The 72,089-nt window shown below is 38.8% G+C and overlaps 5 protein-coding genes and 1 non-coding gene across 6 annotated transcripts in view; 3 read left to right on the forward strand and 3 right to left on the reverse strand.

The window, feature by feature from the left end:
• The window catches only part of SCO1 (Translation elongation factor EFG/EF2 protein), a 4,644-nt gene extending 3,061 nt beyond the window's left edge, over positions 1–1,583 (forward strand). The window contains exons 3-4 of the mRNA XM_059586574.2: positions 418–930; positions 1,222–1,583. Of these exons, the coding sequence (XP_059442557.2) occupies positions 418–930; positions 1,222–1,389 (681 nt within the window). The 3' untranslated portion in view covers positions 1,390–1,583. The remainder of the gene's footprint in view (positions 1–417; positions 931–1,221) is intronic.
• A 32,746-nt stretch (positions 1,584–34,329) lies between these two features.
• On the reverse strand, positions 34,330–41,277 carry HOP2 (stress-inducible protein). The gene is made up of 7 exons (XM_059586618.2): positions 40,186–41,277; positions 36,051–36,339; positions 35,609–35,694; positions 35,275–35,498; positions 35,091–35,157; positions 34,939–34,998; positions 34,330–34,824 (listed from the first exon to the last, which is right to left on the reverse strand). Exons 1-7 carry the CDS (start codon positions 41,077–41,079, stop codon positions 34,711–34,713), a joined length of 1,734 nt encoding a protein of 577 aa, XP_059442601.2. The 5' UTR covers positions 41,080–41,277; the 3' UTR covers positions 34,330–34,710.
• A 15,860-nt stretch (positions 41,278–57,137) lies between these two features.
• Positions 57,138–57,668, forward strand: LOC148586856 (uncharacterized). The gene has a single exon (XM_088514368.1). It carries the CDS (start codon positions 57,138–57,140, stop codon positions 57,666–57,668), a length of 531 nt encoding a protein of 176 aa, XP_088370494.1.
• Positions 57,669–60,495: 2,827 nt separating this feature from the next.
• On the forward strand, positions 60,496–63,914 carry LOC132175457 (Terpenoid synthases superfamily protein). Its single transcript, XM_059587410.2, has 2 exons — positions 60,496–60,656; positions 62,747–63,914. The coding sequence occupies exon 2, from the start codon at positions 62,769–62,771 to the stop codon at positions 63,678–63,680; it is 912 nt and encodes a 303-aa protein (XP_059443393.1). The 5' UTR covers positions 60,496–60,656; positions 62,747–62,768; the 3' UTR covers positions 63,681–63,914.
• A 756-nt stretch (positions 63,915–64,670) lies between these two features.
• Positions 64,671–64,744, reverse strand: TRNAN-GUU (transfer RNA asparagine (anticodon GUU)). The gene has a single exon. It is a non-coding gene; the product is annotated as a tRNA-Asn (tRNA).
• A 3,416-nt stretch (positions 64,745–68,160) lies between these two features.
• Positions 68,161–68,839, reverse strand: LOC148586857 (uncharacterized). The gene is made up of 3 exons (XM_088514369.1): positions 68,738–68,839; positions 68,355–68,588; positions 68,161–68,265 (listed from the first exon to the last, which is right to left on the reverse strand). Exons 1-3 carry the CDS (start codon positions 68,837–68,839, stop codon positions 68,161–68,163), a joined length of 441 nt encoding a protein of 146 aa, XP_088370495.1.
• Between the last annotated feature and the right edge of the window lie 3,250 nt (positions 68,840–72,089).

A 72,089-nucleotide genomic window follows, 5' to 3' on the forward strand; every position in this document is an offset into this window, starting at 1 on the left:
GCCATGTAGTACACAAGCTATGTAGGACTTAGCACACACCTACACAATGCCTTCACAATCCAATCCAATCCAATCTAGGGTATCGCATTATGTTACTTTTTCATTTGTTATAAACCAGTTTGTCAAGTTTAGATTGTTTGGATTGTTATTCATTGCCATTAGAGGATAGGGAAGGAGTGAGGGAGCAACGGAAGAATGCAAGTTAATATCCATAGTCTGATCAATTGTGTGATCAGCAAACACTTTTTCTTTATCAGCAACCTCTACCAAGCTACTTGATGTGATCAGTACCCTTTTTCTTTGGCAGCTTTGACATTAGAGATAATATTAATTTTTGTTTTAGAATATGCAAAGGACAAAATTCTTGGTTGTATTGTTAATTCATTTTTTCCTAACTCGGTTGCTTGTTGCACATAGGTGGAAGCTAACGTTGGTGCTCCCCAAGTAAACTACCGAGAAAGCATTTCTAGAGTCTCTGAAGTGAAGTATGTTCACAAGAAACAGTCCGGTGGACAAGGGCAGTTTGCTGACATAACTGTAAGGTTTGAACCTATGGAATCAGGTAGTGGATATGAATTCAAGAGTGAAATCAAGGGAGGTGCAGTGCCCAGAGAATACATTCCGGGAGTGATGAAAGGATTGGAGGAGTGTATGAGTAATGGTGTGCTTGCAGGCTTTCCTGTTGTTGATGTACGTGCTGTGCTAGTAGATGGTTCTTACCATGATGTTGATTCAAGTGTCCTGGCATTCCAGCTGGCGGCCAGAGGAGCTTTTCGTGAAGGGGTGAGGAAGGCTGCCCCAAAGATGCTTGAACCTATAATGAAAGTTGAAGTTGTCACGCCTGAAGAACATTTAGGGGATGTGATTGGTGATCTAAACTCAAGGAGAGGTCAGATCAACAGCTTTAGTGACAAACCTGGTGGTCTCAAGGTATGCCTTATGACCTCTTACAAATTGCATAATACCTTTCATTCAAGCCTGGCTGCATTTTGTGACTGCATGCCACGCATGTAAATTTTTGGATGCTCATTGCATTCATGTCTTGACAATTACCATGTTTGAGGAATGATCATCATGATATGTCCTTTAATTTTAAATGAATGTTTTAAAATTTAAACCAAGAAATAGAAAGCTGATTGGCACTTGATCATACACCAACTTGTTCGTTGTTCTTTTGGGATCCCGACATCCTTCTCACTGGTGGTTTCGGAATGATTGCAGGTAGTTGATTCGCTGGTCCCTCTGGCAGAGATGTTCCAATATGTTAGCACACTCCGAGGCATGACAAAAGGTCGTGCATCCTACACCATGCAATTAGCCAAGTTTGATGTTGTCCCTCAATACATCCAGGATCAGCTTGCCACCAAGGAGCAACAAGTTGCTGCTTAATTTATTATCTCTGTTCAAGAACAGGGAGCAGTATATTTTTGGCAATTTAACATTTAGAATATCCACTTTTTTGTTTTCTCTTTCTTTTTCCTCTTTCCCTATACTTCCCCTGTACCATTTCATAAATCAATCTTAGTGAACTTTACCCAGAAATGAAAAAGAAACGGAGGCTGTGATGAAAACATTTTGCAGTAGGTATGCTTAATTTTGTAGCAGTAGAGGGAAAATTGTTGCTAATGGAGTGGATATACTAGTAGTTGTGGACACAATTGCGCGTGCCTCACGAGTAAATGTATGACAAATGTGAACTACAGCGATCCCTGTTAACAAGCTATCTACTATAATAGCGATTGTGGATGATGCTCTTCCTTTACACAGGTTGTGAAGTGAAAATAAGTTGTCTTAAGCTGGGCTTCAGCTGTTATATGGTGCCCAAGGTAATTGAGCCCGAGCCCTGCAAGAGATCCTTATCTCTTGTGGAGATTTGTGTTAGGATGCTGCATCCACGTGCCCAAAGTCCAATGTTTTCTTCTTCTTTTTTAATGTAAAATGTTCTCAATTGAAATTATTTTTTAAAAAAGAATTGAGTTTTCGGTACTGAATTGTCATCCTAGAACTATAAAATTAATTTTATACCATCAAATTTGTTGCCCAGGGAATCAATCCTAGAAGGGGGTGAACTTTTTGATTAATTAAAAATTAAGCCAAGTAAAGAACTTAATGTAATTCAAGATGTAATATAATAAAGATGAAAAATAAGTATAAGCGCAATAATAGAGAGCGGAAGATTCAAACTCAGCGAGTTATAGTGGTTAGGAAATTCCTGGCAAACGTCCACTCTCCAAGCACACCACTTGAGAGTTCAATCCACTATTACCCAAATTCCTTTGAGGTGAAGTTCAAACCTTTACAAAGGAAGAGCACACCACTCTTCCCAAACTCCTTGTGTGTGGAGTTTAAACCTTTACAGAGCAAGAGCACACCATTCTTCCTTCCAAGGTAGAAGATCTCCTTCTCACTTACAAGGGTCACACCAACCCTCTTAATAAGATTGATTGCTATGTTTTTTTAACTCTCTTTTAGAGAGAGACTCTCCTCCTTCTTTCTAAAAAAGAGTAAGGCATTTCCACCTCTTTTGTGAGGCTTTTCTTCTACCTCCAGTGGTTTTTTTAAGGGAGGAGGGATGGATCTTTTCCCCTCCCTCCTCCCTTTCCCTCTTGTTTTCGTTCTTGTTTTCTCCGTTTGGTTTTTTTGTTATCTCCAGTATTGCCGTCTTTGTTTCCTCCAAACAACACCACTACAGCACAGTGACCACCACTGGCTAGTTGCCCGTCGCCGCCACACTGATCTCCGCCCCCCTTCCCGCTCCACATTCCACTCGCTGGCGCGTGGAGTCCCCATCACAGCGCCTAGCCTCTCGGACTTGCAGTTCCACCGCCCTCCTCAGCCGCTACTGCTGTTTTTTGGTGTTTTGCTCCTCTCATTGTTTTTTGTGGGTTACCATCTCCCTTCTCAATTGTGGTTGTTTCATTTAGCGGAGACTTTTGTAGCCGGCGTTTGTTCCTCGCCAACTGTCCTGTTTAGTTTTCGGCAATACTTCCCTTGCAACAACTTCTTGACTGCGGTTGTTGCACGTACTGCTTGGGGCTCCTAGCCGAGTCCTTTTGCACCAGTATAAGATTTCGTGCGGCCCTTAGAGAGGCCCAGGAACCCTTTTGAAACCATTGCCTACTGTTACTGTTTGTATTTGTGTTTTCCTTAGTATTGTCTTTTCCATTTGGGTCTTGTTGTTGGGGAACCCACCCCGCTTTGTTTGTTTGTTCCCATGTAACCCTTGTCACATTATTGAATAGACATAAATAAATAAATAAAAAAGATTGATTGTTGATAGGATTTGAGATTTCTCTCACAACAACTCTCATTTTCTAGAGGGATATACAAATGAAGCTCTCACAGTAATACCTCTCACTATAACCCTTGTATGAATTGATTTCGAAAGGCTTAGATAAAAATGAAAGTATGAGAACAATGAATGCTTCAAATTATAATTGTGAGACCTTATTTATAGTCTTTAGCAAGAATATAGTCATTTAGCAATAATATAGTCAACATAGCTGATGTGGTCTTTTCGTTGCGCAAAAATTATCAATAATAAGATTATTACTCACAATAGAATGAATTCTTATAGGATAGGACTATATAGAGGATGTTGAACCTCAATGACTGTGTTGGTGTTGTTATTAAGCTTGTTAAGTTTGAGAATAACTTAATTCAAAGAAGATTGTTTATATTTGTTTTTAAACTAAATGTATAAAAGTAAAAGTAAGATAAATTACAATGGGGAAAAGAATAGGGGGTTGACTTCGACACTAACCGCATAATAATGGTCAATCATATTTTAACAAAGGAAATTCATTTTATGCATGATAAGACTTGTGTTGCTCGAGTAGTCAAGAAAATACCATTATTAAGAAATAAGTATAATCCATCTTCGGTTGGCACAGACTGTCTGAGCGAACTTGCTCTGATACCAATTGAAAGTTTATAAGGATCGTGTTCTAGCTCTAACAACCAAATATTCGAAAGTAAGCAACTGAGCCATTTCAACAAACATGAAAGATGCACATTGGAAACAAAAAGTACAACACAATCACAACACAAGATTTGTTTACGAAGTGGAAAACCCTTGAGCACCTTAAGCTAAAAACCACTCCGGGGCAGCCAAACCCAGGAAACCACTAAATGAAGATTCAAAGTTACAGAATGGACGATACTCACAACCATGAGGACCTCTAAACTTAGTAAGAACAACAAGCTTCCCAACTTGTCTCCATCGTGTCCATCTTCAAGTAGTGCATAACCTTAGTGACCCTTCGATAGACTTCTTTCTTCAAGCATCCAAAGCGGCAAACTTTACATAGACAAACGAACAAGGCAACACCAATCAAAAGTAAAGGGCAGCTCCAAGCTTTAACACGTTCCCTCTTGAAAAACAACCCCAGTGAGACACAACACTCGTGGAGAAATATTGAGACTTCAGTGAAGAGAGCTCACAAAATAAATTTTCAAAGTCTGCAAAGAATAATGACAGGAAGACTATTTATAGGAGAGACCCCTTTTCTTCGTTACGTCCTAATGGGACACTTTCCCATTATGACAAAATGAACAAATTCGTAGATTTGAGAATTCCACGTTCTAACGAAAAAGGAGTTCCATTATGACAGGAAGAACAAATGTCTCCTCTTCGTCACATGTCCCGTCTTAACGCACCAGCTAATGGGAAATCAGAGAGTCCAACTTTGGTCCCGTTACATGTCCCGTCCTGACGGGGTTCTTGACAAGAAAATAGTGGCTTCATTTTTTCTCTCGTCACTTGTCCTATTTTGACAAGCTTGCTGATGAGAAACCAGGGAGTTTAACTTTTGCTCCCGTCACATCCTCGTCTTGACATAGTTCCTGACGAGAAACCAGGGAGTCCAAAATTTGCTGCCATCACATCCTTGTCCTGACACCATTCCTGACGAGAAACCAGAGACTCCATCTTCTGCTCTTGTTATATCCTCGTCCTGACGAGAAACCAGTAACTCCTTGTTACTTGTCGCGTTCTGACGGGAAAACAGGAAACACTCCAAGAACCCTTAAAAACCTAAAAACAACTTCCAAAGTTTTAAGCAACACAAACGAACAAGAAATATTATTGAATAAGGCCAACATAAACCTAATAATCTCCCCCTTTGACCATTCAATGACAAACCCTATACAAGGTTTTAAAACTTTACAAGATACAAAACCAACTAAACACAAAGAACACACCAAGTTTTGCACATTGAATAGGGCCAATTTCTAAAACCTAACAATCTCCCCTTTGGCCATTCGATGACAAAACTCATACACATCAAAGAAAACAACAATTACAAGTAAATAACAACATTTTATAATCCCACCCAAGCCTAACAAACCACTACTCGACTAAGGTTGATCGAAGATGTGCATTGTACCTGTTCTCTCTAAACACTAAACAAACTCATTAAACATATGGAGAATAACAATGAATAATCACACCAAACATGGATAACATTTATTTAATCCCATAACCACCAAGTCTCCCCCTCAAAACTAACAACTTTGCCCCATTTTTGTCACAATGGACAAAGGAATATAAAAGGAACACATTCTCCCCATATCAATAACTCAATTGATAGGACAAGAGGAAAGAGAATGAAACAACAATAACAATGACACATGTTAAAATAATTAAACAAAGAATGACAGATAAACAAGCATGTGTTATTAAACATTTAGTGCCAAAGTATCTCATAAAATATGTCAAAGAATACAAGAGATATGAAAGATATCACAAAAGGAACCCGGCTCTAATGTTAACTCCCCCTTAACATAAGCAACCTCTCCCTAACAAGTGTTCCAATAAACCACATTCTCCTCATTTTGTCATAAAAGACAAAGGAAGAAACTCAAGTGGCATAACTTGTATCCTTGGAAGGTGTAAACTTGGGGGGTACGAACATTATGAGCACACAACACAAACAAAAGAACAAGATCACAACCAACATGACATTTGCAAAATACCCAACCAGCAAAAAGCATTAAAGCTGCAAAGACCAATATCAAGCACATTTGAACAACAATGGCTCAAACTCACAATTACAGCATGTGAATGATCAATTGCAATCTCTCAACATAATCAAAAGGCAATTGACGTCATTCTCACACAAGAGGCATTATTGCACCATATTCAATACTTCAAAGAAAAACTAGACATTCAATATTGCATAAAGCATAAATTTAAACCAAAATGAAACAAAATAAAATATAAACAAATACATAAAAAAACAAAAGGAAATAAATAGTTTGACAAACATAAACCATTCTTCGTTAAGGCGACACCCAAACAAAAACTTCTCTATTTGTTTTCTCCTGCTTTTTTTTTTTTTTTTTTTTTTTTTTGAAAAAGTCAACAACAATAAGTGAAGTAAACAAGTTTTCCTCAAGAGATAAAAAAGAGATTCACGAATCAATTAATCCTTTGATCACACAAATTAGAACAGGACACATTCATTGATTTAATTCTTACATGTAAGAATTTTAAGGAAACAATCCAACAAAGGCATAATCAGCGAAGTGAGTGATCATTTCAAAAACAGAGAATACATAATTCAAACCTCATAAGTCAAGAAGTCACAAAGGAAAATGCTTATCACTTAAGACAAAATTCAAACCCTTTTTGACTCTTGAGCAAAAAGTCATACACACATTCCTCCTCAATTGTCCAAGTCATTTATTAAGATGAGTAATCAATCCCTTGGGTTTTTCACCTTTTACCACAATGCATAGACACCGGTTTTTTTCATAAGGATCAAAAAGTGAGTCATCATTTGAAATTCACAATTAGAACGTATACATGATCTTTGATCAATTGCTTATCATTGTAAGAGGTGATACCATGAACATTTGTGAAAACAAATTGACACAATTGAAAGTTTATAAGGATTGTGTTCTACCTCTAACAACCAAATATTCGAAAGTAAGCAACTAATCCTTTTCAACAAAGACAAAAGACGCACAACGGAAACAAAGAGAACAACACAACCACAACACAAGATTTGTTTACGAAGTGGAAAACCATTGAGCACTTCAAGCTAAAAATCACTCTGGGGTAGCCAAACCCAGGAAACCACTAAATGAAGATTCACAGTTACAGAATAGATGATACTTACAACCTTAAGGACCTCTAAACTTAGTATGAACAACAAGCTTCCCAACATGTCTCCATCGTTACCATCTTCAAGCAGTGCATCTCCTTACCGACCCTTCAATAGACTTCTTTCTTCAAGCATCCAAAGCAACAATCTTTACATAGACAAATGAACAAGGCAACACGCCAATCAAGAGTAAATGGCAGCTCCAAGCTTTAACACATTCGCTCTTGAATAACAACCCTATCGAGACAAAACACTCGTGGAGAAATATTACGACTTAAGTAAAGAGAGCTCACAAAATAAATTTCCAAAGTCTGTAGAGAATAATGATAGGAAGACTATTTATAGAACAGACCTATTTTCTTCGTCACGTCCTAATGGGACACTTTCCCGTAATGACGGACTGAATAGATTCATAGATCTAAGAATTCCAAGCCCTAACGAGCAAGCAGTTTATTTATGACCGGAAGAACAAATGCCTCATCTTCGTCACATGTCCCATCTTAACGCACTAGCTGACGGGAAACTAGGGAGTCTAACTTTTGGTCCCGTTACATGCCTTGTCCTGACAGGGTTCCTGACGAGAAAATAGAGGCTTCAATTTTGCTCTCGTCATTTGTCTCATTTTGACGAGCTTGCTGACGAGAAACCAAGGAGTTCAACTTTTGCTCCCATCACATTCTAATCTTGACATAGTTGCTGATGAGAAACCAGGGAGAACAACTTTTGCTCCCGTCACATCCTCGTCTTGACGAGAAATCAGGGAGTCCAAAATTTTCTCCATCACATCCTCGTTCTGACGCCGTTCCTAATGAGAAACCAGAGACTCCATCTTCTGCTCCCGTTATATCCTCGTCCTGACGGAATTCATGACGAGAAACCAGTAACTCTCCATTATTTGTCTCATTCTGACGGCATTTCTGACAGGAAAACAGGAAACACTCGAAGAACCTTTAAAAACCTAAGAACAACTCCCAAATTTGTAAGCAACACAAACAAATAAGAAATATCATTGAATAAGGCCAACTTAAACCTAACACAATATATTTTCGAATCATAACAAATCAAACAAAGTAAGCATTTGATATAAACAAACATCATAATGAGTCAAAATAAACTTATCATATGAAATTGTTCTCAAATTAAAAAGCATCCCCAAAATTTAGTCATTAATCTATGAAGAACAACAATAGTCTCAAGAACACATAATAAAAACATTAGGCTTCACTCCTAGCCCTAGCTAGAGATTTAGCTACTCATAATATTAAAATACTTAACAATGTATAAATAAAAAGACATGAAAAAGAAAGAACTTAAATATTAGGAATAAATCCTATGCATGAAGCCCTCCCCTGATTCTTCAGTCTAGGATGGGCTCGGTGGCTCTCCCTTAATCGTGCAGCTTGTTGTTCTATATATAGTGGAGAGTTTTTGCCATATTTCTTTAGAGCAAAGGAAGCCTGCTAAGTGCCAAAATATTCATATTTTAGCCCTTAAACTTATATGTGTTAATTCCTTAGTGTTGTTAGTTTGTGCTATTTTACTTCCTTTTTGTATTTTCTTTGTTTTATAGGTTTTTAGAAGAAAAGAAGGCATTCCTGGATGTATCGGGCTTAAAGGATAAAATTAGGAAAAGACTAGAAGACTTGAAACAAGCAAAAGCATTATGGGAGTGCGATTGATAGCAGGAGACTTGTGATCGAGCGCACTTCTAGAGAGGTCCAGACAAGCGAGTGCAAGGTGTGCGTTCGTTCGCACAAGAGTATGCGATCGAGCGCAGAAGACATACAATCGATTGTAGAGGTGAGATCGAGCACACACGGGATACGATCGAGCGCACCCGTGCGCTGGAGAATTCCAGAAACTGTGGTCAAACAACCTTTGCTTTCCATATTAGGGTTTTTCTAGTCCTAGTTGCACTAGGACTAAACCCTACGAGTCTACTAGGGTTTCTAGGTTTTCTAGAGTATTCCTAAGTCTATAAATAGACCTCTAAACCTTGAGAATAAGGATCCCTGAAGAGACACAACTTCGGGGAGAGGAATCGGAGGCTACTTCTAGGAGCAGTTTTTGGTTCTTTCTTTCTCCTTTCTTTTTAGTTTTATTTTAATTATGTGTAACTAACTCTTAAGGAGGGCAAGATTGAAGCCCTAATTATGTTTATTTAATAGGGCTAGATTGAAGCCCTAGTTATGTTTAGTTAATATTCAATATTGGCGCCTTTGTGATGATCGTGTTGTGATATTTAACTTGATTAATTCCTGCTTTCATGAATTCATCATATGTGTTTGCCTGATCAACATATGCATGTGGTATGGACTAGTTAGTTAAATTAATTTGGATGACCGAGTCCTGGGTTTAAAAAAAGTAACAAAAGAAATCCACACCGGATTCTTGGGTTAATCAACATGGGGAACCAGGAGTATACACCCATGCCCTAGGCCTTATGTGTTTGTCGATTTCCATAGAATTATGCTTTCTTAAAGAACAACTTAGTATACACCCATGCTAAATCCTTTAAGAAAGAAAAGAGTTAGAGTATATACCCATGTCTAACTCGTTGCTTAGAGAAATCTACAACTTAAGGAGTATACACCCATGCACTTAGGTTGACAAACATTAGATATACATAACATGATCAAAACATTGGCATATTGTTATATTATCTAAATATAATTAGTGGTGGATATCAAAGCTCTACCTTTTTATTATTATCAACTCAAAATCAATCTTTGTTTTATTTTACTTTTGAAATTTATTTTAAGCAAAATTTAGCAATTCTCGTGGGAATGATCCCGTACTTGCATCATATACTATTATGTTGACCTTGTGCACTTGCGGGTAAAACGTACAATTATTTGTCTATTAATTTAGGCAGATATTTGCACAACAAGTTTTTGGCGCCGTTGCCGGGGATTGTGGCAAATTTTGTTTAGAATTATTTTCCTTTACCTTTGTTATTTTAATTATAATTTTCTATTTTGAATTTTGTTTTTATAAAAAAAAAATCAAAAATATTTTCCGTTTTTCTTAATTTTCCTATTTTCTGTTTTGTTTCAGTTCTGTGGCACTAGCATTCTGTTATTGCGATCGAGCAGAGGCCGAGTGCGATCGAGGGCACTAGCCTGCGATCGAGCGCAGTTTTAGAGAGCATCCGGAAGCGGCATTGAAGCTGCTTTGACTGCAGAGGCAATTCAACTTATGCAAAATCGTCGATCTCAAAATTCAACCATCCTTCCACTTGATCCTGAAATTGAGCGGACAATTCGACAAAGGCCTAGAGACAAAAAAGAAGAGGAAGAAGTTGAGGAAATAATGGAAGATTTGCAAGAGAACCCACCAATATTGCCAAGACCACTAGAGGTGAATCCACCACCAGTGCGAAGACCGATGAAACAGGCTTTCATCCCGACAAACCTCAACCAACCATCATGCATAGCCTATCAACCGGAGGTGGAAAGCAATTATTATATTTCCCTACAGATACTCAATGCAGTGACCCACTTCAGGGGCACAGCTATTGAGGATCCTAACTTGCATCTTAAGGAATTCTTTGATCTATGCAAGCTTCAGCACATACAGGGCCTAACTCTGGAGAGACTCAGGTTAGTCCTCTTTCCTTTTTCTTTGAAAGATAATGCTAAACTGTGGTATAATTCTTTTCCTACAGATTCCATCCATACTTAGGAAGAATTCGCCACTAAGTTCCTAAAGAAGTTTTTCCCAACTCAAAAGACAAGCCAGCTTAAAAGGGATCTTCAAACGTTCCAACAAAGAGATGGAGGTCTTTTCTTCGAGGCATGGGACCACTTCAATGCATTACTTCTGAAGTGCCCACATCACAACATCCCTCAAGATGATCAGGTACAAATTTTTTATGAAGGGTTAGATGATACTAACAAAGGGATGATTGATTCAGCTTGTGGTGGTACACTTATGGAAAAGAGCAGTGAGGAAGCCATAGAGCTCTTCGAAACATTAAGTGAGCACTCCCAACAATCCTGCTCCAGTGGAAGGTGAGGAGTAAAAAGTAAAGGCATGTATGAAGTGAACCTAAACAGTGGATCTCCAAATCAGATGGTTGTTGTGGAAAGAAAGTTGGATATGATTGTCAAAGCCATGACTACTCAGAACATCTCACCTATTCAATAAGACACACAATTCCAGGTATGTGCCATATGTTCTCATTTTTATCACACCATCGAGACTTGTCATTTGTCTCCATTTGCAGATCAAGAAGAGGCGAACTATGTGGGACCAAACAATTATCCTCCCAAGAACAATCCATACTCCAACACCTACAATTCAGGGTAGCACAACCACCCCAATTTCTCATGGAGTAACAATTGGAATGCTCTAAACCCTCAAGGGCAGCAAAGGAGTCCCCAACAAGCAGTCCAACCAGTTCAAGAGCCAAAGAAGAATGACCTGGAGAGTCTTGTACAACAATTGGTGATTGCGCAACAACAAACCAATGCCAAGCATGATCAGTCCATTCAAAGGACCGAGCAAGCTATTCAAAGACTGGAAGTACAAATGGGGTAATGGCTAAGGAGCTGAGTGAAAGAAAGTAGGGTGAATTTCTATCCCAAACAATGGCAAGGTCATAGGAACTGAAGAGACAGTTCAAGCATCTCCAGATGAAGCCTCAACATCTAAGGTAAGTAAAATGGAGAAGGTGAATGCACCACCCTTCCCTCAAAGGTTAGTAAAGCCAAAGAAAGAAAATCAACTTCTTGACATTTTTGAGACCTTACGGAAAGTAGAGATCAACATTCCTTTATTAGATGCAATTAAACAAATTCCTTCATATGCTAAATTTTTAAAGGATTGTTGCACTAATAAAAGGAAGTTTTAGGAGCATGAGACAGTGGCCTTAATAGAGGAGGTAAGTGCAGTTTTGTTAAGAAAATTACCACTAAAGCTAATAGATCTAGGTAGTTTTACCATTCCTTACAGGATAGGCGACCATCTTTTTGAAAGGGCACTACTGGATCTAGGAGCAGAGGTTAATTTGCTGCCATACACTGTATATGAGACACTAGGTTTGGGGGAACTTCAACCGATCTCTATCACCTTGCAATTGGTAGACAGAAGCATCAAAAGACCAAGAGGTATACTTGAAGATGTTTTAGTAAAGGTAGGTACATTTATTTTAGCTGCTGATTTTATTGTATTGGATGTGGAAGAATCCTCTATGCCATCACCTTAACCTATTATCTTAGGAAGACCCTTTATGAGAACTACTGATACTACAATAGGTGTGAAAAAAGGTATTGTGAGTATGAATGTGAATGGTGAGACAATAGAGTTCAAAATATTCGATGCATTGAAATTACCTCAAGATGATTTAGATTGTTTTGGTGTTTGTATAATCCAAGGTGTTAGTGAGACAGTTTTGCAGGACCAACATAATGATCCATTGAATACCACCCTCACTCACAATTTCACAAGGCAAAACAGTAAGCCAAATTTTGAAGATGTTGCTGAGAACATCATTGAAGGCAAGCACCCCCTTGAAACCTTTCCACCATATCCAAGTGCTAAGAGGAAGCTGCAGCGGCATGAACTTGAAGAATTAAGGTGTGAAGCAAATGGGGATACCAAGCTCCACAAGAAAAGAACCAAGGCTTATCATGATAAGAAGCATGTCAAGAAGGAGTCATATGTGGGACAGAAAGTGTTGACCTATACTTCAAAATTAAGTTCTATCCCTGCACCACCAAGAGCACTTGAGCCACAATCCGTGGAGTTCAAGTACATCTTCCCACACTAGTAGCACTGGAGCTACTAGTAGAAGTATTTGAGCAGTCCAGGAGCTCGAGCACATTTATTCAGATCAATGGTATTGAGGCCATTGAATGCGTAAGTTGTTGTTCATTTTGCATTTTTATAACAAAAAAAAAAAGGTGCGTTTTACATTTTGTTAGTGCGATCGAGCGCACCTTGCGTGCGTTCAAGCGCACCACCACCACACACGCACTCCGCTGCACGAGTGCACTCGATCGCGCACAAGGTGCGCGATCGAGCGCACTCAGTCAGAGGATCTCGTGACCTATTTTAGGTCACCTTCCCCATTTCCCCCCACTTCTTCCTCCAGTGCTATACACCACCACCAGCAACCTACACACACCCAACCTGCACCGCTCCACCACCACTCACCTCCACCGGCGTTCTATCACCACCACCGCACCTTCACGTCGCCGTTCACTCTTCAGCCACCACTCACTGCCGCACCACCCACTCCCCAATCACCCATCTCCAACCCTACTCCCATTCTACCGCTCTCATTTTTTTTCTCTAATTTTTTTTGAAAAACAAAAAGCAATCTGTGGGTGTTTCTCCCCACACAATTGCCACTATGGTTGGTTTTCTGTGTTTTGCAAGGGGTTGGGCCAATTTTTGCTGTGGTTGTGCCATCTAGTTTCTGACACTGCACACCAAGTGTTCGACGAAATTCCTAACCCAAGCTACATCATGCCTAGAGCTTGTGCTTCATCCTCTCGGGTCTTTGAAACCCAAGCCATTTCCTCCCCACCCACTTGTGAGGAGCGAGAGCTATTGTTTGAGACCACATTTGCTATTAGAGAAGATTTCCAAAATCTTGAAGCTACTCGATGGGCGGTTGTGGAATTCAAACGCCGAGGGCTGAAGAAACTGTTCAAGCCAGTCACCTCCACAGCATACAAAAAATTGGTAGCAGAGTTCTATGCCAATCTATCTTATGATTGCACCAGGCCGGATGCTCTGTCCTCCATAGTTGATGACCAAGCTATTGATGTGACTTCGGCTGACATTGCCACTACTCTACACTGCAATGATGAGCACCCTCCCGAAGGAGCGCAGCTTGCCGCCCAACCTCCCCGATTCTATGTGGTGAAAATCATTGAGGACATGTGTCAAGGGCAATATGCAGACACACATCATAATGTTGGCAACAGGTCCAAGCTACCTCCACAACTCTGGCTTGTGGACTCTATTCTGCACCGCAATGCCTTTCCCCTGGGACACAAGACTCAAAGGCGTGATCAATTCTTGCAAACACTTTACGCCTTTCATAAAGGTGCTTGGTGTTCCATTCCTGCAATCATCTAGAACCAAATTCACAAGTTCTGGAATGGGGTGCATGTTGGGGGAGCTGAGTCCACTCACTCATGGGGACTGCCTTTTCCATACTTACTCACTTAAATCCTTCAGAAAAAGGGCATCAAGGGCACCTCAGTAGATGAGCCAGTCACCACAACGCCGAAGTTTGGCATTTGCCAATGGAATCAAAGCTGTTCCCACATGCCTAGGGTGCCTCAAGCACCAGCAGCTGAAGCGGAGGAGTTCGAGGCAGAGCCAATGGCAGAAGATGAACCTACAGCTGAGTAGGAAGTAGCAGAAGAGGAGGCGACTGTCACTTTGCGTGTGGCACAGTATCGTTCCATTAGTGAAGAAGTGGCAAAACTCTGGCGAAAACTAGCAGATCAAAGACGGGAGGCTCAGGAGGATAGAATCTCGACAAATCAAAGATTAACTGCCATAGAAGAGCTGATGCAGTCCATTTTAAGCCGATTGGCACCACCATTAGGAGCATCTTCTTCGGGATAGCACTGAAAGGGGAATCACAGTCTGGCTGAAGACGTTAAACTTAGCTCTCATGGGAGGCACCCCATAGTTTATCTTGCTATGTTGTTTTAGTTGTTTTTCACTTAATCTTTATATTTATCTTTTGTTTTGTTTTGTTTCATTTTACTTGTTTTCATTTCTTATTTTGCAGGGACAGGTGTGCTTCGATTCAAGTTTGGGGGTGTGCTATGAGCCATGCTCTTTCAAGACCGTTTTGACCATATCCCGGGTAAATTCTTTCCATATTTTAGACACATTGGGGACAATGTGTCATTTAAGTTTGGGGGGTATGCGAACACTCTACACACACTTTGTCCCAATTTCATGTTGTTTGCTTTGTTTGTTGTGCTATTAAAAAAGCAAAAAAATAAAAATAAAAATTATGCATGTTCATGTTTGCCCTAAAATTTTGGTTAATTTGAAAAAATTGTGGTTTGATTTCATTAGTAAGCTTAAAATTTTGAACACATGATCTGATGATAGAATTTAAGTTTGGTTACTTGGTTAGGACAGTTGAGAATTCACATGTTTGATCTAATCACACAAGCACATTAGCACATAATTTGTGGGGTATGACATGAAAGTCCGTGTGTGTTTTTATGTCTTGGGTGAAACTGGATGACTTATTAGATGGATACTTTGGCATATATATATGTGTGTTTGTGATAAAAAAAATTAAAAAAAAAAAAAAAAAAAAAAAGAAAAAGAAAAAGAAAAAGTCATTTATATGCTTTTCACTAAGTAATTGAACATTTTGCCTCAAAGCAATGAGTGTTCACGTCAAAAGGTGAAGAATTTTAATTTGATTAATTTTATAGTTAGTTTGGTTTCGTAGCCTTTTTGACTCGAGTTAGTAAGTCCTTAGGGGTGTTTTACATCTAATACCCCAAAACCACCTTGTTTGAGTCATTGACTTAACACTCATTACATGGGTCAATTAGAAAGCTTAAGGGAACTAAACATTGCACAACCTGACCAAAAAAAAAAAAAAAAAGAAATATATGCCATAGTTATTCATTCTAAATAGGGATTTCAGTTAACTTTGAGATATTGAGACATTGTACATTGGAAGTAATTGGAAGCTTTATATTTATCTGCTAGGTTCACTTTACACTGTTTTTAAACTTGTGATGTTTTAGCATCTCCTTAGTAAGTAATTAAATTTTGAGATTCCAATTCATTGTGAAGATGGAGTTTATCTTTTTAAGCTTGCTAATGAATGAAAATCATGATCTTGAGTTTACCTTAATTTTTGGATAACATGAACTCTTGCATGAGGTTCGTGGGTAACATTTCTGGAAAACTCTCACGAGACTTCACTCGTTCTCTAGGGAATTCCTAGGGGTTTAAAAGGCATGTTGCATATGCTAAATGTAATCGTACATCCCATAAAAGATGGATTTATCTTTTTGTTTTCTGCTTTTCCATTTAGTTTTTAGTTTTGTATAGCTAAGCGACTAGTAATATGTAAGTTTGGGGGTGTGTTAAGTGCCAAAATATTCATATTTTAGCCCTTAACTTGCATTTGTTAATCCTTTAGTTTTGGTTAATCTACGCCATTTTAGTTCTTTCATGTGCTTTCTTTGTTTTTGTAGGTTGTTGGAAGAAAAGAAAGCAATTTTGGAAGTTTTGGGCTTAAAGAGTTATTTTGGAGAAAATTGGAGGCTCTAGTAGTGCGATCGATTGCAGGGGATCTGCGATCGAGCGCACTACAGGCGAAGACCAAGACGAGTGCAAAGCGTGCCCTCGTGCTCACAAGCAGCTGCCTTGATCGCACCTGCAATCGAGCGTCCAGCACAGAGGATCGATCACAGACTTGCGATCGATCACACACGGGCTGCAATTGAGCACACCCGTGCATGAGGAGCAATCCAGCCGCCAGCCTCTTTATGGAAAGTGTGATTTTAGGGTTTTGAAACTTTGCGTGAACTAGGGTTCAAACCCTACGTTTTTTAGGGTTTCCACAATATTCCTAAGGCTTATAAATAGACCCTTAAACCTCTAGAATAAAGGAGAATTTCCAAGGAGAAGAATTGGAGCTCTTCAAGTTCAAGTTTCGGGTTTATTCTTTTCCTTTCTATTTTATTTTATGAAGATGTTTAACATCAAACTCATGTGTAACTAATTTACTTAGTAGGGCTAGATTGAAGCCCTAATTATGTTTATTTAATATTCAATATTGGCGCCTTTGTGATGATCATATTGTGATATTTAACTTGATTAATTCCTGTTTTTATGAATTCCTCATATGTGTTTGCCTGATCAACATTTGCATGTGATATGCACTAGTTAGTTAAATCAATTTGGATGACCAAGTCCTGGGTTTAATAAAAGTAACCAAAGAAATCGACACCAGGTTCTTGGGTTAATCAACATAGGGAACCGGGAGTAGACACCCTTGCCCTAGGCCTCATGTGTTTGTCGATTTTCACAAATTTATGCTTTCTTAAATAACAACTTAGTAGACACCCATACTAAATCCTTTAAGAAATAAAAGAATTAGAGTAGACACCCATGCCTAATTCGTTGCTTAGGGAAATCAATAGCTTAAGGTGTAGACACCCATACCCTTAGGTTGACAAACATTAAGTATGCATAACATGATCAAAGCATTGGCATATTGTTATATTATCTAAATATAATTAGTGGTGGCTATCAAAGCCCTACCTTTTATTATTATCAACTCAAAATCAATATTTATTTTGTTTTACTTATGGAATTTATTTTAAGCAAAATTTAGCAATCCTTATGAGAATGATTCCATACTTGCACCATATACTACTTTGTTGACCTTGTGCACTTGCGGGTAAAACGTACAATTATTTGCCTATTAATTTTGGAAGACATTTGCACAACAAATAGCTTAAGGAGTAGACACCTATACCCGTTAGGTTGGCAAACATAAAGTATTCATAATATGATTGGATCATTGGCATATTGTTATATTATCTAAGTATGATTAGTGGTGGATATAAAAGCCCTACATTTACCTTATCTTTATCTGTATTTCTTTTCCTCAGTATCAATATCAATCTCATTACAATTTTTGGTATTTTAAGTACTTCTAAAACAAAATCAACAATCTCCGTGGGATCGATCTCGTACTTGCTACACTATACTATCGTTTGATCTTGTGCACTTGCGAGTAAAATGTACTAAATATTATGTATTAATTTAGGTAGTATTTGGCACAACAAGTTTTTGTCTCTTCAAGGTTCCTTATTCTCAAGGTTTAGAGGTCTATTTATAGGCTTAGGAATACTCTAGAAAACCTAGAAACCCTAGTAAACTCGTAGGGTTTAGTCCTAGTGCAACTAGGACTAGAAAAACCCTAATATGGAAAGCAAAGGGAGTCTGGCAGCAGTTTCTGGAATTTTTCAGCGCACGGGTGCGCTCAATCGCATCCTGTGTGCGCTCGATCACGCCTCTGGGATCGATCGTATATCTTCTGCACTCGATCGCAGGAGACTTGCGATCGATCGCACTACCAAAATGCTTTTGCTTGTTTCAAGTCTTCTTGCTTTTTTTCAATTTTATCCTTTAAGCTCGATACTTCTAGGAATGCTTTTTTTTTTCTTCCAAAAACCTTTAAAACAAAGAAAATACAAAAAGGAAGTAAAATAGCACAAACTAAAAACACTAAGGCATTAACACATATAAGTTTAAGGGCTAAAATATGAATATTTTGGTACTTAACAAAGCCCTTTTCTTTTCTTATTTCCACGTACTCTTTCCTTTTCTATGTGGGATATTTTCTCCTCCTTTTGGTCTCCTTTGTTGACTTGGTCTTTCTCTTCTTTATTTACGCTTGGCCCACTTGTTACTTTTCATGTGCAATTGTTTTCCTCCTTTTCACGTGTAAGCACCTTTCTTTTCTTTTGAGTTTTTGCTTTAGCTTGGCTTGCTCTTATTTGGCTTGTCTTTTCTTTTCTATTTTTTTTATTTCTTCTTTTCCTACAAAAGGCAATAACTTGCATTATAATATTATTTTATGCTCACATTTAATAATTAAAAATTATTCCACAATTACATATAAAATGCAAGAATTGGTATAAAATAAAGTATTATAATGCTTATTTTAATAGAGAAAATAGACACTTTAAAGCTATCATCAAGTTGCTCATGGTAGTGCTGGGATGGCCTTCTGCCATGGTCATCTTCTCTTAAACTCTTCAAGCCTCCAAGAAGATCTTTTGTGAAATCTCTCTCTAAAACCAAGCACACCTTCTCTTGAAGTTTGTGGCCTATTTATAGGGTTTAGAATAAACCCTAAGAGCCCTTGGAGTCCCAGAAATACTGTATCTCCATCCCCGAGTCGAACTAGGAGCCCTAGACTTGTTTCCATATCAATTCTGAGTTTTTGTCCAGCAAGTCAGTGCAAGCTCGAGCGCATTTGTGATGCGCTTGAGCTCATTTGTGCTCATGGGCAGTTTTGAGCTCGAGCTCACTTCTTCAGCATCTCAAAAAGTCATGTTTTAAGCCCAAAATGAATGGAATTTGCTTGCATCTTCATTTAGAACCTAAAAACACTAAAACAACACAAGATGAAAAAGATAACAACGCTAAGGAATTAACATATGCAATATACGGGGCTTGCATGTGCAACATTCAGAGCTTATTACACCCCCAAACTTACATATTGTTAGTCCCTTAGCAATACAAAACAGGAAATAAACCCCTAGGCATCCCTAAAGGATTTCATGGGATGTACTATTGCATTTAGCATATGCAACAACCCTTTTAAACCCCTAGGCATCCCTAAAAGATGAGTGAAGTCTCGTGAGGGTTTAACAAGAATGATACCTACTAATAAACATTGAATATTGCACATTTAAGCCCCTTAACTTGCATATGATAATTCCTTAGTGTTGTTATTGATTTGATTTTTTGTTGTTTTAGTGTTTTCAAGTTCTTAAGGAGAATTCAAGAAAAACCATTGATTTTGGGCTTAAAGCACACTTTGAGAAGACCTATCATATGTATCAGTATGTCAATTATACCTTTCTGCTCGAGTATTGGATTGAGGTGACACTAATGGCAGTGGAACGCTAACTCAAAATTTTACAAATCATTGTGAAATACAAATTTCTTGATTCGAAAGTTTGCTATATGAAAATCACCCCAAGAACGCAAAACAACCACATGCGTAGGTGCGCTCGAGCGCACCACAAATGAGATCGAGCACACCATAAGTGTGGTCGAGTGAACTCGGGCTGCCTGGAAGTGGAAAGAGCCCCAATCCACAATGGAGAAGGTTTTCAGTCTCCTATTCCAACTGGAAGACTAACCTACGGATTTTCTAGGATTCCTAGGACTTCTAGGACTTGTTTGCTCCCTATATATAAACCCCTAAGCTTCAAGAGAAGGTGTGCTTAGTTTTAGACAGAAAATATCTTCTTGGAGGCTTGAAGAGTTGAAGAGAAGATGAACATGGCAAGAGGCCATTCTAGCACCACCATGAGTGGCTAAACTTGTAATAAGGTGTTGATGTATCCCTTTCCTAGTAACAATGGTTTAATTGTATTTCAATTTGGGTTTTTCTATATTATGCATGATGGTTGTATAACTGCGAAAATTGATCTTAATCTTCATGATTATATATTCATGATTAATGTTCAACTCCCTATTCTATCTCTTATACCTTTTATCTTTATTTTTATGCATTTACTTTTATAAAAGCAAAACAATTCAATCATCTTTTAAATCAAATAGGGCTACATATAATCATGAACATTAAGATCAATTCTCACAGTTATACAACCATCATGCATAATATAGAAAAACTCAAATTGAAATACAATTAAACCATTGTTACTTGGAAAGGGCTACATCAACACCCTATTACGAGTTTAGCCGCTCATGGTAGTGCTAAAATGGCCTCCTACCACGTTCATCTTCTCTTCAACGCTTCAAGCCTCCAAGAAGATATTTTATGTCTAAAACTAAGCACACCTTCTCTTGAAGCTTAGGGTCTATATATAGTGAGCAAACAAGTCCTAGAAGCCCTAGGAATCCCAAAAAAATCGGTAGGTCAGTCTCCCAGTTGGAAAATAGGAGGCTGAAAACCTTCTCTAGGGTGGATTGGGGCTCTTCCTGCGTCCAAGGAGCCCAAGTGGGCTCGACCGCACTTATGGTGTGCTCAATCTTACTTGTGGTGCGCTCGATCCCACTTTTGGTGTGCTCGAGCGCACCTACGCACGTGGTTGTTTTGCGCTCATATCTTGCGTGGGGATTTTGGCATAGCAAACGTCCTAATTAGGAAATTTGTATTTCATAACGATTTATAGCATTTTTTCACTGCCACTGGTTTCACGTCAATTCGATACTTGAGCAGAAAGTTATGGTCAACATACTAAGATGTATGCTAGGTATTCTTAGAGTGTGCTTTAAGCCCAAAATCAATGGTTTTTCTTATATTCTCCCTAAGAACCTAAAAACACTAAAACAACACAAATATCGAACAAATAACAATGCTAAGAAATTATCATATACGAGTTAAGGGACTTGAATGTGGAAACATTCGGTGCTTATTACACCCCCAAACTTATATATTGCTAGTCCCTTAGCAATACAAAACAAGAAATAAAACTGAAAAACAACGAGATAAATCCTTCTTTCGTTGGATGTACGATTGCATTTAGCGAATGCAACAAGCCTTTTAAACATGGCATAATGAGATATCACAAGATTCAACTACTGTAAAGTGAACTTAACACATAGTCATGAGGCTTCAAAAACTAATCTCAATCATGTGTGGTTCAATACTCAAAATTCGCTGGACTCCCCATTGGATAAAGCAGTCGAGGCTTTTTTTTTTTTTTTAAATGCAGGTTGTGCAGTGCTTAGCTCCCTTAAGCTTTCTAATTGATCCATGTATCGAGCATTAACCCAATAACTCCCGAACCAGATGGCTTTAGGGAATTAGGTGTAAAGACACCCCTAAGAACTTACTAACTCAAGTCAAAAAGGCTATGAAGCCAAGCTAGCCATGCTATTAATCAAGCCAACTTCTCACTTTTTGATGCGAACACTCACTGTTTAATGAGGCAAGGGGTCCAGTTACTTAGTGGGAAACTCAAACTGATCAATATTATTCCTTTTTCTTCTTTTTTATTTTTTATTTTTTTATTATTATGCTAAGGTTATTCCTCTAACAAATTATCCAACTGCATTCAAGATATTGACAACAGACATAACTGATCTCAGATTTCATACCCCACAGAATACATGCTAGTGTGCTTGTGAGAGTTAAATTGAAACAAGTAATATCTCATGTTGCCAAAGAAAGTAACAAGACTCAAATTTCCTAGTCAAGTGATCATGCGTTCATAATGTTAAGCTCACCAATGAAATGCAAATAAACATTTAAAACTCAACCACATGCTTAAGAATTACATAACAAAATTATTGGATAGTGTTTTGTTATTCCATACCCCCAAACTTGAATCACACATTGTCCCCATTGTGTGTATAGAACTGGAAAAACAAGAACAACAGGATAGGAATACCTGGTTGAGCAGATGTGGGGCATATCGTACCCCAAAACTTGTATGCAAAAACACGTCATAAAAAAATAAGTGATACTCCCACCAAATACCAGTCATGTGTACATTGTTGTATAAAGATAATCAATGAATGAAACAACAATGGAGAAAATAAACCTGGATAGAGATCATGTAACCTGGTGGAGTGAGGAGTCGAATGCATAGGGCCTACGCTCGATCCTATGAAGCTGACTCATGTAGTCAAAATATATGGGATCCACCAAGTCAACAGAATCCACATCCTTGATGCGCTTAGTGCTCTCTGACCCTTAAGTTTAAATTTGAAGCACCAATCTTTTCTTCTCTTGGACCAAAGAGAATGAATTTTGCCTATAGAAAGGTAAGTCATAATGTTTGCAGATCGAGGTAGATCACTCTGAGTATTCTCAAACAGTTTCTCATCCCAAAGGGAATCATGAACTAGAATAAAATGAGGAAAATACTCAGCGAATTTTTCTACCTCGATGGTCTTTTTTTGCTCTTGTAGATTACTATCCTGGCCTCTTGGTAAGCCATGACCAATAATAATCGGGAGAGTGTCATGTGTCCCTAAAAGTGAAGATTTCAGATTACTTGGAATAGGGGCTCGGGGCTCATATGGCGTCTCAAGAATAGGAGTTGATGGTGAAGAAGCCTCAGTGCTCACTTCCTTGCCTTTTTCCCGATGTAGATCATGTGGGCCTCAATTTGCTCCTCCTTCCTCTCTTGCACTTGATTTTCGACCACTTCTTCACTCCTCATTATGGTGATAGCTTGCTCATGATAAGAAGTACTCTTATCCTCCATGTAGCGTCCATTAGGATTGACCAGCGGCTGACTTTGAAGCTCTTCTTCTTCTTCTATTTTAAGGATATTAATGATTTGTTCAATGTGAACATTTATCTTGGCGTCCATCTCGGCGAAGAATTGAGGGGTATAGTGCACCAGTTCCTGTTGAGACTTCACAATCTGATTAGTATCGCATAGAAGATTCAACATCTTATCTTTAAAGTCAAAATCTGACAGAAGAGATGGCTCCCCTTGGTATTGTTGTTTTGGAGGCCAATAGATGGGAGACGACTCCTCTTGGTATTGTTGTTGTGGAGGCCAGTAGAAGGGAGATGGCTCCTCTTGGTATTGTTGTGTTAGAGGCCAGTAGATGGGAGACAACTCCTCTTCGTGAGCTTCTATCTCGGCAATGGATTTAAAGTGAGAGTACAGCAGTTGATTACTATCCTCCACTTTGCTGAGAAGATTTAACACCTTATTTTGAAAGTCAGGCTTCGAGAAAGGAGGTGGTGCGGCCTAATACTGCTAGTGTGGAGTTGCTTGATACTGAGGGGAATAGGATTGATCATCGAACTGCGGATATGATTGATGGTGTAGTTCATGAATTGTGGAGCATAATTTCCAAGAAATTGAGCTTGCCACGAGAGATTAGACTAATTGCTCCATATCAGGTTATAGGAATCAGAATAAAGGTCATTCCTCGGTCTAGAGAACGGTGTGTTCATATGCTCATAAGGATAATTAGTAAATTGTCCAGTAGTAGGACAATCTCTAACATGGTGATAAGGACTATAGAAATATAAACATGGTCCATGGGGTGTTGGAATGTCTCCCCACATCAACTCAAACTAAAAAAAATAAAATAAAATAACAAAAATAAATTAAAACTCACAAACGGCCCGAAGCTATAGCCTTGGAGTGCTGGAATGTAGCTGCTGGAATCTGGCAGGCAGACGTAAGTGCATTCGATCGTACTGTAGGGTGTGCTCAAGGGCACTATCGATAGCGGCTAGGGCACAAGGGCGATGTGCTCTTGCGCTGCTTGCTAAAAGCAGTTTGTCGTAGGTGCGCTCGATCGCAACGCAAAGGCGCTCGCGTGCACTGCTGATTCTAGACTCGAGTGTTGGCTGGCTGGGCTCAAGCGCAAGGATGCTGAAGCTTCTGCGCAACTACAAACCTGAGAGTAGAAAAAGGAAAAAAATTCCAAAAAGAAAAACAAAAACGAAAAAAAGAAAAAGAAATAGAAAATAAAGGAAAACATGAAATAATTAAGCTAAATATAATCTTTGATACTTAACAACGTAACTGTTTGTAGTCCCCGGCAACGGCGTCAAAAATTGATGTGGTCCTTTTATGTCCAAAAATATCAATAATAAAATTACCACTCGCAATAGTACAAATCCTCATAGGATAGGACTATATTGAGCGTGTCGAACCCCAAGGACTACGTGGGTGTCATTATCAAGCTTTTCAAGATCAAATATAACTTAATTTAAAAGATGATTGAATTGTTTTGTTTTTATAAAAGTAAATGCATAAAAATAAAGATAAAAAGTATGAGAGATAGAATAAGGGGTTGATTTCACCACTAACCGCATAACAATAGTCAAACATAAATTAATAAGGAAAATTCATAATATGCATGTTATAGGACTTGTCTCACTCGAGTAATCGAGAAAATACCATCATTAAGGAATAAATATAATCCATCTTCAGTTGGCATGGACCGTCCACCTAACCACTAATATGTTGTATGATCCATCTTCCCTAGGAATGGATTGCCTAATTCCTTAATAGGCTACATATAATCAAGGGAATAGTATAACCCATCTTCGGTTGGTACGAACTGTCTACCTAAATTACACAAAACTAGGGTGTAGTACAATCTATTTTCCCTAAGCATGAGAAGACCGTTGTATAACAATCAATCACATAATCACATAAAATATGAAGGATTGAGTTCAATCAATATAAAAGACTTTATAAGACAAGAGAAGAATTTCATAATGATTGAATATAAATATTAAGATCAATTCTCACAGTTATATAACCATCACGCATAATATAGAAAAACCCAAATTGAAATACAATTATACCATTGTTACTTGGAAAGGGCTACATCAACACCCAATTTCGAGTTTAGCCGCTCATGGTGGTGCTAGAATGGCCTTCTGTCATGTTCATCTTCTCTTCCACTCTTCAAGCCTTCAAGAAGATATTTTTAGTCTAAAACTAAGCACACCTTCTCTTGAAGCTTAGGGGTCTATATACAGGGATCAAACAAGTCATAGAAGCCCTAAGAATCCCAAAAAATCCGTAGGTCAATCTCTCAATTGGAATAGGAGACTGAAAACCTTCTTCAGGGTGGATTGGGGCTCTTTCCATGTCCAGGGAGCCTGAGTGTGCTCAATCCCACTTATGGTGCGCTCAATCTCACTTGTGGTGCACTCGATCCCACTTGTGGTGCACTCGAGCGCACCTACACAAGTGGCTGTTTTGCGCTCTTATATTGCGAGGCAATTTTGGCATAGCAAACGTCCGAATTAGGATATTTGTATTTCATAATGATTTGTATAATTTTGAGTTAGCTTTCCACTGCCACTAGTTTCACCTCAATCAAATACTTGACCAGAAGTTATGATCAAAATACTAAGACATATGCTAGGTCTTCTCAAAGTGTGCTTTAAGCCCAAAATCAATAGTTTTTCTTGTATTCTCTCTAAGAGCCTGAAAACACTAAAACAACAGAAAGCCAAACAAATAACAATGCTAAGAAATTATCATATGCGAGTTAAGGGGCTTGAATGTACAACATTCGGTGCTTATCACCCAAGAACATTGTCGGCATTATGTTATTCAAAAGAATGATGCATCACAGAAATAATTGTTCTCATTCATTGGCAAGCAACCTTCATCTTCAAAATTCCAAGAAATCACAAGTCAAGTTACTTACAAATGGCAGTTTGAGATACCACAATTTTGAATTGGTGTAAAGTGGACTAACACATAATCATGTGGCGTCAAAATAATTCCAACATAAATGATATAGCATCTCATAATTAATTAAACTCCCCATCGGATGAAACAACCAAGGCCTAATTTTTTCCTTTTTTTCTTCTCTTTTTCTTTTTATGCAGGTTGTACAATGCTTAGTTCCCTTACACTTTCTAATTGACCCATGTGTCGAGTGTTAAGCCAATGACTCCCAAACCAAATGGTTTTAGGGCATTAGGTGTAAGTGTGTGTGTGCGTGCGCACTAAGGCTATTTATCCAATAAGTCACCCAACTGTATTCAAGATATTGAAAACAAACATAATTGGTCTTAAATTTCATACCTCACAAACATGTGCCAGTGTGCTTATGGTCAATTCAAATTGAAACAAGAAGCATCTCATTTTGCCAAAAGTAATTAACAAGACTCAAATTTCCTAGTGAGATGATCATGTGTTCATAATTTTAAACTCACCAATGAAATTCAAATCAAAATTGAAGCTCAACCACATGCTTAAGAATAACATAACAAGAAATTGGACAATGTTTTGTTTTTCCATATCCCCAAAATTGAATGCAAAAACACATGTCCTAAAAAATAAAGTGATACTCCAACCAAATAGCAATCAAGTGCCACACATGTTGTCAAAATATGTAAGAAATAATCCAAGAACAACAATGTCAAAAATATAGCCCGGAAGGAGATCATGTACCTGATAAGTGCTGAATGTTACACATTTGAGCCCCTTAATTCACATATGTTAATCTCTTAGTTTTGCTAATATTTGATTTTTTGTAGTTTATATATATATATATATGTGTGTGTGTGTGTGTGTGTGTGTGTGTGTGTGTGTGTGTGTTTTCTAGCATTTTTAGGGTTTTTGAAGAAAAGCAAGCATTTGTGGCAAGTTTCAAACTTAAAAGACATTTTTGGGAAAAGCTGGAGGCTGGGATTGATTGCTGGCAACACTAGGCTCGAGCGCACAAGAGCTAGGATCGAATGTAGCCATGCGCTCAAGCAGCCGAATCAATAGGATCGATCGCAGACCTGCGATCAAGCGCAATCGTGCGCTAGGCAGCTGAGGACAGGGTTTGCCATGGTTTTGCATGGTTCCAAAGACTAGAATCCAATTCCAACTCAAATGTTGAGTTGTTAGGCTGCACAAGAATGTCTAGGGTTGTTCCAAACCCTATCAGTAGACCCTCTATTCATCCAAATACAGGGGGGAGAAGCAAACACAAGCTCGGGAGAAGAATTGAAGGCTAGATCAAGAAGAGTGTTGCGTTTTCCTTCTCTTTCCCATTTATTTTATTATGTAGCTAGTACTTTAGTTAGGGCTCGATTGAAGCCCTAATCATGTCTCTTTAGGATTGCAATATTGGCACCTTTGCTACAATTATATTTGGGATATTTAACTTGATTATTTCTATGTTATTGAATTCCTCACATGAATGTGGTTGATCATCATATGCTTGTGGTATGGGTGTGTTATTTAAGTCAATTTGGATGACCGAATCCTAGGCTTAATAATGTGACAAAAGAACCCCATCACAGGTTCTTGGATTAATCAACATGGAGAATCGGGAGTAGATACCATGCCCTAGGCTTCATGTGGTTGTCGATTTTCATATTTATGCTTTCTTAAAAAACAATTTAGTGTCATGCTAAATCCTTTGAAAGAGAAAAGAATTAGAGTAGATACCTTTCCTAATTCATTGCTTAAGGAAATCAATAGCTTAAGGAGTAATACCATGCCCTTAGGTTGGCAAACATTGGGTATCTTGATATAATTGGAACATTGGCATATTGTTTATCTTAATTGAGTCTAATTAGTGGTGGATGTCAAAACCCTACCATTTTATTCTTTTTATTTTTATATAATCTTTTTTTTCATTCTTATTATTTCAATTCAACCTTTCAATTTGTGACATTTTGTTAATTAATTAAGAAAATCATTCTAAGCATAATTTCATCAATTCCGTGGGAATGATCTTGTATTTGCCTACTATACTATCGTTTTAATCTTGTGCACTTGTGAGTAAAACGTAGCAATTATTCGCCTATTACTTTAGGTGGGTAATTGTCACAACAACTTTTTGGTGCCATTGCCGGGGATTGATTTAAATTTTATTTAGAAAGTTTTCCTTTAGTTTAGTTAATTCGATTTAAATTTTATTTTGTTTGTTTTCTCTGTTTCTGTTTAAAATTTTAATTTTGTTTAATTTTGTTTATTTTGTTTATTTTTTATTTTTTGTTTTGAATCTTTTTTGTTTGTTATTTCTATGATTCTGTTTCTAATCTGCAGCAATGCGATCGATCACACCTCTACAACGATCGAGCGCACCACTGCTAGACAGCAGTACTGAAGCTGCTGTCTTCTCTGTTCTATTTTAGGCTCTGCAGCATTGCGATTGAGTATTGTCTAGAGAGATTGAGCGCATCACTGCCAAACAGTAGCACTAATGCTGCTGTATTTCTAATCTGTGGTAGTGCGACCAAGCGCCCAATCCAGAAGGATCGAGTGCACTAGCTAGTGCGATCGAGGGCACCTCTAGTCAGCAATACTGAAGCTGCTGTAATTTCCAAATCTGATTCAAAACTTAGCCATCATTCCATACGATGCTTACCAGAGTCCAACAGCTGCATCAGGCTAGGGTAGATGATCTCCTTCCAGGTTTTTTCTTCTCCATTGTTGTTCCATTTTCATTCTTTGATTATATTTTTCAACAATGTGTTGCACTTGACTAGTATTTGGTTGGAGTATCAATTATTTTTTTTCAAAATCATTCTTGGTTTTATAAGAAAATGGTACAAGAACTTGTTATGGCATCTTTAAAGCTTATAACATTAAGAGAGTAGTAACAACAATTAGAAAAGCATGAAAGAAGGATTATGAAGTCACCTTAGAAGATAGCTAGAGCTCCACACCTCCTCCTTCTCCAACAACACTCACAAACCTCATAAACTCTTAAAAACCAACCAAAGAGGGTTTCTCTAGGGCAACAGGGGCTAAAATGAGGGTTAAGGGTCGTGTGGGGCAGGTGGGTTTATATAAGGGAAAAAGCTGAGGGTGCTACAGGAGAAATCCTGGAAAGGTGCGAGCGCTCATGTACTGTTCACAATGGGTTAAAGATGATTTTCAGGCGTGCGATTTGGGTATTGTCCAAGAGTCTGAAAATTGGTCAACGAGTACTCGCGTACTTTAGTAGTGAACGCTCGTGTATTATCCACAAAAGGTAAAAAATGCTCAGAGGTACAATTGGGTATTACACAAAGGATATTGGATTGTTCATGCGAGCGCTCGTGTGGTCCCCTGGGCAAGCGCTCATCCAGTGAGGGTGTTTTTGGGCTTTTTCTTCTTAAAAGGTCTTAAGGGCTCGGGTTAATCAAAGAAGGTTTAGGCCACTTGTTTTAAGGTTTTGTTTTAAGGAATTATTATCCGGTTAAGAAATCTTTAACACTTAAATAAAAAGGTGATTTATCGGGTATTACAATCAAGCCATCATAGAAGCATTACACCAGCTGCCATTTCGGGACAGCGTAATACAGGCACGACCTAAGAAGGTCTCTAAGTCTCTCCCAAATCTCATGAAATTGTTTGCCCTCATATTGGGAGAAACTAACGATAGCTCTTCAAATATCATTGGTCTTTCCTATGAGGAAGTACTTCTTTAGGAACTCTTGTTGCATCTAATCCCAAGAAGTTATGGAGTTAGATTATAAGGAATTGAACCAATGTTTGGCTTTGTCTTTGAGAGCAAAGGGAAAGAGACGCATCCATAGAGTGTCCTCAGTGAAACCATGCAACTTGTTGGTAGAGCATTTTTCTAGTAATTCATCGAGGAGCTCGTAAGGATTTTCGTTATTAAGTCCAAGAAATGATGAAAAACTTTGAATAGTGCTAGGCTTAATTTCATAGTGAGTTGTCGTAATGTCCTGTAGCTGGAGACATAAGGGAGAAGTGTAAGTGGTAGGAAGATAATGATCTCTCAGTGCAATAGGTTGTTCTCCCTCGGCCATGGTTTTAGTGTAACACTTTCTTATCAAATTAGAGTTCCTTTCGGTTCTAAATTGTCTAAGAGTGCGTTCAATGTCAAGATCATCAGAAATTAATGGCAAAGATAAGGAATGGCGACCAAACATGCAGGAAACTAAAAATAAATAACTAAATAAAACAATAAGGTAAAAACTACAAATGGCCCGAAGATGCAGATTTGGAGGCAAACTGTCATTGTTGTGCTGCCCTGGGTTGGTGCGCCCGAGCTTAGGGAATGTGCACTCAAGCGTATTGGTGCAGGCAGGTGCGCTCAAGCTCAGTGAAGGTGTGCTCGAGTGTACTGCACAAATAGGGACATATCAAGACCTGGAACATAAAATAAAGAAAATAAATAAATAAACAAGATTAGAAAAAAAAATTAATTAATTAAGTTAAATTCAAGCCTTTAAAGTTAACAACGCAACTGTTTAGCAGTCCCTGACAATGGCGCCAAAAATTGATGTAGTCTTTTCGTTGTGCAAAAATTATAAATAATAAAATTACCACTCGCAATAGAATGAATCCTTGTAGGATAGAGCTATATTGAGGGTGTCGAAATTCAAGGACTACGCTAATGTTGTTATCAAGTTTTTCAGGATTAGTTCTAACTTGATTTAAAAGAGATTGATTTGTTTTTTATTGTAAAGTAAATGCATAAAAGTAAGAGCAAAAGTAGATTGTAATGAGAAGAAGAATGGGGGGTTAACTTCATCACTAACCGCATAACAATGGTCAATCATATTTTAATAATAAAAATTCCTTCTATGCATGATAAGACTTGTGTCACTCGAGTAGTCAAGAAACTATCATTATTAAGAAATAAGTATAATCTATCTTGGGTTGGCACGGACCGTCTGCCTAACCTCTAGATACGGTACAATCCTTCTTCCATAGGTATGGACTATCAAATATCTTAATTTGTTACACACAATCAATGGATAAGCATAACTCATCTTCGGTTCGTATGAATTGTCTACCTAAATTACACTAAATTAGGGTGTAGACAAATTCGCCTTTCCTAAGCATGGCCTATCAAATCCTATTGATCAAGTGTCAATTAAAATAGTTGTCTAACAATCATTCATATAATCACAAAATATATGAAGTAGATTGCGATGAGAAGAAGAATAGCATTGATAGTTTGATATTTTCACTTTTAATATTTACTATACATATAATCAATTAGTTATTGCTGCTTAACATATATCGACCATTGTTATTTGTTACTTAATATATATATATATATATATATATATATAATAAAATAAAAATCTATATACTATATTTGTTATTATTGACTATATATTGTTATTTGTTACTTAGTTAAAAATATACCAGTCGAACCTAATATGAGCTTGCTCAAGAACTTAACCGAGTCGTGCCGATCTAGGGTTCGCACGGGAGTGGCTTTGCTCGCTTACACTCCTAGTTCCACCTGATAAACCAGATTTCAAATTCAATTCAATGGTCCAGTTCAATTTTGAAAGTGTGAGAGCTTATTTTAACAAGAGCTGAAAGTATGTATTTATAGTGTTTAGTGAGAATATAGCCATTTAGCAACAATATAGTCAACATAGCCGTTTATATGAACGGTAACTATCAGCTTTGAAAGAATTAAGAATGATAGCTATCAGTTTTGAGGATATTTTGAAAAGATTTGAATCTGATTTTTGAGTCAAGAATGGTGTCTTATCGGTTTTAGAGTGAATAAAGTTGAGCAGGAAATAGTTCCACTGATAGACCAATTTTCATATTCAAGTAAACGTCTTTACAATATTTATGTGTTTATTTACTTTAATTTTACAATGTAAATAAGGAAGTACCCTCTATTTGGATTCAATAAAAAATACTAAAAAATTAAATTCTCATTAGATCAAATGTCAAAATTCAGTTTTAGTACAAAATACGACTTCCGACAGTTTATTAACAAATGAGGCCCTCAAGAGTTCAGACATTAAGAGCTTTTACAAGATTATCCTAACTCTTATAAAGATTCTTTAACCTTGAGTTCTTGATTGCTTAGGAGTTGGCTTCTTGCTTTAAATTTCAAATGTCTTCCAATGCCTCTGGTTTTTATATCCTTTAACAAAGTGTGTTTGCAACTATCATACTTGAAATAAACATATTATAACAACATGATGGAATTTGTTATCATCCAAACATATGCAAAATGATTAAATTGAAGCTATAAAGCAAACAAAATTTACAATGGGGAAGGTCCAACAAGAGTTGGTGCAACGGTAGGAGAGTGATGACGCATGTGATACATGTCGCTGCGAGAGGGAATTTGAAAAGACATTAAAAAATATGGTTTACACTAAAAAAAATTTAAAATGCTTTACCAATATTATGATAGGGAAGGTGAGACGCAGAAGCCTCTCTACCATTTCAGTAAGGATCCGGATCCAGTTCACGGTTCAGATTTTTTGAAAAAGATCTAAGGTACAAAATCAGCCACATCATCAAACACCCAATTAACAACGTCTAAAAGAAAACGTAAACTTTAACGGCAAATCCCTCTTCCATCCAAACCCATCCCTTGCCACTTCATCTACCAGCGACTCTTTCTCTGATTGGGTTTCTCCACTGCAATCTCCGTCGTCGCTAGCTTTGGCCTGCCATGAACAAATAACAAGGAAGAAGACTCTCAACTTCTACAGCTCCGGAGCTCTTTCTCTGCGATGAGTTTCTCCACCACCACCTCCTCCGTTGCTCTCTTTTTGTGTGCAATTGGCTGCAAGATGCTTGAGTATTGCGTTTTAAATGGATAAGTGGTACTTTTTTTTTTTCTTTCTCCTCTGTCTTGGAAGAATGGCAGTAACTGCAAGAACCCAGGAAGGATTAGAGGAATGGGGATATGTTGAAGTCAGATTCTTTTTTTTTTTTTTTTTTTTCTTTTTAATTTTCTCAAATGGAATGTTGATATTTGCTTTTGGATCGTGTTACAGAGAAGCTTGTATGTTTTGGTTGCTCACAGAAGTCCCTAGAGTTGAGGATGCCTCTAAGCCGAGGAATTGAGATAGGGATTTTTGAAAACAATTTGAAACCGAGGACTTCGACATGGTGGTGGTGGAGAAAGAGCCGCCGTTACCGGAATCATTTTTTTTTTCTTCTAATTGCGTTAGCAAAAATATTACAATACTCTTCCTTTATGGGATTTTACAGATAGAATATGCATACACAACTCTGTTATATGGTATGAATGTCCATGTGAGTAAATATTCTACTTGTTTGTCTAGATCTCTCTCTTTCTCTCTCAAGCAATAACACACAAACACAGAGTCTTCTTCCTTATTCTTTGTTCATGGCCGAGGAACACCAAAAGCCAGCACGGAGGAGATGGTGATGCAAAAATGTACCACAGAGAAGGATCTGCCGGAGCCGGAGAAGCCAGGTACGATGGTTGAGAAAGTGGGGAAGGAAAAGGGGAACTTGGGTTTGGATGGAAGAGAAGCTTTGATGTTAAAGTTTAACGTTTTCTTCAGATGACAGAGTTAAAGCTCATCTTATTTTTCTAAATGACGTGGCAACATTTTAACCTTGGATTCTTTTAAAACAACCTAAGCCATTAACTGAATACTCTCAATTTCAAATGAAATGGAGAGAATCCGTTTCCTTTCAGTAAAGGCCAGTTTGAAATTACATTTATAAATCTCAAAAGTGTCTTTAGTACCTAAAAAACTAATTTTTTTTTTAAAAAAAAAATCATTTGATAAAAAAAATTTAAAACGCTTTTAAAAGTCAAAAAGCTTAAAAATAACCAAAACACTTAGTAAAAGCTTAAAAACATGTTTAAAATTATGCTTGAAAAATAAAATTTTGAAGTATTTAGTAAAAGCTTTAAAACATGTTTAAAATTACATTTGAAAAATAAAATTTTGAAGTAAAAAGCGTCTTGTAACAAAAGCTTCATTTACCTCCGAGAATAAGGCACAGCAGGCAACAGCTCATACGTGATGAACCTCAAAATCCCTAGGGTCGAAGATGTTGCACCTCAGAACCCCTGTTACTGTTTTTTTAAAGGATATAAGTTTTTTTTTTTTTTTTTTTTTTGGTTTTGAAGTGTTCTAATGGGACAAAAAGGTAAAAATAATTTTAAATATTTTGTGATTTTAGTAATTTGTTATTGTTTTTATTTTAAAAAAATAATAAAATAAATAAAATAAAATAACAGAATAAAAATGATCGAGAGACTATGGTTTAACATACAAAGCCTAGTTTGCGGCAGCTTAAACACCAATCAAACCTTTCCAGTCTGGACAACATAAACGTGGGAAGAATCTGGCTTCATAATGTTTCAATTTTCAGTGAATTGACAGGACAGCACCTTCTAAAACAAAAAAGTACGGCCTTTCATCGAGTTGAACCAAAGACTAAATCCAGGCGTCTAAAATTACACGCCTTGTAGAACATGTGTTGCGCAGGCGCCCCCGCGAGCGTGTGAGAGAGGGGTGTAGCTCAATACACAATAAAGGCCTCCACTAAACAAATTGAAAGCTAGAAACATCTCAAAATTTTCCAACCAAAAGTCTTTCTTTTTTTTTTTTTTGTTGTTGTTGTGAACTAGACAACTAGTTTACTCAATTCACACAAAAGTACATTTTGAATGATGCAAAAGTTTTTTTGTCCATGCCACATCTTCCCCCTCAGATTCATCTGATCTGGACAATTCCGGCACTAACCAGCTTCTGGATCTTGTTCATCACCATTGGGTTCTTTGTGTGTTCCTGAGCGGCCCTGGGATTTTCCTGGAAATCAACCAAAACCTGCATCCATCACCCAAACCCTCTTTAGTCGGTCTATCTATCCACATAGCTCAGAAGACACTAAAATATCCAATTTCACTCTTATGGAACAAGAAATTTGAAAACCAGCATTACCTGTCTCATCACAGGGTCTTGGAGGATGTTCTGAATTTCAGGGTCCTGCATTCCTTTGGCCTGCAAGATGGGGAAGGTTACTTAAGAACACAGCCCAACATGGTTTCATAAAATCAGTCAGTCTTTAACACAAGTTTGAATAAATCACAGACCTGTCTCTCCTTCAATTCCTCGGGGGTCAAATCCCCACGACTAGCCTTGTTAATTTGTCCGATGCACCTGCAATGGATTTTGAAATGGCAGTTAAACAAGGCCTTCTACTATCATGCATGTGTGGATAGGCTCACAAACAGTCAATTGAGAGACAAGTTACATAGATGTACTCATGTACCATACCTCTTCACACCATCAACCAATTCCAGGTTGTTAGGATCATGCTTCAGCCCCTCCCGATATGTTTCCAAAGCTTTGTCGTATTCTTTCATGAAAAACTGGACGGCACCTTTTCTATTATAACCCTTGGAAAAGGTTGGATCGAGTTCAATGCACTTCTCTGCATCCTTCAATCCCTCAGGCAACGCCCCAAGTTTTGTGTAGCATGCAGCTCTATTACTATAAGCCTGCAAGGCACAAAGTGCTCCAACAGGTGATTGATGGCATTTGCTATGGGAGACTGGCATTTAGAAAATACTTCGTACTAGTAATTAAGTATTGTTAGGAGGCTTTTTACCTTTACATCTTTGGGGTTCCTTCTCAAGGATTCTGTGTAATGCTTCACAGCCTCCGGATACTTTTGCTCCTTGAAATACTCATTACCTACATGCCATGGGTACCAACCAAGTGATATGACAAACAGCAATGCTAGCCAAAAAACCATTTATCTTAGACACAGTTGAATGCACAAATCATATGAGCCCCAAACTTAAAAGAAGGCAAGAACAGCATTTTTAAAAGTTCTACAGGGTGCTATCCATTCAAAAGCAAGTGATGCAATTAAAGTCGAATGATATTACAAGTCACAAAGTATATAGGATCAAAATGAGTTGATAAGAAGACACAACATAGATATGAAGAAACTGTTCATCGGAAAGAAATTACCTCCACAGAAAGAAACCGCAACATCATACATGAAACAAACAAAACAATAGGCAGATTGTTATAGAAGGCAATACCTTTCTCACGCTCCACATCAGCTAAGTTAGGATCAAAGTACTCTTGTTGCTCTAGTTCCTTCCTTGCTTTTTCAGCATCATTTAGTTTCTTCAATGTGTCTGGATTGCGATGCTCAGTAAGAGCTTTCTGGAAACACTCAATAGCAGGTTCATAGTCCTTTGAGCATTTTGCCATTTTCACCAGGGCAGTTCCCTTTCTGGTCAAAGCTTTTGCTATCATCTTAAAGTCTGATCTAAGCTCTCTTCCCCTTTCAACAGCCTTATCACAATCTTTAATGCATTCCTCATACTGAAACAACAATAACAATAGATATTCAGAGAGTAGTTAAAAATAAATAAATGCCACACCAGACACTGTAATACAGCCCACTATAAAGTTCATTGTTGCTCTGTATATGTCTCGAACTGTAATTAGGCATATACTTCAAACTGAAAAAAGAATAGTGAAGGCAATTGCTAGGGCCATTTTAGATGCTCACTTCTAACAGTGCCAAAGGCAGGCCATACACATTGACAAGAGAACATGTTTGATGCAAGAGACAATACAAATTAACAAACTCCTACTGGTGCTGCTCTATCTATAGAGCTAAAACAAAAGGTGTATGAAAACCTACCTTACATTTTACAATCTCAATCGTTACCTCATTAATGTTTGGTATTACAAGTTTACATACCAGTTACACTATAAATTGTGTCAAGATTACAGGATTTGGTTTCAGCAGGTTGTGACAGGGTGAGGTTGATATATATATTCCAGGTATGGGGGGAAGGAGGTTGATGTCGAGGTAGCCAATTGCAACAATCCTCCTCTGAGCCAAGGTTTTCAGCATTGCTCAGATTAGGTCAGAATAAGGTTGTTCCAGCTATAATGAATTAAGAATCTGACAAATTATACAACAATCCTCACTCATTGCTAGCCAACCTCTTATCACATCATAGCCAGTGAATCAAATTAAAAAGAACTTACATTGATGTACAACCAAGTCCAAATGCACTTAATGTTGCAATAAATTTATAAATCAAAACCCAATAATGTTGATAAAGAATAAAACAATAGAAACTTCCAGAAAATCACATAATAAGCCCCAATGTCCACATCCACATGAACCCCCACTCATTAAGCTAAACAACCCAATATGCCAGGGGTTATCTACAGCAAATTTTGGAGTTTTTTTCCCGCTAACCCTTTCCATTCTCCAATCTTAGTATCAGATGCACGCATTGAGAGAGCTTTATAATATCTAAACACAACACATATAGAAGAGACCTGACTCTCGATGGGTGACACCATTATCTCAGGAAAAAAAGTGATCACGGTAGACCCTTCTGCCACACAGGTCATAGACATAAAAGGTTGAGGTGTCAAGAAGAGGATCCATCAAGAAAGATTTGTCACAAGCAAAGGAATCCCATAGCTATCCTTAATATTGCATTCTTCTAAAATGTATGTCTTGGAAATTAATGAACGCCAACATGGGTTGGTAAAGTTAGAATCTAAATCAAGATCAATGAGTATGTGAGGCGGTTATTTGATAACTTCCTACTAATTTGAATTGGAATAGAACTCGATTATCATAGGTTAATACATCTCTCTGCTAGAACTTCTCCCTTCCTTCCTAAAGCTCTAGTGGAGGGACACTACATTGGTTATAAAAGGAACCGAACATACTTTCATGAACACACTCAAAAACTACATCAAGAACCCTAAAACTAGAAGTGTGAAAATTCTAACAAGACTCCAGTAGCCGCCTATTAAATGACGAAGAACTCTAGTTCTTCAGGTCACGCATTGGACATGGGCCACAGGACATCCAACCTGTGGGAGAACCAGTTGGAGTGGGGTATATCAATTAACCCTCATTTTACATTATTGGTATCAGCACCCTCTAATGCTTGTTTTCGCCCCTATGAATGTAATTTCATTTTTTATAATGCATTTGAATGGGTTTATAAGCATGGAAGCATGATATGCCCCCCCCTTTTTTTTACATCGGATTTTGAATTATAGGCCATGCTATGACATGTTTTAGGCCAAATGTTTTACATGATTATGTCTCTTATGATGTTAGTAAAATAATCCTAAAATATGGTGAAGTTACGTGGCTTGTAGTGGGAGAATTTTGCTAAATGCTAATCCTCCTACCAAAGCTACTATGCTAGAAATGTTTTTCAGATGCGTGTCAAAAGTCTAGGACTTCATAGGATACATGATATGAGTTGTCTTGAGGATACCTTATTGGACTTTTGCAATTATTAGGATCTTCTGCATTAATGGAATTGTTCATTTTACTTCACTTTGTGATTTGATACCATATGTAAAGCACACTATTAACGTGTCACTATGCTAAGATCAATCCACTCACATGGATGATCACCCTAGCACTGGAATAGCGAGTTGGATGAGGAAAATGATTCCTTTGGTGCTTAAAAAGGTATCAAGTAATCATCTTGGCAAGCTAAATTCTTGGAATGCCGCCTTAGCATGGCTAAGATGAGACTTATAAGAGTCGCACATGAAGTTTTTCACAACTTCATAAAGCCTGAATAAAGCCAAACTTTAGATCTTAGATAAACACTCGACAAGCAATTGTGCAAAGAAACTCATGTTAGGACACCTTTATGGCAACTAAACTAAGATTCGTACGGTGTTCGCATGTAACAAGCCCAATCAAGTGGGAGCTCCACCGTAGCATACATTTCATGTTGTATGTGCCAAAGACAACCAATTATGAGAGTGACTGGATCTAATGGACCAAAAGGGATGATCTTGCATATGCCCTTTGAACCTAGAACTATGTCATGAAGTGGATGCTTGATGTCGCTACTTTAGCATGTTATCTTAGGACCATGATTAATACGGTCTCACGGAGCATGTCTAGGAAAGCGGTCAAGTTTAAATTAATTGACATGCGTGTCTTGGGCAGATTGTTTGAAACACACCTCCATTTTATGGCTCAACTTGGGTAATCAAGTCATTTTTGTTTTTGATATAATCATAAGAATATTACATGGTACAGGGTCAACAACCATTATTTTGAGCCGTGAGCTCATGAAGGATAAAAGATGTTTAATCTGGTGTGATCAAAAATAGTCTGAGGCATACACGATATATAACGAGTAATGTGTTGTGTTAGTTAGATGGTAACTTAATATAGTGCTCTTACCCTATGCCTTCTCGTCAGGTTGCACACTTCATTTCCTGTATGAGGAGATTGTTTGGATAAGAGATCAGTAGACAAGGAGACAGTTCATGGATATGGTGCCCAATGTGGACAAGTGAGAGATGTTGGAAATTAATGGAATGTCCACATGGGTTGGTAGAGCTAGAATCCAAATTGAGATCAAAGAGTAGGTGAGGTGGTTATTTGATAACTCCCCACTAATTTGGATTGGAATAGAACTTTACTATTATGAGTCAATAAATCTCCCTTCTTTAGGACACCAGTAGAGAAACAATGTTGGCTATAAAAACGTACTTTCATGAACACACTTAGAAAACAGGGAAAACATTTAGTCTCTCCCTCTCTACATTAATTATCTTGAGGGTTACCATCAACAATCCTAGAACTTGAAGTTTGAAAATTCTATGTGAGAAAGAAGAGCTCTAGTTTGTGAGATTGTGCATTGGACATGGGCGGTAAGACAAGCAGTGCATCCAACCTATAGGAGATCCGCTTGCCTATCCACTTGGAGTTAGGTATATCGAATAACCTCATTTTAAAGTACGTACCACTGGTTAATGGCTAAAGTTGCTTCTTCCTAGCCCAACCATATTCCTAAATCATTACCAGCAGTACTAAAAACAAAAATCCCAAAACATCTGGACAACAAATCAAAATTCCCAGTAATCGCCCTTCCACATTAGACCCATCATGTCTTTGTAAATGCACCTTAAAAGACCACCAATCTTTACTTTCGAGCTTGTTTGACACATACTGGGGAGCAACAGAGTTCAAATTATACATACGCACATACAACCATTTAAGATGGTAATATTGAGGCATTCGTAGTCTCAGTCAAATGCAACATGAGTACATAAACTAAATTGTAACCAAAAGCAAGCATAATAACAAATTAAAGAAAAGGGAAAACCAGGTCCAAAAGGAAGTTCTGTAAACCAGATTCATTGGCATACCTGACCCATTTCCAGATGAGTAGCGGCACGATTCAAGATATAGGAAATGTCCTCATCGTCCAACTCCATGGCCTTCGTATAGTGCGCAATCGCTGCATCGAAATCCTTCTTCTTATACGCCGCATTGCCCTGCTCCTTCTCCAACTGCGCCTGCGCTTTCCTCTCCTTCGCCTCCTTCTCCTCATCTGTCAGCTCCATCGTCTCCGGCTCCGGTTCCTTCACCGGCTCAGCCTCCGCAGGCCTCTTCCTCTCCGCCGCCGCCGGCGGTGGTGAGGAAGACTCCGGTATGTCCATGTCCTCCGACGTGGGCGTACGGAACTTTACGTTGAGCAAAACCCCAAGCGATTGCATAACCCTCTGGTCTTTGAGATAGAGATTGAGATTGCTAGGGTTTTTCTGGATCTCCTGCATCATTTTCACGAAATCTGGCTGCTGAAGGTAGGCTCTGGTGCTAGAATCGGCGGTGAGCTTGGCCCACATCTCTGGCCCCGAGAACGCGTCGCCGAAGGGGTTTCCCGCCGGCGGCGCTGCGCGGGAACGGGAAGCCGCGGCCTGGGCGTCGGTTAAGCCAGATTTGAGGCCCTGGTTGTTGGGGTCGTACTCGAGGCCCTTCTTGTACGAGTCAATGGCGTCGTGGTAGTGGCCCAAGCCGACGTGGGCGGCGCCAAGCCGGCTGTAGCCCTTGGACCAGTCGGGCTTCAGTTCGACGGTCTTCTCGGCGTCGGCGAGCGCCTCGGAGTATTGTTGGAGAGAGGCGTAGGCGGCGGAGCGGTTGGAGTAGAGGACATGGTTGGTCGGGGCGAGAGAGATGGCCTCCGTGAAGTGGCGGACAGCGTTAGAGAAGTCTCCGGCGGAGAAGGCAGCGTTGCCCTTCGCTTTGGCTTCTTCGGCCATGGAAGGAATCAGAGAAATCGAAAACAAAGGGGTTGCGTGTAGAGAGCGTAGGAGGGTTTGGGAAGAAATGGAAAAGGGGGTAGTGAGCTTATAAATGAAGGAAAAGGACGAGAGAGTTCTGGCGAGTAGGTGTGAGAGGGGGGTTCTGGAATCTTCGGTTCGTGCGCGACTTTGTAGGAGGGTCAGGGGAGTCTTTGTTTGGGAGGACCGGGAAGGAATTCGAGGCCTCAAATTATGGTCTAGAACAATCTACTTAAAAAACAATAATAAAATATTATTTTTATTTTAAAATATTATTAATAAAAAATTTGTAAAATTTTTTGTAGTGGCCGACCACCATTGTTTAAACTCTAGCCACCCCAGACCGGCCCAATGGCTAAAAAAAACAAAAAAAAAAAAAATTAGTTGGCCATTGGCCCTTGGGGGTGGTTTGGCCACCCCCAACCGGCCCTTGGGGGTGGTTCGACCACCTAATTATTTTTTTTTATTTTTTAGCCCTTGAGGGTTGCCAAACTACTCCTAAGGGTCAAGGGGTGGCTTCGACCACCCTAAACAGTCTAGAGTGGTCAAAGCTACCCCTAGCCTCTAATAGTGGTGGCCGGCCACCACCTAGGATGGCCAGCTACCACAAAAAAATTTACAAATTTTTTCAAGTTTTTTATTAATTTTATTTTATTTTTTTAAAATAAAAGTAATATTTTATTATTATTTTTTTAGTAGATTGTTCTGGACCGTTGGGTCACCAAATCCATAATTTGAGCATCTCGGTGAATGGATGCGTCTATACTTATCATCATTTTTTGTCACATATCCTATTTTTATTCTTTTCGGAATGTAATTTTTCCCTTATGATTAATTTAATTGTTATTGTTTTATGAAATTCTGGTAGTGTGAGGGGTGAAATGTAATTTACTGAAAAATAAAGTTACTCAGATTTGTAATTTACCACTTGCACTACCTCAAGAGAGTCATCTTCAAGGATGATATCCATGAGTCCCAACTATCCCACGAGCACCACTGCTGTCCACACCGCAATAGCTTCCGCAACCATTGGGTCGCTAATATAAGGACGTGTCAAACACTGGATAGCTAACACCCCACCAATGTAGTCACGTACCACAATCCCTACTCCTATTATCTTTTTTTGCTTGTCAACAGCCGCATCCTGGTTGAGCTTCACTGTCCCCTCAGGTGGTGCTTTCCAAGCGTCTATTGTTTGCTGACCGGCCTTCCTCCTACCGTTGTTCACCCCTTGAGTCACTTTTAAATGAAACTCTAGTTGATCAGTTAGTATTTGAACGACAGTCTTCAGAGGGGTAAACACATCCTCAAACACCATCTTATTTCGTCTCAGCCAGACTTGCCTAGCAATACATACTACCTTATCAAAATCCGGAGCCTCCAACCGTTCGAGAAGCTTCGTAAGTATATGACGGAAATCATCCTCATCGCTAGTGCTTTTCTGAATTTTGGCATTGCAATCTAGCCAGACATCTCGAGCTACGGGACAGCTCCACAAAGCATGACCCACTGTCTCCACCTCCCTACGACACACCGGGCATAACAGATCATTAGTAATTTTCCGTTTAAAAATGTTCTCCTTTGTAGGAAGAACATTATTGTATGTTTGCCATATAAACATTTTAACCACCCTTGGTCCTTGAATCCGCCATATCCTTTTCCACAAAGATGTCATTGTGTCTTGCGTAGAGCCACCTCCTTCCTCCCTTGAACTCATCTCTTTTGCCAAATGATAAGCACTGCGCATCGAGAAGATATCATTCTTGTTTCCCACCCACACTACTTGATCCTGTTGTGCTTGGGGGCATATGGCCATACCACAGATCATACCAATCTCCTCCTCCTTAAAAATTTCCTGGACAAGAGGGATGTTCCACCATTGTGTGTCCCAATCAATTAACTCACTGACCTTGGCTTCGGAGTCAAGCACACGAACCGGGGTTTGGATAGCATATGTCGTCGGGGATGGTAACCACTTGTCACCCCAAATTTTAATATTCCTCCCGTTCCCCACCCTCCACATCAGCCCTTCTTTTAGCAAATATTTTGCATTCCAAATACTCCGCCACACATACGAAGGTCTTTTGCTCAATGGAGTATCTAGAAAATTCCATTGGTGTAGTATTTCTCCTTCAATATCCTGGCAACTAGGGAATCTAGATTTTTCATTAGACGCCACTCTTGCTTGGCAAGCAAAGCTGTGTTGAAGCATTCCAAATCGCGGAAACCCAAACCCCCTATCTCCTTAGCTTTTCCCATTTTGTCCCAACTCATCCAAGCTACTTTTTTGTCATTCTCTTTATGCCCCCACCAGAACTTTGCCATCATGGAGTTAATGTCATTACATAAGGTTTTTGAAAGCTAAAAAACACTCATTGTGTAGGTGGGTATAGCTTGTACGACTGCCTTCAACAATACCTATTTCCCTGCATGAGAGAGGAACTTCTCTTTCCATCCTTGCATCTTGTCCCACATACACCCTTTTATCCCTGAAAGTGAGGAAACTTTGGATCTTCCTATAAGAGCTGGCAGCCCTAAATATTTTCATACTTTTGGGTGGAGTTAATAGCCGCTACGGATAGGATTTGAGCCCTTGTATCTACATCAGTGTTTCAACTGAAAAAATAAAAATAAAAAATAAAAAAAAAAAGGGAGGTCTTTCCTTTGTTTAGCTTTTGGCCCGAAGCTTTCTCATAGTCTTTTAATACCTTTTGAATACAATACCATTCAATGATGTCCGCTTTGCAAAAAAGAAGTCTATCATCTGTAAAGAAAAGATGATTTAACCGCGTTCCTCCTCGGGTAAGTGGTAACCCAATAATGCCCCCAACTCTTTCCATCTTCTTTAGCCCTGTGCTTAAGCCTTCAGCACATAAGATAAAAAAGTATGGTGAAAGCAGATCCCCTTGCCTCAGCTCCCTTGAAGGCGTGATTTTTCCATAAGGTCTACCATTGATCAAAACTGAATAGGTCACCGTTCTTACACATGTAATCAACATTTGCACCCACCTATTAGCAAAGCTGACCCTTCTCATGACAGTTTCTGAAAATCCCCATTCAACTTTGTCATATGCCTTACTAATATCTAGTTTTAGAGCCATATACCCCTCCCTTCCTTTCAACCGTGTATCCATAGTGTACAACACATCAAAAGCAATGAGAATATTGTTCGTGATCAACCTTCTTGGAATGAAGGCACTTTGATTTGGCAATATAATCTCTCCCAGAACCTTCTTCATTCTAATGCTAACACTTTTGCTATAAGCTTGTAAATAATATTACAAAGACTAATAGGACGAAATTCAGTAATATGAGTGGGATTTTGATTCTTAGGTATCAAGGCTATATAGGTTTCATTAATGTCAGCATCAAAAATACCCTCATTAAGAAAATCAAGCACAACTGCACATACCTCATTTCGGACTGTTTCCCAAGCTTTTTGGTAGATGCTAGCTGTGAAGCCATCAGGTCCAGGGGACTTTAATGGATGCATTTGGGAGAGAGCAAACTTCACATCTTCTCTCACAAAAGGACGCAAAAGCCACTCATTCATCTCAAGGGTTACCCGTGCCTCAAGCCCCTTTAAGCATCCATCAACTCCAATTGTACCTTTAGTTTTGAACAATTTTTGATAAAAGCTCACAAAAGCTTGGCCAATCTCCTCTGGTTTGGACCACTCTCTGTCTTCATCATCCCACACTCGCTTAATTTGATTAATCCTCCTCCTATGACTCACCCAAGCATGGAAAAACAGAGTATTTCTACCCCCATTCTAGTACCAGTGTTGTTTCGCACGCTACTTCCACTTAATATCTTTGTGTCCCAATAGGTAATCAATTTCTAATTGCAACTGCTTAATAGCCTCCTAAAACCCTTCCCCTTCTTCTTTTAGCAACCGCGCCAATTGTTTTGTTTCCTTTTTCATCGTATCCTCAATATTCCTATATTTCCTTCTTCTCTACCCTTGAAGCCGTGACTGGCACTACTCATGATTGCGCCTTACTGCCAGCATTGCCCCCCTTCTATACACGTCCCCTCACATGCCTCTTGGATAACCTTTCCACAGTCTGAATCAAGCCACCACCTCTCTTCAAATTTGAAACCCCTTTTGCCACCCCCATGACTCTTTTCCTCCTCTACAAATTTTACCAACACATGGTTGTGATCTGAGGCCCTGGCTGCTAGAATAATCACCTATGTCCCTCTATGACTCTCGCACCAAGTACTACTGGCCAATGCTCTATCAAGTCTCATATGAGTGATTATACCATCCATCCGTTTATTGGACCATGTAAAATGTGGTCCACTAAATCCAAGATCTCTCAAGTAGCAATCTTCCAATGCAAGTCTGAAAGCAGCCATACTCCCCTCACTTCGCCTCGAAATTCTTGTTTTGTCATCTTGATGAGTAATTTCATTAAAATCACCTACACAAAGCAATGACTCCGGCGAAAAATACTTGAGGTGCTTTAGAAGTTCCCATGACTCTTTCTGTTTCGAACTGTCTTGTTTACCATAGAATCCTATGAGTTTCCATGGGGGCACTTGTTTCTCTTCACAATGTCATTAATATGTATCCGTGAATAATTTTGAATTTCCAAGTCATTAACTTCCTTCTAAAAAAGACCAAGACCTCTACTCCTTACCACCGAGTCAACTGCAAACATTCCTGCAAATCCAAGCTTGACCCTAATCCATTCCATCCTTCTTTGGCTGCTAATTGTTTCCATGAGAAATAAGAAGCTGTGTTTCTTATCCTTAACCATTTGGCTAAGGTCTCGAACTGTCCGAGGGTTCCTAAGCCCTCGGCAGTTCCAACTTATGAGACTCATTGGGCTTGGCGAGGCTGTTGAACAGCCGCAACCAATACATTTGCTTCCTCTTCCTCCTGGCTCAAACCCCTTTTACTCTTTTTCCTATTCCCTCCCTGCCTGCTGTATCATTATTATTTTTCCTCTTCTTATTGGTTTTAACCTGCAACAGTTATAGATTCCCACGTCCTCCACCCACACGGGCTTGGCATTTCCACTTCCTGACAGTCCCAACCGATCTCTCCTGGACGACCCCAACTCCTTCTTCAATCGCCATTGAAACCACTCCATCCCCTGTTCCCTCCATAAACTATTCTTCCATAGCAACTGATGTGGTATTTTTATGACCAAAAATATCAATTATAAAAATAACCACTCGCAATAGGACGAATCTTTATAAGATACGGCTATAGAGAGGGTGTCGAACCTCAAGGATTGCAGGGGTTTTATTATCAAAATTTAAAAGATTAAAATTAACTTAATTGAAAAGAGATTTGTTTTGATTTTCTTTAAAACTAAAGTGCATGAAAATAAAAAGAGATTTAAAATAAGAGAGAGTGTAGGGTATTGACTTCACCTCTATCCGTACAACAATGGTTAATGATAATTAATCCCAGAAATTCATTCTATGCATGTTATAAATAAACAGAAACTACTTTATTAAAGAATAAGCATAATCTATCTTCGGTTGGCACGGATCGTCCACCTAACCACTAAGATGCGGTACGACCCGTCTTCCCTAAGTATAAATTATCAAATTCTTTAACAGGATACATACAATCAATGAATAAGTGTAACCCATCTTCGGTTGGCACGGACTGTCTACCTAAATTACACTAAACTAGGGTGTAGTACAATCCGTCTTCCCTAGGCATGGCTTATCAAATCCTATTGATCATATGTCAATTAAACCCATTATATAACCATCATCCTCATAATCACAGAAAACAAGAATGATTTGAAATCAATAAAAGTAAAATACTTTCTAAGACAAGAGAAGAATTTCACAAATATTGATATTGAAATTTAAGAACAATTGCATTTAATATGAAGAACAGAAATCAATTGTAGCAATCCTCATAGTTATACAATCAACATGCATAAATTGAAAATTTAGAAATTAAATACAATCAAACCATTGTGCTTGGATAGGGTTACATCAACACCCCACGAAGGGGTTTAGCCGCTCATGATCTTCTAAGCTCCAAAGACAATTTACTCAATTTTTACTCTAGAAAGCGGTGTCTTTTCTCAATGCTTAGAGGCCTATTTATAGGGCTTAGGAGAGTCCTAGAAGCCCTAGTAATCCTATAAATTTCGGAGATTTAAGTCCAAGTCCAATTAGGATAAAGAAAACCTAAGTCCAAATCGGAATAGGATTCGCCCAGAATTGCGTTCCTATCTTGCGGGGCGATTTTGGCAATGCGGCACTCCGAATTAGGAAAATGCTATTTCACAATAATTTGTAGAAATTTGAGTTATCTTTTCAGTGCCGCTTGAATCACCTCAATCAGATATTTGAGCTGAAAGTTATGGTCAAAATACCGAGACATATGCAGAATCCAAAATTGAATCCAATCCGATTTTGACTCCAATTTGAGAAATTCCGAATTAATCCTTTTCTTTATTTGATTTAAACTTAACCATGATTGGTTAAGTTTAACCATATCTTCTAGGTCTTCTCAAAGTGTGCTTTTAAGCCCAAAATGAATGGAATTAATTGCATCTTGATTTATAACCTGAAAACACAAAAACAAAACAAAATCAAACAAATAACAATGCTAAGGAATTAACATATGCAAATTAAGGGGCTTGAATGTGCAACATTCGGCGCTTAATTATCAGCAACTATTGGTCCCACGATGCAAGCCTCCCTTTCCTTCTTTCCTTATGTTTTCCCTCCCTAAGTCCCTGCTTCCTGCACATTCCCACAATCTCTTTTTCCACCTCCTCCTGCATGGTTGCATGGGACGTAGCATCATTCTCCTCCACATTGTGCATGTTCACCAACTCCTTAGACACGTTACCACCTATCTAAGCACCCCACTTGGCCATAGGAATATCATTCATTAATTGCTCTTCCACCTCATCCGAAAAGCTATCTAGCTGGTGATCCTTAGAATCAGAGATTACCTTGAATATCACCACACTCCTATCCTCCTTATGGAAAGAATCCCCATATACACCACCGCCCTTGTTCCCAGTATGGCTACCATGACTAGGGTTTCCACGATTTGCAGAATCTCCACTATAGGATTGCTCTTGGTTTGATGATGAGCCGCTGGCTTTTCGGCCTTCGTCCGGAAAATATCCCTATCCCGAATCACCGCCCAGCCTCCTCCTCAGCTCCTCCGCCCTAAGCCATACACCCCAAGCTTTGACTCCCTTCTCCTCATGTTGCCATTGAGAGTCTTGACTGTACAACCTTTCCTACCACGCAGAATTCTGCCTCATTGAAAGCAAAACAATGGTAGTTTCTCTTGTACTTGAATGTCACCCAGTACTCCTCTCCCCCTCCCATTGATAATACCTTGCCCCACTCTAAGGAATTATTCAAATCAATATTCACCCTTAATCTCAAGCACCTTCCCCATCCACCTCCATCGCCCGCCACATCTACATCTTCTAGGGTTCCAAGGGATTCTCAAATCTTTGTACCCACCTATTTGTTCATACATAGAAGTGGCATATCATGCACCTGAATCCAGAAGGGTGAGTGGGTAAACTTCATCTATGTCGGTGGAATACTCCAGTCGAAGTCGTTTAAAACCAAAATTTGACGATCAAATGACCATGGCCGTCGCTCCATCACTCTCTTCTTGTCATCAAGGTCTGAAAACTCAAACACCCATACGTTATTTTGTACTTCTTTGAAGACCACCAACCCACCGTACGCCATATCTGGCATAAAACGTTTCTGAAAGCCTCCTTGTTCACCTTCTTTTCATCACCAATTCTGCCCACAAGACACCTCTCGCCCTTCTCCCTATCTGCTGCAATTTTGCCTTCTGAAACAGTGATGCCTACTCTTTTTCCCCTCCTATGAGAGAGATCCTTTCACATAACGTCTCCAGATCATCCCCCATGTTCTCTCTCCAGTTCCGATCCTTCACCCCGTCACCGGAAGAAGACTATACCCTCAAACCCTAGTTTCCTCGACCCAAACATTACTTGTAACATACACAATAGCCTTTCGGACTATTACAATACAATATCTATGAAATGTAGGAGTGAAAAGGCGGGTGATTAACTGCAGTTACCGATAACCGCTTTTGAAGGCGGTTAAGAAAAACCGTTAACCGCCTATATATGTATTTAAAAATACATGAAATGACGTTGTTTTTGTGTTTGAAATATATAACAACGTATAAGAATCTAAGAATAATGTCGTATGTAGTAGGCTATTATCATATTATCATAGAAACAATGTTGTTTTAGTTTATCAGTCTATGGTTTGTTCCTAAAAATGAATCATAAGAAAACAAATGACCCACTGAAAACCAATTACGTTATTCTTAAGGATTCTTGAAAACAAAACCTAAGAAAACGACTAGAACTTCACCTCATAGATCACTGCTGAAAGCAGATCTAGAGAAAATACAATCTTATTTAAAAACAATGAAAATACAAGAACAACAGAAAAACAAAAAAATCGAACACACGCGATCTATGCGCCATTGCCGGCCAGCCATTCGCTGCCATCATCAGTTATTTGCATAAAGGACCACCAGATTCCGGATCGAGGGCAGCTGATCTACGCAACCTATTCAAAATCAGCCTAAAAATCGTGCATAGACACGCCCTCACTCATTGCTTCAGTAGGTGGAATCCCCTTTCATGCATTCTTGCCGAACCTCCCACACCGCCGCCAAGCTACCAGTTTCAGAGGAACCCACCAAATCCAAGATAGGTGGCAGCTAATCTACCGGTCTATTGCTAGAACGCACTCCAAAGACATTGACACAAACACCATGGTCGATCTACAGTGGAGGTAGGAAAATGAGGGCAAAAGAGCCCCAACTCTGCCATGCTTTCTTTGCGCTACTCTCCGATTATAAGTAGTTAATGTTAGGTTTTAATTCTAAGTGAACCTAAATATTTTGCAAAAACAAAGTTTGACATTAATTCTGCTTCATTTTATTAATCACTCACTCATTTAAATAGAAAAACAGCAATGTAAATTGGAAAAAAAAAAAAAAAAAAAAAAAAGGCGACGACATAGAATTTGAGATAAACTTCTACAACTCTTTAGATATAACTCCTAATTGAAGTAAACACTTTATTGACACCTAGACTCTTACGACAACTAGAGTGAAGTAATAGAACCTATTTCCATAACATATATATGTATAAAATAAAAAATAAATAAAAAACATTGCACCCTAGTGTTACGTACTCATTAATTGAAATAGAAAACTATCATCATGCCATATCCCATATAACTTATAAGCATAACAATAAGTATAAAATGTTTAACATAAATAAATGGTAAATAAACTTTCAACAATCTTAACAATTCGACTTTGGAATAAATTTGATTTTTTAAACTATGGTAGGATTATAAATAGAAATTAGGAAAATGTACACATATCCTTAAACTATCACTTCATTGTCAATGTTTCCTTCAAACTACTAATTGTAGCAATGTCCCCCATAAACTATGAAAAAATATCAATATCCTCTTTCCAAGGCCAATAAAAAGAAACAGATGATTCTAATAAATTTTCAATAAGACAAAAATATCCATATAAATTCAAAACTAAAAAAGATCCAAAATTTTGCTTTCGAAATTCTTGATTGATTCTTCTTGTTTGTTGGCATGAATTGGATCCTAATGTTGCTGATATTGTTTTTTTATCCTAAATCATTGACCTCGTAGTCGTATCTGTGTCATGTCCATTTGAATTTTGAGGTTTTATGCCCAATACATTGAATTCTTTAATGAGGATTGGACATTGTGTGGTAGTGATTGCACCTTACCTGTGACCCATTGATACTATGACCCGGCCATGTCCAAATTTTTCATGAACATCAAGAGTTTGGTGAAACGTCTTATAACTCTCCTAAAATTAGGTTGATTAAGTTAACCTATCCTATTAGAGTTATTGGCAATTCCTCCAGTACAGTTAACTGATAACTAACTAAGGGGATCGCTCATTAACAATTCATACTAAGGGCCTGTTTGGGATTGCGTTTAAGGGGCTTAAAAGTGCTTTTAACACTTAAAAAGTCTGTTTAAAGAAAAAAGTACTCGTTTGGTAAAAAAAATTAAAAGTGCTTTTAAGGATCCAAAAAGTCTAAAAATGGCAAAAACCCACTTTTGGCAAAAGCTTAAAAATCAAGATTTTGCTCAAAAGCTCTTTTTGACTTAAAAGCTCTATTTTTCAAACGCAGTCACAAACATGCTCTAAATATAAACGGAAGGAAAAAATATATGATTTGAGATTTCTATAACCATAAAGTATACAAGTATTATCACCAATCAATTCCAGCCACCCCCCAAATGGCCAAAGGGGTGGCTATGGCCACCACCAATTTTATTTTCTATTTTTTGAGTTTTTTTTCTTAAATAAAAAATAAAATTGTAGGGATAATTTAGTATTTTCCTTTATTTCCGTTAGAGAAAACGAAAATGGTTAACGAATCAGTCACATTGAAAATTTTTTGAAACTTTCATGGGGTGCATTGCATTTTTTGAAACATTGGAGGTTAAATTGAAAATGGCCTAAAACTTGGAGGGTAAAGTGTAATTTCAAAAAAAAAAAAAAACGATAGTATCCTGTAAGTCCGAGGAATCCCCTCAATTCCGTAATCGTCTTTGGAACTGGCGATGCCTCCATTGCTTTGATTTTTTTGGAGTCCACCTTCACATCGTTTATAGTAATTAGGTGGCAAAAATAGTCTACTTCTGTCTGACAGAAAACAAATTTAGTGGCCTTCACCACAAAGTGTTGGGTTGCCAGGATTTCAAAGGTCCTTCTGATGTGCAGCAAATGGCTTTCCCAATCTGGACTGTATATGAGAATGTCGTAAAAAAAAAAAGAATAAACTTACATAAAGAAGGCCTGAAAATGTCGTTCATCACGGCTTGGAATGTTGATGGGGCGTTACATAATCTGAACGGCATCACCAAGTACTCATAGTGCCCGCTATGTGTTCGAAATACCGTTTTGTGGATATCCTCCGGATGGACTCGAATATGGTGGTACCCCACCTGTAGGTCCAACTTCGTAAAGTATTGGGAACCATGTAGCTCACCAATCATGTCATCAACAGTGGGGATGGGAAAATAGTCATTGACCGTGACTACATTTAGAACTCTGTAATCGGTACAAAACCACCATGTGCCATCTTTTTTTTTTTTTTTGACAAGTAGAATGGGTGATGAAAAGGGACTAGTACTAGGTCTTATTAAACCATAAATGAGCATTTTAGAAATTTGTCTCTCTATTTCATTCTTTTGGAAGTGAGCATACCTGTATGGTCTTGCATTTACGGGTCCCTTGTTTTCTTGAAAAATAATCCGATGATCAAATACCCTAGTGGGCAGAAGTGATGTAGGTGCCTCCATGACTTGTTGAAAATCTACCAATATGCGTTGAATTTCCATAACCACAGTAGTCTCCTCATCTGAAGTGCCCATCCAAATTGCTATTGCAAAGACTTCTCCTCCCTTATCCACCTCTCTGGTCATCGTGGAATTGCTGATGGCGTACTACTGGGTTGCGGGCTGAGCCACAATTTTCTACCGTTGGTTGCCTCTTGAGATTGTCATGGAGAGGCGTCCCCAATTACACACCACCAAACCTAGTTTCTCCAGCCATTGTATGCCCAAGACGATGTCCAGCCCTGTCAACCGTAGGGCAAACAAAATCACTAGTCCTATGCCTTCATATTTCTCTGTACATGCTAACCTTTCTCCATTCGCTACTATGACCCAGAATTGCTTGATTGGAGTCACGAGCAACCCTAGTGATTAGGCAATTTTCTGATTAGTGAAGTTATGAGTTGATCTGCTATCGATGAGCACAAGCACCGTACGGTGGCCAAAGCGAGCAACGACGCGTATCGTCTGTGGTCCCATGTACCCCGACAGCGCATGTAAAGAAATTGTTGGCGAGCTACTGCCATTGTCTTCATCTGGTGCCGGTTCTCCTTCTGGGTTGTCATTGTCCTCAATTTCTGCTTCAATAATGAACAGCCGCAGCATAGTGCACCGGTGTCCAGGTGTATACCGCTCATTGTAGGTGAAGCATAGTCCTTTCTCTCTCCTTTGCTACATTTCCTCCCACGACAGCTTCTTTACTTGAGATCCTGTAGTCTGTGGTGGTGGTGGTTTGGCAGTTGTGCCGCTCCCCCATGGTGGTTGTATTTTGGAACATCAGAATATGTCATCTTCCTTGTGTGGTTTAGTTCGTCCTCCCTCATCCTTGCAAATTCGATGGTTGCTCGTAAGGTTCATGGTTTAAATTTGCGGACATCTGTGGAGATTTTGGCCTTCAATCTTCCTAGAAAGGTGTTGATGAGTGCTTTCTATGATCATCCTACCACATGGTTAGCCAGCTTTTCAAACTCCTTCTGATACTTTCGTAAGGTGCCTTTCTGTTTGACCCTCGAGAGAGCTTCGTCATAATCTTCATATTTGGTTGGTCCGAAACAAACCAGTATTTTTTTTAAAAAAAATTCCCCCGGTGATGGGTTGCCCATCATCAAAGTAGACGTTTTTCAACCATTGCCACCATTGGTTGGCTTCTCCTTCTAAGTAAAACGCCGCAAGGGTTACCTTCCGTCCTTCTTCGGTCTGTTGATAATCATAGAATTGAGTAACTCGATCAAGCCAAACGATGGGGTCATCACCATGAAATCGTAGAAACTTCATCTTCATGGGTCAGTAGGCACGACCATCCTCCTGATGATCATGAGGGTGGCAATGTCGTGGGGGAGAATGTGACGTCATTGTCTCCCTTTCTCGATTCTGTGCTTTCACTTCTTTTTCTTTAGATCCAGAAGCCACCGCTTCCTGGAGTGCTATGGCAATTGTTTCCTTCATAGACTGCTCGAATTTTTGCATGGATTCTCTGATCTTATGGATGTCGGTTTCCAGCTTCTCGATGCGTTCCTTCTGGGTCGTCATTGCTTTGATACCAATTGATAGGATAAGAACTCAAGGATAGATAAATTGGGGCTGAATGTAATACTGGAATGAAATATGAATTGATAGATTCTTCACTTGAGGTAGAAGACACCTTTACACATACATGTTTTGGGTTGAATAGATAACAATCTCCTAACCTTCTGCCTTCTCAAATAAACTAACACTCCTACCTTGTTGCTAACTCTATAGCTAGATAAATAGCTAGATAATGATAACATTCAAATACTGATAACAGAAAGATAAACATAACAAATAATGATAATATTGTTACTCCCAGAGATAACTCTTTTCCTTATCTCTCTCTTCTCTTCCTTCTATCCTCGTCTTTGAGCTAATCCAAGTACCTTGGATTAGGTCTCCTTTCTCTATGCGTACGCTCCCTATCATTCTTCAACCATGGTCTCCTGATCTTGCTATAGATGAAGTAAAGCTTCTTCTCTATTCATTCTGGGTGCAAGTGCGTAACCTCCCCCATCAATATATGACAACCAAAAATGCCATTAGGATTGGTAAAGGGATAGAGAAGCTACTGGAACTTGATAATAATAATTCTGTTGGTCTTATATGTCGACAGTTCATCTGCTTCAAGGTTGAAATCAACACATCCCTACCTCTTGCACCAGGCTTCTACATTCCACGTTCAGGTATGGTCCTCACTGGATTGCCTTCAAGTATGACCGGTTGGATGATTACTGTGTTTCTTGTGGGCTTATTGGGCATAAGAAGGGTGTTTGTCCTGCCCCACAAAATCTGGTTCCTCTAGAGAAATATGATATTTCTCTCCGAACTCCTATCTATAGTAGCCCAAGGTTGGTAACAACAGTTGAGCATGAAGACTCTGATTCAGGCTTATCATCTGCAGCTTCTATGGGTAATTCTTCTTGCAATATCAAGCCATCACAAAAAATCGCTTCCTCATGCAAGAACCATGATGAAGGTCGCTCATGTGGCCCCCAAGCAATCTCAAATGGCCCCTCATGTGGCCTCCAATCAAACCACAATGGTTCCACACATGGCCTTCTATCAGTTGGAATTTCCTCCTTCATCCATCAACTTGGCGCCAGTACTACAAGTGGAATAGCCAACTCCTTTGCTTGGTTCTCCTTCATCGATGCTGCAGCATCAATGGAAACATTCATCTCACACACAATCTATCTGCCAGCTAAAGGACAAAGGTAAAGCATTTCAACTCTCTAGGAAATATCATGACTCACACAACCAATATCCTCTCATTAATGACCCAACTGCTACTTCCCATTTTTCTATGCCTAGCCTCCCAATGACCCCTAGCTGGAATCCTCTAGTCAAGCCAAAGTTACTTTGGTTCATTCTACGGTGACTATTAACCAAACCAATCCAAATCTTTTTAAACACTTCCTCTCTACTTAGGCCTAAAACATAAGTAACCCAAGCCTCGCTAGGCCTCCTCCCCCCTTTCACTTAAGCTCACCTTTAACCCAAGCCCAACCTCTCTCCAATCAGCCCATATACAATCAGACTCCTAAAACTCCTACCAATCTCATCTCAATAAAAATCTCAACCCAGACCCTTCGTCCATCACGCTTCAAACCTTATGGCCTTGCTCGTGTTCACCTAGTAGCACCTTCACCACCTCCTTCTTCTCCTTCTCTCCAAATAAATTCCCCTTACTCTGCCAACCCATCCCCAATTCCCTCATTGGACAACTCTCCTCCCACATATAGTGCATGTCTAGTAGCTCCATCACCACCCTCTTTTCCTTCTCTCCCAAAAAAGCCACCATACTCCTCCAGCCCGTCAACAATGTTTTCTCTAGCCAATTCTCCATGCCTAGCAGCCCAATCTCGAGGAAAAGGAAAATCAAAATGGTACTATAATGAGGATGATATTCCTCTTGCTAAGTTGAAGAAATCCTGTTATGGGTAGAATGTCTCCATGGATACTCTCTCTAATCTGGAGATTGCAGCACTATCTCTTACTGAGCTTCAAGATGCTGCCCCTCCAAAAGGACCCATTCAAACATTCATGGCTAGCCCCCTTCATGGGGGGAAGGCCCCCTAGACCCTCCGATGTTTAAGTTAGCAGTCGTATATGGGATCAAAATGTAGCCGGAGCTAGCAATGTATTGAGAAAAGATGATCGATCCTTTTTACCAATGCCTTGAGTTCCCTTTTATAGAGTTTTATATGTGTAATTGCTTCCTAGATCTTCTCCCTTCAGATGATTAAGGGATCATTTGAAATAGTGGGAAGATAATGTGAAGTAGTTGAGATAATTGAGGGTTGTTGAGAGATAGTGGGACCCATAGCGGATTTTATCCCTAACAGTTAGCTTCAGTGGCTGCTTCTGTGGTGACTTCACATTGCTTTTTTAGGGACTTAAGAGGAAGACATCGTATTTTTAATGATGCTGTGTGTAATAATGAGGCGGACACTCTATTGTCTTATACTCATGTTCTATCATCCCCTGTGGATTTGGAGATTTTGGAGGAGAGCCCGGTGAGGCCTCCTCCCCCTGCATGAAGTTCTTACCTTGGAATTGCAGAGGGTTATCCCGTGCCTCTGCAATTCGTAGCTTAAGGGGTAAGATTCGAAAACATTCTCTTGATATCCTCTTTTTGTATGAAACTAAAACTCAACATTCACAAGCTATTGTGGTTCTCAATAGCCTAGGTGTTATTTTTTTTTAAAAAAATTTTTTAATTTTTTTTTAATTTATTTTTTTATGTCGCATGCTCCTCCCTCTAGCACTAAAGGAGGGTTTTTGTTAGCATGGCGTCATGGTGTGGATTTAGAATGTATTTCGACTTCTATTAATACAATACAATAAATGCTTGGTGCTACTCTGATCCTCCAAATAATCCTTGGTTACTTTCTTGTATATATGGTCCTCCTGAAAAAAAAAAAAAAAAAAAAAAAAAAAAAAAAAAAAAAGGCTTTTGGGATTCTCTATTGGATGCGGGTAAGGATTATATTGGGCCATGGTTGTGTATTGGTGATTTTAATATGATTCTCTCCGAATCCGAAAAATAAGGTGGTAGACCTTATGCATGTTCCTCAAATGATCCTTTTCATAGTTTGGATTCCTTTGGAATGGTTGACCAAGGGTTTTCTGTTAACCCTTTTACCTGGTCTAATAAGCATCAAGGCTATCATCTTATTAAGGAAAGTCTTGATCGAGGAATAGCAAACTCCCAATGGATTCATCTGTTTCCTCATTTTTCTGTGCAACATCTTCCTGCGCAACACCTTCCTGCGCATATCTCTGATCATAATCTTATCATATTGGATACAGCTCTTTCGAATCTCTCCTTCCCTCACCCTTTTAGATTTGAAGAATTTTGGACCGATGATTCATCGTGTGGTTTAGTTATTTCCAACGCTTGGGTTAATAGCTTCAATGGCTCATCCTCCTTTGTTTTATCCAAGAAACTCAAAGCTATCAAAGCAGCTCTAAAAATTTGGAACTCCACTCACTTTGGAAATATTCAAAAACGGATTGCCTCTTCTCTCCGTCAGCTTGACATTATCCAGCAGTTTGCACCTTATGCTTTCTCTCTTGATCAAGAAGTGTTGCTCCAAAAATCTTTGGATGAACTCCTTATTCAGGGAGAATCTTTATAGAGAAATAAATCTAGAGAGATATGGTTTACTTGTAAAGATTTGAACATGAAGTCCTTCCATACTTCTACTCTTATCAAAAGAAGGAGAAATGCGATTGATTTTCTAAAGCTCCCATACGGGGTTTGGACCTCCAAGAGACAAGAAATCGGTAATTGCTTTACTTACCACTTCAAGAATTTATTTTCTTCTTTTGTCCCTAACTTATATGAGGACTTTTGTCCCTCTTTGACAACTACATCTCTTTTGAGGAAAATGATTCTATTTGTGCCATTCCATCAGAACAAGAAATTTTTTCTGTCTTATCTGGCATTGGCTCTACAAAAGCTCCTGGTCCTGATGGGTTTACAACCCTCTTTTATAAGAAATACTGGAGTATTGTCTAAGATGTGGTTCTTTCAAGTATCTGGGATTTTTTTTTTTTTTTTTTTTTTTGGGAAAAATCATCTTCTAAAGTAGCGAAATCATTCATTTGTTGCTCTTATTCCTAAACAACTGGGTGCTTTATCTATGCATCAATTCAGACCCATTAGCCTGTGCAATATCATCTACAAGATTATCTTGAAAATTCTGGCCAATAGGTTCAAAGGTTTGCTCCATCATTTTATGTCTCCTTATCAATATTCTTTTGTCCCCTCCAGGAATATTCAAGATAATACTATTCTGGCTCATGAGCTTTTTAATTCTATTAACTCCAAGAAGGGTCGAGGAGGTCTAATGGCTATCAAAATTGATATGGAAAAGGCTTTCGATCGAATGGAATGGAGTTTCCTTCTAGCAATTTTATCTAAGCTTGGTTTTCACTCAACTTGGATTAATTGGATTAGAATTTGTATCACTTCTCCTTCATTCTCTATTCTTATCAATGGAAGTCCTTTTGGTCTATTTAATCCAGCTAGAGGTCTTCGTAAAGGGGATCCCTTATCTCCCTACAAGCGGGCTTCGATTTCCTCCAAATATCTCGGTTGACCACTTTTCTTTGGCAAATCTAAATCTGCAGCCTTGAAGAATATTTTGGAGAAAGTTTCAAGTAAAATTGAGGGATGGCGAGCTAAAACTCTGTCCTAGGCTAGTCGTACATTGCTCATTAAATCAATCACATCTACTATTCCCTCTTATGCAATGAGTTCTTTTCTGCTGCCAATTTCCTTAAGCTCTTCTTTGGACAAAATTTTCAAAAACTTTTGGTGGGGATTCCCTAAGGATAAATCCAAAAATCTCTCCCTGAAATCCTGGAGCTTAATTTGTTTACCAAGAGAAGCTAGAGGCCTTGGCTTTCACTGGATGCATGAATTTAATCTGTCTCTCATTGCCAAGCTGGATTGGAAACTTTTGTCAAATGCTGATTGTCTCTGGGTCAAACAACTTCAAAATAAATACATCAAATATAGGAATTTCCATTCATCTCCAAATCCCTCTTCAACGTCTTGACCATGGAAAGGTATCTAGAAAATTAAACCTTTTATCTCAATTGGGGCTTGTCTAAAGGTCTCTAGGACATCATCCTCTCCTATATGGTCCTCAAACTGGGTTCCTTCTATTCCCTCTTTCAAGCCTATGCCAAAATTCCCCTCCAATCGAAATTTTCCTTCTCTTCAAATAAGGGATTTAATCAATCCTACTCTCACCCGTTGGAAGGCTTCCTCCATTCATGCTTTGTTTGATTCTTTCTCAGCACAAGAGATTCTCAAAACTCGTATCTCTACAGATCTTGAGCCTAATAATATATGGACTCCCTCTACTTTTGGGCGCTTCTCTACTTCCTCAGCTTACCAGTTCATTATTGCCACCATCTCCAATTTTTCTTCATCTTATACTCCTCAGTTCTAGAAGTCTCTATGGAGGTTAAATCTTAATGATAGGCTCAAATTGTTTCTGTGGAAAATTGCTTGGAATATTCTTCCGACAAAGGAGCGATTAGGTCAACTGTTTCCTTCAATTACTGATCTTTATTGTCCTCTTTATAAAGTGGCGGATGATTCAATGCATCATTTGTTCTTCGATTGTGTCTTTGCTCGTGTAGCTTGGCATCAATCCTTCTGGCTGCTGGATTCAATAGCCTTTAATTTTGTCTTCTATGATGGAATGGATGAACTTAATCATTTCTCGAGGTAGTTCTATTGGTATCCCTATGGTGGATCACCATAAATTCCAAATTTTTGCCTTTGTGGCATGTGACATCCATTGGTATTACAGAAACAAAGCTTTTCAAGGCGATTCTGAAGTGGTGGTTCTAGCTCTCCAACATCCAAATTCTGCTCTAGATTGGAGGATTTCTCCCATTATCTTTGATTACTTAAATACTATTCCTTTTACTTCCTCTTGGAAAGTTAGGAAAATTAATAGAAATGCAAATTTCTGTACCCACTAGTGACACGTTGGGTTGTAGCCAAATCTTATTATGATAGTATTTCCTTTTCCTCAACCCCTTTCCTTCTTTCTTCCCTAGCTAATGGGAAGGATCCTCTCCGTCTGTTTCATGTAGTTTGTTGTCTTGTAATGTAATTAAAAATAAAAAAATAAAAAAATAAAGTAATGATGAGAGAATAATGCTTTTTTTTTTTTTTTTTTTTTTTTTTTTTTTTTTAAATTCAACATTTTTTTGAGTGTGTCAAAAGTTTTATAAAAAATGGGATCTTCCTTACTCTTTTCCTTCTGGCCAAGAATATTTAAATAGAAAAATGAACATGAATAAGTAAAAAGTCTAAAATGTTGAGCTGCAAGTAAAAGATTTGAAAAAAAATAAGTAACTAAAATTAAAAAAAAATAAAAATTAAAAATTAAAACTAAATTTTAGCTATTTTGTGATCCGGACGTGAATGTTACCAAATCCCAATAGCAAACCAAATTCTTTTCTGGGCTTCCTGTGCTTTGCTCCTCACCCCCTCCCCCCCCTCTCTCTCTCTCTCTCTCAATTTTGGCGGTGCGCAGACCATATACGTTTCAGCTGGAGCTATCGCTTTCTCAGCTACGAAACTCCTCTCTCTCGTGGTAAGCTTCCACTTCAGTATTTCCTTGGAAGATCTGATATGTGTCATCCACCATTACACGATGTGTTTTATTCACTTTGATTTAATTTAATATACTCGGGTTCTTGGACTGTGACTTCGAAAAGTGCCTTGCGCAGTGATTGTATATATCTGAAAAGTCTATCGGCATGCTCTTCACCTGTTTGACAAAATTCCCCAAGGACTTTGCTTCTTCTTGTTTTCTTAATTACCGTCGGTGCTTGCGCTTATACTAGTGTATTCACCTTATGACAAGTATTCTGACAATTTTTCTTGGCGTCATAAACCCATTTTGATAAAATGTGAATTAAGTTTTAAGAAGGCTCATCATCACATGGCACATTAGTCTCCTCGAGCTCGTTGCAGTTAACCCATTTGTCCAGGTTTTGCATAATGATGAACTAATTAACTAGTGTTTGAATTTCTGGTAATGAGGTATTGTCTGCCCAAACTTTTGGAATCAATGTTGTACCAATAGCATTTGCCGGTTATGATCCAGCTCTTATATATCGGCTATAGGTTCTACTTCACTCACGTTTCTCTTTGCCGTATGGAATCATCCCACTACTTCTATTGTCTCTATTCGTTGAAAACTTATGAACAACGAAACTGCTTTAGCCAAAAGATAAAAAGATCCATGAACTTGGAGTTATGCTTTGCTGTTATGATGCGTAAATTGACGAGTTTCTCAAGATCACCAAAGTTTTTTCTTAATTTCCAACTTGACACTCCTATCTAAGTAGAGTTGCCAACTTCGTATATATGATTGTTTGTGTAAATCAATAAAACCTTTTTTTTTTTTTTGGTCATCTATTTTATTCCTAAACAAAGAACTGAGTGGTTCGAATAGGCTAGTGCCTTTGTGGGCATACCACTATCTGTACGTTTTAGTTAATGGCCAAGCCTGCTGGTTAAGGAAGATGAGTAGCGGAATCTTAGGTGAGTCTGCTTGAAAGGATAAGTTATCAGCCACTCTGCATTGGCTAGGATTTCAATGATTCGAGCTCTAGTGGGTTTTTCGGATGCTATAGATGATATTTATTCAGGTACTATTTTTTAGGGATGATTTTATGCTCGTAGGCATCTTCGGCCAACTCCATGTCCTAATTCTCATATAATGTGATCAGCCTGAAGCACTTCTATAGACTGTTGAAATCCTGCCCAGTAATATACTGTGAACTTGCACCTTTAGTATCATAAAGACGATTTTTGTTGCTTGACAGATTTATGGGAAATGGTGTAAGTAGGTATAATATATATGGTGTATTGGCTGGATGGATGCTTAAGTTAGCCCAACTTGTTTCTTCCCGTAAATGGTACTGTTTGTTCAGCTGGATTCTATGTTTTTAAGCCATGATTATTGCTCTGTATTAGAGACAAAAGAGGCTGACTACAAAAGAAGTATACGTGGCTGATCATGTGTAGAAGGAACCACTACTGTCCTTCGTCCGAATCCTATCCATCAGTTTAAAATATAAAAAATTCTGCCAACAAAAATAATAGGCTCTTAAAACCTTAAAACTTAAACCTCTGCAGCAGTTTCTTACTTGATAGACAACTAATGGAGAATGAACAAAATTTCAAGGGATGTTTGGAGCATTGAGATGTTAAACCAACATTCAATTTGGAACTGTGAAACAGCACAAAGAGGGTTTGGAAGACAAACCGTTTTGTCTCACACTCCCTCTAGCTTGATAGAAACCTTTATATGCTATGTGGAAAACTTTAAATGACAATATTAAATGGATTCTAGAAGTTATATATTTTCTGAACTCCATTTTGCATCATTGATTTTTCTCCTACTTTATAGGTTCTGCTAGCTTGTAAGTTATTAGAAAAGAAAAAGACAAACAAATTTCGTGCTGCATTCATAGGACAAGCTGGAAGATTAGGCCAACAAAAGCAGGATCAGTTCCTAAGAAAGATTTCCCTAATGGATGGATTGATTCTTCATTTGCCCCCCCTCAATATGCTTTACCAACAAGGAACACTGAGACAACATAGTGGATGTTCAGTTTTCTTATTTTCAGTGTTCTGTGTGGTATTATTACTGATGTAGTTATGTGTCCGCAGGAGGAACTACAGTGGGGATTTGATGAATGGTACTTCTGCATCTAGTACCTTAAGGTCAGCTTTCTCCTACTGTGTACAACAAGTGCGAAGTTATGATTACCATCACTACCTCTGCCTCCTTGAACTTCCCCCTCACATGCGGAAGCCTGCTTTTGCCCTCCGTGCCTTTAATGTTGAAACCGCAAGAGCCATGGATGTTGCTTCTGATCCCAGGATCGGTCTCATGCGCCTTGTCTGGTGGCAGGAAGCTATAGACAAAATGTATGCTAAAAAGCTAATTGAGCACCCTACAGCACAGGCCCTATCATCAGTGATCTCTGAGAATAAAATTAGCAAGGCATGGCTGAAACGGTCTGTTGAAGCTCGGATCAACGATGCAAGAAGAGAGGTTACTGATATTCCTGAAACAATTGAAGAGTTGGAGAAATATGGTGAGGATACTGTATCAACTATTCTGTACATGACACTTCAGGCCGGTGGTATCAGGTCCACTGCAGCTGATCATGCAGCATCTCACATTGGTAAAGCAAGTGGCCTCCTTTTACTGCTTAAGTCACTGCCATACCATGCTAGTCGTACCCATCATTTTTCTTACATACCCGCTAAAGTGGCCGCCAATCACGGGTTGCTGGTGAAAGAGGGAGGTCGTTCAGAGATCCGTCTGGACTCTCGTGAGCGCCTGTGTGATGCAGTCTTTGAAATGGCATCGGTTGCTAATTTTCATTTACAGAAGGCTCGTGAACTAGCAGGAACAGTGCCAGCTGAAGCTCGCCCAGTGCTTCTGCAGGCTTTTCCCGCCCAAGTTCTCTTGGACTCCCTGAGCCGGGTACAGTTTGATGTGTTTGATCCAAGGTTGTCACGAGGGGTCCTGGGTATTCCTCCTTTGTGGTATCAGTTGAAGCTGAAGTGGTATTCATGGAGGGGCAAGTATTGATATATGCTCCTGGCCGGTAAAATGGGAAATCAATTTGCGGATTAAAATGTTGTAATAATGGGATATTTTGTCATGAATCCCAGCAGTTGCCCGTGGGTCAAGTATCTATTTGGGCTCCCTTTTAGATAAATGTTTTTTATTTTTTTTTTAAGATAAATGTTTGGGCTTCTTTCATCCCTGCATTATTATATTCCATTTAGTGACCCTAATATGGTCGTCCGTACGTGATTAATTTTTGCCTTGGTTTATGTTGTTTTCACTGCTATAATTAAAGCCACAGAACGAAAATCTACTTGAAGAAAATGATTAGAAGAGTTTCCAAAACATAGAAAAAAACGCCTTCTCGTGAACATGTGAGCGCAATTTGTTGTAACAAGGTAATCTCAGTCATCAACTCAACCCAGAGATTCCCCTTTTCCATATTAAATTTAAGGGGACATTTTTCTCCTTTTAACTACCATCTTATTTGTAATGTCCTTAATCTTTCAATCTGGTTAATGTACCATACCAATTTACTGCTTAAAGGGAGACATTGCAAATCTAAACAAATTGAAAGATTGGGGGATATAACAAATTGAGTGGTAGATTGAGCTGTTGAGATGGGTAAATGTAGTTTTTCCTAAATTTAAAGAAAAAAAAAATTTGGAAATGAGATATGAGTTGAAATACAAATGAATTGCAATTTGATAAATGGAAATAGATGGAGTGAGTAAAGGGGTAGAAAACAAAGAACATAAGAGAAATTAAGCCATCCATTTTATCTTAGGGAGAATGAATATTAATTGAAAAATAAATGAACTGCAATTTGATAAATTTGAAGACATAGAGCAAAAGAAAAAAGGATGGGCAGAAGACATATTAAAAGAGGCAAAAACAGAAAGGAAATTAAATTAGATTATTCAAAGTCTTTTTTATCTCATGTATAATGAATTGAAAAAGAAGAAAACAAAAGCAAATAAAACCTGAAAAGCAGAAGGCATCAAAATAAATCGCTAGAGGAAGGGCTTGAACCTTCGACCTTGTGGTTAACAGCCACACGCTCTAGCCAACTGAGCTACTCCAGCTAGCTAAATCAAGATTATATATTGATTAATGAAGTAGGTTATATACAGACAATAAATGACCCAAAATCCAATCAAACCGATGATCCGTTAACATCATAACAACCCTCCTTCCATGTATGGGCCCAAATGTCTTTTCCTAATAATTAATCTCAGATTTTTCTTCATTATAAGACAGTTGATTCCACTAATTTTGAAGATGGTGGGAGCTTGCTTCCTTTCCACTAACAACAAAAACAACAAATTATTGTCTATTTTTATGATTGACTTTGTTTATAATATATGTGCAAGTGGATACCCTCATTAGAAACATCAAAGCCATTCTGGTGATGCCAATTGCCAAACCACCAATTATTTCTTTCATTAAAAATCTTACACACCACACTTGGTGGATCAAGTGATTGGTTGATATTGAAAACTACTATCTGAGGTAGAATAATAGGACCAAATTGGACCTTGTTAATAATATGTGGAAGGAAATTATATAAAGAACCAAAAACTATCTTATTGGTTGTGAAAAAGGTCCAATAACCCTAAATTAGTCCTAGAGGAGGTGAATAGGCGTTTGCAAATAATCACAACCAACAAAAACTATCCAAACCACAGTAACAATCACCAAAATTAAATAAAGTAGTAAAGCAATAAGGTACACCAATTTTGGTAATATAGTAGAAATTTATTGAAAAACACTGTCACTACAAAAAACACATTTTTTGCTGACCCATGATTACTGACGTGTCAGGTCGTCTGACACGTCAGTAAATCTTGCTGACGGGGCTTTCCTGACGTGTTTCGGTCGTGAAGAATGTGGGTGTCAGGAAATGGGAATTCCTGACGTGTCGAAATTGACACGTCAGGAATTACTGACGTGCTAAATTTTCACACGTGAGTAAATCTTCTGACGTGTGAAAATTGACACGTCAGGAATTTCCTCACGTGTCAAAAACTGACACGTCAAGAATTTACTGACGTGTCAATTTTGACACGTCAAGAAGATTCCTGACGTGTCAATTTTGACACGTCAAGAAGATTCCTGACGTGTCAATTTTGACACGTCAAGAAGATTCCTGACGTGTCAATTTTGACACGTCAGGAAATTACTGACGTGTCAAAAATTGACACGTCAGTAATTCTTGACGTGTCAAAAATTGACACGTCAGGAAATTCTTGACGTGTCAAAATTGACACGTCAAGAATTCTTGACGTGTCAATTTTGACACGTCAAGAATTTCCTGACGTGTGAGTTTTTGACACGTCAGCAATCTGGTTCAAAACGAACCAAATTTGCCGACGTGTCAAAAATTGACACGTCAGTAATTACTGACGTGTCAATTTTTGACACGTCGGCAAATTTGGTTCGTTTTGAACCAGATTTTTTCCCTCCCCCCTATATTTTTTGTGATTTATTTCAGGACTATACCCGAATTTTGTGTTACGGTTCACCTGATATTCAATCTATCCATCAAATCCATGCAAATAATATACAATTTTTCCATCAAATAACATACATCATATCCATTAACATCAATCACAAACTATCCATCAAAACTAACTTCAACACACCATAATAACACAAATAACATAATATATATACACCAATCACAAATATATATATAAACTAACTTCAACACACCAAAATGACGCAAATAACATAATATACACCAATCACAAACTATCCACCAAAACTAACTTCAACACACCAAAAATGTCACATACTAACATAATATACACAAATACAATTACATCAACTTATACACAACTGTGAATAGCCTCAAATTCTCAACCAGACTAGCGATCATTGACATCCATAGCATCCTCTCGACGATGTCCATTACCTGCAAATGATAAAACAAACAATATTCACCAATAAAACAACCACCAAACAAATAAAATCCACTAACGGTAGATGATAATACAAACAATCATTGAGCCCGAATACAAACAATCACGTCGGTAAAGTGAAAGAAAAATGCCCGAATATTCACCTAACTCAGTTGTTAATTATTCCACAGTAAATGATATAACTAAAATAGGTAAAACGTTGAAGTTAGCAAAACTTTGATATAAAAAAAAAATTAGAAAAAAATTAAGTCAATATATATATGCATGGTCACAGAGCAATCAATAATATATAGACATGAGACAATGAACTTCGTTTTTCCCATGGCAATTATGTGAGACATATGATCTTCTTCTTTTTTCCATTGCAATTATAGAACTTCCATATAGGTTATTAATGTTGGGGGTTCAATGGAAGAGATGATAAACACAAAGGGAAAGCGCCCTCCCTAGCATTGAGTGCATTTATATCTATTTATATTTAGAGTTACAAAATTAAGTTTATGAAGAACTGGTCTTGATGATATTGATATGCATGTATTGCTTCGTGCCATGCAGTTATATCCATTTATACATGCATGAATAACTCTAAATAATTATCTCAACCAGCAAAACTCTAACCCACATCCATCACCAAACCAACCATGATATATAAACCAAATTTAAGCAAGATTTACAACATCATTAATTATTTAGAATGACTACAACATATCCAAATTCTAAATATATATATAGGGACAGTTATAAAACTAAATTGACTATTAAAAAAAGTCAGTACCTGATCCACTGTCGACCGACGATCGCACCATCGCAAAGGGTGGGGAAGCATTGTCTGGTGGGGTGTGAAACCGGATCATTTCCTCAAGTTGGCGAAAACGGGCGTCAAACCTTGCCTGACGTTCAGCCTCCTGTTCAGCTGCCTGTCGCGCTACCCGGGCATTGTTCTCAGCCATCTGCTCCGCCACTTGCTGGGCTACCCGCGCATTGTTCTCGGCCAACAACGCATCCATCTCTTCCTTGTGCTTCGCCCTCTCCGCGTCAAGCGCTCTATCAAGTGTGTCTTGTGATATCGTGGAGTACCTGACGTTTCCTGACCGTGCCTATGACGGTGTATAGTATGAGTGTATGGTCCCCCGCACAGGCAGAATATTTGGTCCGGCCATCCGAACCCGACCGGCATACTCAGGCTTATTTCCCATTGCCTGGGCGAATGCGTCGTTTGGCGCCCACCTGACCGTTCCCTCTGTGATGCTAGACGATGCTGCAGGGTCGGTGGGTATAAGCTCATTCATCTTTTCCTGAATGTTACATTAATTATTGAGTCAGTGGGTCGCACAACTGTTAATCGCAAATAATTTATCAAATATACAAGCAAAACAACATATGAAAAGTGAATATCATACACATCTCTCCTTCACAATATCATTCGGATATCCACCGCCCTTCTTCGTGTGTGACTTGACATAATTGTGTGCACGAGTGGGTTGATGGCCCAAACGTTCGGCCTGCATTTAAAATAGGTAATTCATTTATTTTTAAATATATCAATACGATATAATGTTAGATATATATAGGATAAATTACACACGTACCTCCTCATGTGTCAACCTGGCATAGCTCATTGATCCGGTGCAATGTGGTGAATCATTTAATGCTCGCAAGCTCTTCATTTTCGCCGCATACTCCTACACAGTTAACACTTTTAATATGTTAATACCAATACAATTACAATAAATGACAGTACACAACACTAAGAATTTAACTCATGACCTACCCTATTCTCCTGGGTACACCATCTCTCCAATAAGATATCCAGATCGACGGGATTGTACTCGCCTAGCGTCTGTCCCCCCAGTCTTGCCCGTATAGTGTCCGGCGTATCTTCCTCCGTAATGGCACATATTTTTTTGAGATCGTGCCTCCAAGTCCGCAGCTTGGAGCCCATATCCTTAAATGCTTCATTTTTTACTGCTTCCAAGTTGTACTCGGGTGGAACGAAAAAGTATGCCTGCACAAGTTCAACATTGATAAATTAAAAAATAAAATAAAATATGTGTATATGCATTTACTTACTAAACACACATATATATAGCGTACTTAGAGTGTATATATACATATATACATTACTAGTGTTTAACTTATTATTAAAAAACATACCATCAAGGCGTCCCAAATATCCTCCTTGGTACGGTCCGGTACCTTCGACCAATCGTCCGGTATTCGGACGAAATTTCCGCTCCTAACTATGTCTCCGGTCATCCGTCTGAACCGCACGGCACTAAATCCAACGGGCTGGCATGATGCATTGTACTCCAAAATGATCCGTTTGCCGGGGGGGACTCCCGGCCGCCTGTGCGAATCAAGAATGGTAAACACCTCAATAACGGTGTTTCCTTCAGAATCAGTACCTAACAAATTAAAAATTAGTTAGGTAAGTTATTTCGAATTCAATACTAGGTAACAAGTAAATTAAAACCAAATCAACAACGACATTAAAGTATATACACTTACTTATGATCCGGACCTGCCGAGGGCCTAACCGAGCGTCGGGAGCAGGGTTGGTGGGCTGCGGGTCATCTGTGGCCTGTGCCCCACCTGCCATGTGTTCTTGGGCCTCTGTCTCAGTGTCCTCCAGACCTGCTTTGTAGTTTTTAATAATGTTTAGAATTCTATGAAATTGTAGTTGTAGTTAAATATAATTGATATTGCACCAATATAGTTAGAAACTTTCAATCTTTTGAATCTTTTAAAAAACAGTCGGGCGTACCTGCGCTATGCTGGGTGTAAAGCCGCTCGACATCGCCCTCATAACTCTGTCGTAACTCGCTGTACGGGTACGAATCAACCCGAAACCCGGTTTGGGCCATGCCTGCCCGAGTGTATGGAGCATGGACAGGGGTCTCCCCTTCCATCGTACCTGGAAGAACTGGTCGATATCCTTCCTGTATCCCAAGAAGCTGAGCAACGTCTTGTTGCTCACTGTCATCAAGTTGGACTGCCGGAGACCCAGGCGACGTAGACTGCCGCACTGCGGACGAGCCCCTGCGTGCTTTCCTCTTCCCCCTTGTACTCATGGTACCCTGTAAAAAACACCACAAACCCAATTAATTTCTTAAACAATGTATGAAATATTTACTACATTAAGTATGCATGAATAATAGTGCTACATGAGATATATATCAGATTTTAGCAAATGCACAGCTTAATTAAGTGTGTTGATGTAATGTGCATGTAGTGAACAACTACCAATCAAAACATAAATATAAAATTAATTATACTAATATACATACGCTTCGGTTGGATCTAAGTCGTGTCTGACGTATTCGATATGATCTTGTAGATCGTGATCAACATTTCTGGGCAAAATAAGAGGCTCACACTCGTGGTAATTGACACATGAATCTTGATGTCCTTCAACCTGACCAACGTCGTATATGTTTTTAGGCTTGGTCCTTACTGCGCAAGCCCAATCTGGGCACCTATCATCTTGTACGTAAAATACCTGGTCAACTTGTGAAGTTAGCACATACGGCTCATCAGAAACCAGGTCTCCCGTGTGGACAAGGTTTTTGAAGTTGACAAGTACTATACCATACTCATCCACCTTGTACCCCTTGTCCCTCGTATTGTCTGCCCAATCACACCTAAACAGAACGTACTTAGTCCTGTCGTAATACTCAACCTCAACTATTTCCGTTAACTTCCCGTAGTACGTGTCGCCATCAAGAGTCGGCACACACACCCCGCTGTTCTGAGTCCTCTTTCCGGCATCAGATGCAATAGTGCGAAACAGCTTGCCGTTAACCACATATCTATTGTATCTGACTGCTGCCTCCCTCGGCCCTCTACAATGCATTACCAATTTGTCACCAAGTTCATTCCTGGATCGCTCGTCCAATCGATCGACCTGTGAATATATTACGTACAATGGAAACGCACGGTTACTAGCTTTAGTTGATTTTAAAAATAGCACGCAAATAACTCCGACAATTGTGATAAGGTAAACATCACATCATTCTTACGTAGTTACGGTACCACTCGCAGAACAAGTCATAATGTTGGGTTTCCAACTGAGCCTCTGTTGTTCGTCCCCTATTGCATGATCGCCTAAGCGTATCTATGTGCATCCTACAATTCGAAATTATGTTAATTATAATTCAATACGAGCAATATTGTCACAAGTTCATTGAGCATGCAATGTGCCAACAAAAGATCTCTACTTACGTCCGCAATTGATGAAACTCGTCCAAGTTGAACATAATATACCGGTGTATCTGTGTCATTGTGATTCGGTCGAGTCGGACTCGTGTTCCATTTCCCTTTGAACCATCCAGATTTCTTTGTATCCTATTGTGAAAGGTTGGTGTATTTTCTAAATATCTCGAACAAAACGTCACCAACTCAGTTGCTATGTAGCCCTCCGCAATGCAGCCCTCAGGAGCCGCTTTGTTGCGCACATTAGATTTGAATACTCCAAGGCTCCTAAATATGAACCAATACATATTTTCAGTTTAGTTAGTACTTGTCATGTATTGGCACCTGAAACCAAAAAATAGAAGAATATCCGTAAACAAATTTTACCTCTCTGCCGGATACATCCATCTATACTGTACAGGTCCACCGAGTCGGCATTCACGGATAAGATGCACGACCACATGAACCATGCTCGTAAAGAAGCTGGGGGGGGGGAAAACTTGTTCCATCTTGCACAACGTGATACAGATGTCACACTGTAGTCGGTCAATATCCTGTTCGGTCAATGTTGTTGAACATAGGCACCTGAAGAATGTGGACATCTCAACAAGAGGTCTAACCACATTGCTTGGAAGTGAACCACGCAATGCAATAGGTAGAAGCTGCTGCATCAGTACATGACTGTCATGACTCTTTAACCCCGATATCGTACGGTCCTTAAGTCGTATACAACGAGAAATGTTCGAGGCATATCCGTCGGGCACCCTTACATTTCGTAGCACTTTCAAAAAATGTGTTTTATCATCCTTGGACATCGTGTGGGTAGCTTGTTGATAATAGGTCTTACCATCCTGCGGGTCCACAAATGTATGAAGTGTACGTCTCAAGCCCATTTCTTGCAAATCTAAGCGGGCGGCGTGGTTGTCCTTCGTTTTCCCTGGAATGTCCAGTATTGTACCAAGTATGTTGTCCATGACGTTTTTCTCTATGTGCATAACATCAAGATTATGCCGCAATAAATTATCTTTCCAATACGGCAACCTAAAGAAAATACTTTTCTTCTTCCACACTACATGGCCATTATTCGTCTTCTGTTTTTTTCTTTCTTTTTTCTCAGCCTCCCTTGCCTGACCGGCGTTCTCATCCCCAAACACCATTCCTTCTAATTGGCTTATGACTTCATCTCCACTTGGCACATCAGGGGCACATTCTAGTTCTACGTTGCCGTCAAATGTGCTTTTGTTTCGTCTCCATGGATGATCCATGGGCAAGTATCGCCTGTGCCCCATATAACACCATTTATGGCCATGTTTTA

This window comes from Corylus avellana, chromosome 3, assembly GCF_965113065.1.
Source record: "Corylus avellana chromosome 3, dhCorAvel1.hap1.2, whole genome shotgun sequence".
Taxonomy (NCBI): Eukaryota; Viridiplantae; Streptophyta; class Magnoliopsida; order Fagales; family Betulaceae; genus Corylus; species Corylus avellana.

Bases quoted from the DNA above. Each gene is read 5' to 3' on its own strand.
- LOC148586856 (XM_088514368.1), top strand. From the start codon at position 57,138: ATGGTTGACCAAGGGTTTTCTGTTAACCCTTTTACCTGGTCTAATAAG.
- LOC148586857 (XM_088514369.1), bottom strand. From the start codon at position 68,839: ATGACCGGAGACATAGTTAGGAGCGGAAATTTCGTCCGAATACCGGAC. The intron at 68,589-68,737 runs GTATGTTTTTTA...GAACTTGTGCAG, and splicing joins ATATTTGGGACGCCTTGATG to GCATACTTTTTCGTTCCACC. The intron at 68,266-68,354 runs GTAGGTCATGAG...TTAACTGTGTAG, and splicing joins GGTGTACCCAGGAGAATAGG to GAGTATGCGGCGAAAATGAA.
- LOC132175457 (XM_059587410.2), top strand. From the start codon at position 62,769: ATGAATGGTACTTCTGCATCTAGTACCTTAAGGTCAGCTTTCTCCTAC.
- HOP2 (XM_059586618.2), bottom strand. From the start codon at position 41,079: ATGGCCGAAGAAGCCAAAGCGAAGGGCAACGCTGCCTTCTCCGCCGGA. The intron at 35,695-36,050 runs GTATTGCCTTCT...CATGGCATGTAG, and splicing joins TGATGTGGAGCGTGAGAAAG to GTAATGAGTATTTCAAGGAG. The intron at 34,999-35,090 runs GTCTGTGATTTA...CCCATCTTGCAG, and splicing joins AGGAATTGAAGGAGAGACAG to GCCAAAGGAATGCAGGACCC.